We start from the raw sequence: 71,360 nt of genomic DNA on the forward strand, positions 1-71,360 counted from the left end.
ATCGATATTATTATATGCCGATGATGTGGTCCTACTATCGCTGTCAAGTACTGGCCTCCGCCGTTTATTGAAAGCTCTTGCTGCACACTGCACCAAGGATATGTTGACGATAAACTATAGCAAATCTAAGGTTGTAGTCTCTGGCAGGAAGCGACTCCATCACCGGTGGGCAGTAAATGGTACACCCATCGAACAGGTCCCCTCATATAGATATTTGGGAATCACCTTCCATTCCTCTGGTCTTTGGCACCATCAGGCAGAAATGGCCAACGCGACTGCTAATAGGACTTCCAAGGCCCTCATCATTTTTTTATTCGAATGGGGGCCAATACGTGCCTTCTGCGCTTCAAGTGTTCACTGCCAAGGTGATTTCCCAATTATTATATGGTCCACAGGTCAGCACTTATGGCTCCTATGCTCCCCTAGAAACCGTGCAGTCTAAATTTCTTAGGAGCATTTTTGGTACTCCCCCATGTGTTTCTAATGTGAAGCTCCGTCTAGAGGCTGGTCTCCCTTCTATTGAGGTTCGTATCTGGATACTTAAATTCAGGTACTGGTTTAAATTGGTTTATGCTCCAGTTGGATTGGCCCCCCTTGTGTTGCTGGATTCTCACCAATCAAAATGGAAGAAATCTCTATTTTATAAACTGGCTCGCCTAGGTTTCTCCCCTCCATCTATCCTAGCCTTGGGTGCATCAAAGGCCATGACGGATATCAAGCAGAGAATCCTTGATACGGAATTCCAACAGCATTTATCTCTTGTTGATAATAATTCTGTTTGCACTTTAAGTTTAAAGCCTTTTGCCTTAGCGCCGTATTTAATCTCTCTCCATTACCAAAGATTGAGAAAGGCATTTACATTGGCTAAATACAATGTTCTTCCATCTTCCCTTTTGGAGGGTAGATATTATAAAATTCCACAATCTGATCGTTATCGCCGTTGTGACTCGGGTGCCATTGAGACGGCAACTCATGTATTGTTAGACTGCGTATTTTACAATGAGCTCCGCAGTCGCTTTATTTCCCCTCTGCTTCAGAAACTGCCAGGTAGGGATGTAACCTCCTATATGCGTTTTTTATTTGCAGACTTAGATCCTTCTATCACATACAGAGTTGCACATTTTTTTGCTGCTGCTATGGATCTCCGTAAAATATTTGTAAACTAGGGATGGTTACATTTTATGTTATTTGTTAAATCATTTTATATTGGCCCCTTTTAAATATTGTCTGTATGTATAGCCAATAATATATTTTAGATATGTAATATATATGTTATTCTTACGCTTTTCTCTTCTGGTCACTGACCGTAATAAACCATTGTTATAGTATATCTCACCCCACATGTCTTGTGCGGATATGCTCAAATAACTGTATGGCGAGAGAGTCCTCCTGGGCTCTGTAGCTCAGGAGGTGGTGGAGGCAGGCAGCATTGAGGGCAGCCTGCTGGACTCAGCAGAGCGACTGGCCTAGCGATCTCCAAGGGAGCCAAGCGGTGGGGGGACCCCGGGCCCTCACCCCAAGATAGAAATAGAAACAGAAGAAATCCTACTTACATTTTGAACATGATGAAATGTGACTTTTTTAAAATAAGCAAACACCTGCCTGATCCTCCTGCTTAAAAAACCCACCTGAACTCACCACATCCCACCCCACTAGCCCTAATCCTGCCCCTCAATCAAAAATAAAAGTACATATTAAAATAAACAAAAACAACAAACTATAACTCCTCCTCTCCTAATGACTCCTAACTAGCCCACACTGAACAACCTCTAGTTGGCAGTTTTTAATCCAGCAGCAAGAGATGTCACAAAGGAGGGTGGGCCACGGTTACCTTGACAACCCACCCACCTTGGCCCTGGGCATGGCTTGATGTGTCTTCAGAACTTTGTGGTCCCTGCTGTTCTTGTCTGCCGGCTTGCTGAAGCATCTCTTTTCATGTTCATATCTCCATTTCTCTCATAACTCAGATAATTCTTCATTATTCTCCATGTTTCTGAAGGGAGATCTTCCCAACCTCCTTTTCAAAACCTCCCAAGTTGAGGGATGTCTATTGCCCAGGCTTCTATGACCTGCTTTGCATGCAGAAAGTCCAGGTTCAGTCCTTTCCAGGTACAACTGTAGGTGGAGTCAGAGCCAACCGCAGGTACAGCCACCCCCTGACTGCTGGTAAATAACAATGTGGGCAAGTGGACGTTGGCTGAGGGCAGACTTAGGTTGGGGGGGCCACCAGCCTCCACTCCGTTGGTGTCCCACCCCAGTCACAGGGGATCTATTTATTTGTTTATTAAATTTATATCTCGCTGTCCTCCCAAAGGGAGCCCCGGGCATTCAAAGCAGAACTATGTGTGTTGGACTGGATGGCCTTACAGGCCCCTTCCAACTCTACTACTCTTGTGATTCTATAATGCAAATGGGGACTTAGTCTCCTCTGACACTTGCTGATCAGCAACTGATACTTTCTTTTTTTAAAAAAGCATATTAACATGATAGCCTACCAGACAAGAAAAACATATTGTTACCAGGACAGTGGGAAGAAACACCAATGTTGCTGATGATAATAGCCAAAAGAAGCGATTACAGGAATCTGTCAAATAGTACCAGATATGTGACTGTAATCAGACGTTTCACTGTCCAACTAGAATTTTGCCCTCTGTCTTGCCTGGTTACCAGAACTGGAGGGTGCCAACGCCAGAATGAATCCAGACTGGTTTTCTTTTCTTTTCTTGCTTATTCTTTTTTCATACAACAAACAGAACATACATAACAATACAGAGGATGAATACATCATTTGCAGACTTGTTTTATTTATGTATTTTAAGAGATTTCTATCCCAGTTGTCAACTTTAATAGCCTGTAAAGGTGGCATACAAAATACATTTAATTAAAACAATAAAAACAACTTGTTGGATATACTTGAATGTGAACGCACACACACATTTGGTGCTAGATGCCAGATTCTGGGGCTAGATGACAAGATTTCTACAATTTATTTTTTGTGCCTGGAAGAGGAGGATCTTTGTACATGCTTGGAAGCAGTGCCTAGTTTTTTTTTAATGGCATGCTATGGAAATTACAGCGTGGGAATGCCTACTAGAACCCACAGCCTGTGTTTACCCATTAGAAAAATCTCAAACTAGGGCCATAAAACAGTTAAGCTGGATCTTAAAATAACTTCCAAGTTGTACATACACTTTCAAGTACCTTAAGAAGAACACGTCTTCCCTCACATTCTGTTTGTCATGAAAAATGATGTGGAATAAATGAATAATTTACACCACATGTTGAACAGTGTGGTGCAGTGCTTACAGTGTTGGACTAGGACCTGGAAGGCTTGAGTTCAAAACCTCACTCAGTTATGCCCATTGAGTGACATGGGCCAGCCAGTCTCTCAGCTTAGTTTACCTCACAGGGTTGTTGTGAGCGTAAAATCCTGAGGATGGGAAAAGAACCATGTATGCCTCATTCAGATCCTTGAAGGAAATATGAGTTACGAATGTATTAATAAAATAGTAAATTATAATGAAAAGCTGAGGTTACCGCCTAGTCAAGGTGACCAAGGATCTCCAGCTGGCCTATACCGCGTTGGGCTGTGTACACACCACATACTGAAAGCATATTCTCTCCCCCCCCCAAGAATCCTGGGAAGTGTAGTTTAAGGATGCTGGGAATTACCCCAGGCTATGGTCTGAAGGCACATAAGGCCAGCACTAGGTCTGGTCAGTGCCTGGATGGGAGACTGCCTGACAACCATATGTAAGCCGCCTTGGGTTTCATAAAAAGAACATAAGAACATAAGAAGAGCCTGCTGGATCAGGCCAGTGGCCCATCTAGTCCAGCATCCTGTTCTCACAGTGGCCAGCCAGGTGCCTGGGGGAAGCCCGCAAGCAGGACCCGAGTGCAAGAACACTCTCCCCTCCTGAGGCTTCCAGCAACTGGTTTTCAGAAGCATGCTGCCTCTGACTAGGGTGGCACAGCACAGCCATCATGGCTAGTAGCCATTGATAGCCCTGTCCTCCATGAATTTGTCTAATCTTCTTTTAAAGCCATCCAAGCTGGTGGCCATTACTGCATCTTGTGGGAGCAAATTCCATAGTTTAACTATGCGCTGAGTAAAGAAGTACTTCCTTTTGTCTGTCCTGAATCTTCCAACATTCAGCTTCTTTGAATGTCCACGAGTTCTAGTATTATGAGAGAGGGAGAAGAACTGTTCTCTATCCACTTTCTCAATGCCATGCATAATTTTATACACTTCTATCATGTCTCCTCTGACCCGCCTTTTCTCTAAACTAAAAAGCCCCAAATGCTGCAACCTTTCCTCGTAAGGGAGTCGCTCCATCCCCTTGATCATTCTGGTTGCCCTCTTCTGAACCTTTCCCAACTCTAGAATATCCTTTTTGAGATGAGGCGACCAGAACTGTACACAGTATTCCAAATGCGGTCGCACCATAGATTTATACAACGGCATTATGATATCGGCTGTTTTATTTTCAATACCTTTCCTAATTATCGCTAGCATGGAATTTGCCTTTTTCACAGCTGCCGCACACTGGGTCGACATTTTCATCGTGCTGTCCACTACAACCCCGAGGTCTCTCTCCTGGTCGGTCACCGCCAGTTCAGACCCCATGAGCGTATATGTGAAATTCAGATTTTTTGCTCCAATATGCATAATTTTACACTTGTTTATATTGAATTGCATTTGCCATTTTTCTCCCCATTCACTCAGTTTGGAGAGGTCTTTTTGGAGCTCTTCGCAATCCCTTTTTGTTTTAACAACCCTGAACAATTTAGTGTCATCAGCAAAGTTGGCCACTTCACTGCTCACTCCTAATTCTAGGTCATTAATGAACAAGTTGAAAAGTACAGGTCCCAATACCGATCCTTGAGGGACTCCACTTTCTACAGCCCTCCATTGGGAGAACTGTCCGTTTATTCCTACTCTCTGCTTTCTGCTTCTTAACCAATTCCTTATCCACAAGAGGACCTCTCCTCTTATTCCATGACTGCTAAGCTTCCTCAGAAGCCTTTGGTGAGGTACCTTGTCAAACGCTTTTTGAAAGTCTAAGTACACTATGTCCACTGGATCACCTCTATCTATATGCTTGTTGACACTCTCAAAGAATTCTAATAGGTTACTGAGACAGGACTTTCCCTTGCAGAAGCCATGCTGGCTCTGCTTCAGCAAGGCTTGTTCTTCTATGTGCTTAGTTAATCTAGCTTTAATAATACTTTCTACCAGTTTTCCAGGGACAGAAGTTAAGCTAACTGGCCTGTAATTTCCGGGATCCCCTCTGGATCCCTTTTTGAAGATTGGCGTTACATTTTACCCTCCCCTGGACTGGACACTTCCCCATGACGGCGTCATAGTGTTTTTGGCCGGAAGCTATAGGCCTGGTTGCCTGATATTCAGGGGGAGGGATCTTCCCTCATAAAGTTTCGGTCTAGTGTCGTGATGCCTGGGAGCGGACCCATGGGGGTTTGAGGGTCATGCCCCTCCGGGTATAAATGTAATAAATACGTAAACTATGGCTCTGTGCTTCAAGATACGGTGTGTGTATGCGGCCTCAGACTGCATGATCGAATACTTGTAGAATGGTAGAGCTGGAAGGGACCTGTAAGGCCATCGAGTCCAGCCCCCTGCTCAGTGCCAGAATCCAGCTTCAAGCACACTGTGAGGCCAGAAAAGAAGCGCAGGGGCGAGAGAGGAGGAATGCAATTCTCTATTTCCTTTCCTGTCTGGAGACGGGCCGAAGAGATACTGCACAGGCCAGGTGAGGGGATGCGCCCCCTCCTTTCCCAATCCCAGCAGGCTCCAGCAGGGGCCCCCCTCCAACCGGACCGCTGAGCGGCTCTCCCCGGCCGGCGAGGGGGCGGCCCCGAGGCCAGCAGGGCGAGGCTTCTCCACGTGCGCGCGTTTCCTTCCCTAGCCTCACCTGGGCAAGAAGGGCGGGGCGGGAAGGTGATGCGATGGGATGGGCAGCCCGCCGAGCCAATCAGGGGCGGGCGCCCGCTCACCTGCGCGCCGCGCTCTGGCCTGGCTCAGTCGGGTGCGCGGCGGCGATGGCGCGCGGGTTCCTCTGGCGGTGCGGCTGCCTCCTCTTCCTCTGTGAGTAGAAGGGGGCAGAGGGAGGGAGGAAGGGCGCGGGTGGCGGGCCAGGTGAGCTGCTCAGGGGAGCGGGGCTGGAAGGGGAGCCCAGGGAGAGAGGAGGGGGCCCTCCTCCTCCTCCTCCGGCCAGACTTGTCGGGGCTGGCTGGGCCTGTCGGCTGGGCCCGCTTCGGCCGTAGGGATGCCATTTCTTAAGGTTAGCCTCCTTCCTTCCCCGCCTTGCCTGTGGGTTGTGTAACAGACCGAGGCAGCCTTTCTTCTAAACTGCTTCTCGCTGCTGCTGCTGCTGCTGCTGTGCCTCCTCCCGCACAAGCAGCCGGCACACGGCCTGCCCCCAAACTGCTCCAGTGGTTTCCTCCATAATATACGACTAGCAGCGCTTTTTTGGGGACGGTCCTCGCCAGCACCGAGCACCGGCACCTCTTTTTGCTGCCTGTGCCAGCCATTTTGTGCTGGCGCCCGCGGTACTTTTATCAGCGCTTGAGGACTGGCACCTCGGGTGTTTTACCGAAAAAGCACTGACTAGTAGTATAAGGTTATGAAGATTTGAAAGGGAGCAGTATTTATCTTCATTTTCTGTTTCTTTTTATCTTTTCTCATCTGTTTCGTTTTTAGAAGCTGCTATTTGTTTTCTTTGTTACATTTATATCCCACCTTTCCTCCAAGGAGCTCAAGGAGGCGTACAAATGTTCTCCCCCTCCCAGTGTTATCCTCACAACAACCCTGTGAGCTGGGTTAGGTTGAGAGACAGTGGCTGGCCCAAGGTCACCCAGTGAGTTTCATGGCTGTCTGGGAATTTAAATCCAGGTGTCCCAGGTCCTAATCTGACACTTTAACCACTGCACCGCACTCCTTATTAAATCCTATATGCAGCACTGGGCTCCTGCTGGGAGGAAGAGCAGGATATAAATCTAATAATAACAACAATAACAACTGCACAAAAGCTTATTTCACACTACACAGATTTTGTGGCCAATGCACGAAATGTATCTAGCTGGATATTAGAGTAAACCTTGGACCGAATTGACTTGGAAGAGGAAAGAAGAGCAACTTCCTGCCAGGCCCTCTGTGTGTCCAGTCAACACCACCCACCTTTTCCAAGAAGTGCTTTGTTTTGCTTTCTTTAGTGACAGCCTGTGCCGGCCCTCCTGTGAATGCTTAGAAGGAAGTAAGAGCCACAGAGCTGAATGGGCTGTACTCCCAACCCAGCATGTGTGCATCAGACTGCAGCCCAAGACTGTGAAAATTTAATTCCAACAGCTGTGTTAATAATACACCTTTCCAGTTTTGTATATTGGAAAGAGCCTGCGTAGTTTTTACTACACAATGCAGGTTGCCTTTCCGTTATATTTTGCAGAGGCAAATGTTTGCAGCAGCAAAAGTGATAAAGCGACATGTGGCACCTTAAAGACTCTCAGATGTTGTTATTGCATAGAGCCCCCTTTGTCAGATGTATAATAATAATAATAAACTTTATTTATACCCCGCCCTTCTCCGATAGGATTCAGAGCGGCTTACAGTTAAAAACAACATCATTAAAACATACAAAATATATTATTAAAAAGAATTGAACTATGAGAAAAATTAAAACTATAAATATAGGTTAAAAGCAACGAACAATTTAAAATAATAAAATCATATAATATGATCACCAAGCCTAAAAGACATAATTAATCCTAGTCATTCTCCATCCCAAATGCCCGCTGAAACAGAACAGTTTTTACTTGTCACCGGAAAGACGGCAAGGAGGGAGCTGATCGTATCTCACTCTGGAGGGAGTTCCACAACCTAGGGGCGCCCACCGAAAAGGCCCTATCTCGTGTCCGCATCATATATGCTTGTGAAGGTGTGGGGAACACAAGAAGGGCCTCACCTGATGATCTCAGATCCCGGACAGGTTCATGTATGTAGTGAGATCCTCAGTTGTTGGCTGTATATACACATGGGTATAAAGAGGAGAAGTAGTAAAGTTTGGATTTAAATAGTGGAATGCGAAAGTACAATTTGACAATACAGAGCTTGAATGCATGCAGATGGACCTTTCACGCCAGCAGTAAAGCTGATGATTGCACAATCATCTTAGCAATCCTGAGTAAATTTAAGGGCAACCTTTATGCTTTTCCCCTTTCACACCCAAGTCCTGATAACTAAGGATCACACTCCAGGCATCTGATGAAGTGTGAAAGCTGGTATGGAGGAAGGGCTCTGGTTCAGTGGCAGAATATATGCCTTACATGCCAAAGGTCCGAGGTTCAATTCCCAGCATCTCAGGGCTGCCTGAAACCCTGCCAGTCAGCGTAGATGAACACCAAGTTTCTGACTCGGTATAAGGCAGTTTCCTATATTCTTATATGCCATAATGAAATGACAAAACAAAAAAGTGCAGGACTTTGTATCTTTTTATAAACTTCTACCTTATGAAAGTCTTTTTGTCTGAAAGTTGTTTGCTTTTCAAACCTATAGAAACTGACTCAGATAAAGAGACTAATAGTTTACATAAAGTTGAGTTTGTGTTTAGATAGTGATGCTGTGTGAGTTCACAGAACTAGAAATGCCAACTGCCAAAGGTCTTTCAGTTTTCCCCTGCTTGTTGTAGTTTCTGAAAATGGTGTTTGTCCTGCTGTGCTTCCAGTGGGAAAGAATTTATTTCCTTGTTGAAATCTTGCATGAAAAGCTAACTCATTGTTTCTTTGATTTTCCTATGCTGTTGGTCTTCTTTTGAGTAAAAATAACTTTAAATAATTCTTGATGGACATATATTGGGCTTCAGAGGGATTTGGAAGAGACTGTTTTGCTGTTTTTATTTAGGTTTTTAACTCCTAATGTGTGGTGTTGGCAGCAAAATATACCGTTTGCTTCATTCCTAAGCTGGAAATGCAGGCATAACAGATCTGTCTTGTTTGTTGACTAGTGTGTATAGCCCTGTAGTGATACTGTGTGTTTTTTTAGGTATTTGACAAAATGATTGTCAGAGGACGTGCATTAAATCAGAGGCATGCAGAATCATGTTTCTGTGCTTTTACACCACACCCTAGGATTTCTTGAATGGTGAGTTGGCAGAGTGCCCCGTGCCCTGATCTATTCATTTCAATGTACCCAAGCAGGTCCATCTTGCACTGGACCTTAAAAGCTTAATAAAGGCAAGTTTTGTTCTTAGGATCTGATGCCTGCTACCTGTTGGCTCAGAGACTCCTGAGTGCTTGGTGTGTGTGTGACATAGTTCCTGACAAGCAAGCAAAGATTAGTTTGAAAGCAAGCAAAGAGAGGGTGGTAAGGTTTCTGTAGGTTCTGGTTTCTGTGCCCTTCAGGATGGGGAGACATTAAAAAGGCAACCTCAGAGGGCTGTCTTAATCTTGGAGATATGAGTTGTGCAAATCAATAATTCTTTTTTGTATGCTCTCTTTTGGATCTACATGAGTGCTCTGCGTAAAGTGAGAATTTTATTCTGTGTATAATCCTAAATTAGAGGAAAGAGCAGTAAATTTTTTCCAGAGTGGTTTACACTCTGAAATTTTACAACAGTCATTTTTTATGAAAAAGCACACAGATGACAAACATGCCAAGAGGAGCAAAAAACCCAGTAGAACAGCAATAGCAGGGTTCTACGACCAGCAGTTGTTTGTGATAAAGTTAAAATAATGGCAAACTAAAGTAATGGCAAACTAAAAGGGCTCGGGGAGAGCCAGTGTGGTGTAGTGGTTAGAGAGTTCTTTTGCCCGCAGCACTTGACTGGGTGTAATATTGATCTGTGTGTAATGAATATTCAAATATAAAGCAAAGCAATTGGATGAAGCCTGTTCCTTGAAAGAAAAATGCAGTATATGTATGGTAGATAAAAATGGCTACATACACATGACCCCAAGAAAGCCTTAGGACAGCCCTATAAGGTTCACAAGCTCTCTTGTCGCCCACCTCACCTCACCCCAAATCAGCAGCAGTTGGTTCTGTGGGTCCTTAACATCCCTTCTTGTCAGGGCCGGTTCTAAAGTGTGGCCAGGTGAGGCGCTGGCCGAGGGCCCCTGGTGGTACAGGGGGCCCCTCCGTTCCCCTTCCGTGATCTGCAGCTGCAGCCGTGGATCGCAGGGCAGGAGCTTCCGCCTGCCCGCCATTCCCTCGCCCCACCTACCTGTCTCCTGCCTTTCAGCATTGCCCTTATTGAAGATGGTGGCTGAGGTTTCCCTACGGTACTGAAGCCCCTGCCGCCATCTTAGGGAAACCTTGGCCTCCATATTGGTTAATGGCAATGCTAAAAGACAGGAGACAGGTAGGTGGGGGGCATGGGGGGGCCACGCGCACACACACCCCAGGGCCCAGGGCAAGCTGATGCCCAAGGGCCCTGGCATCCTGGGGCTGGCCTTGCTTCCTGTCATTGGAGGTGCTGCTTCTGCTTCTGGGGAAAGCAGTCTTTAGAAGGTGTGAGGACCTGGTTAGAAGCCTGAACTAATATTTCCAGAGGCTTACGTTGGGATAGAGTCAGCCCTTCAGTGTTTTTAACTTTTCGGAGGAAGCAGGTCTTTCTCCTAGAGGCTTTTTAATATATGACAGAGAAGGATGTGTAGGGATGTACAAGGAGTCATTCTGCGGTGTGGCTCACACGGAAAACATCATACTGTTGTCACTCCACTTGTCAGTTTTCTGGGATTACGCAGGATGGATGCAAAACCAGAGAGGATGATGTAGTGCAGCCTTCACCAGCCTGGTGCCCTCCAGAATGTTTGACTCTAGCCCCCAGCCAACTAGTGCTGATAGAAGCTGTAATCCGAAACAGCTGCACCGACTGGGATTGGTGGGTGCTGCAGTCTTAAAATGTCTGGAAGGTGTCAGAGTTTGCAAAGGCAGATTCAGTGCATTTGCTCAGTGTATAGCAGAATCTGTTTCTTGAATACTGGAGAAAAATTAGGGCCCAAAATTACATGTGCGGCTCTGTTTGGTGAGGGTGATTGTAGTTGCTCTTCCCGGCTGGGCTAGCCTTCTTTTCTTCTCCCCCCGGATTGGCTGATCCTTACCCGAACGCATCCGTCACTCTAGTTGTGGTGCGTGGCAAAGGCCTCGTAAAATACCTGGCATAGAAGCAATAGAGTGTGATGATGAAGAACCCAAACTGTAGTTCTGGATCTGCCTTATCCAGCCCTTTTCCTCCTGGGTGGCCCCTTCCATGTTATTTTCTTGTGCGTGGCAAACTCGATCATTGTGTATCTGAAGCTCTGCTACCTTTGGAATCATGGTGGTTGGTAGGGGCACTTGAGTCGGCCTGCTCAGTCATAGCACCCGGGTAGTGCAGCTCCCTCCCCAGAGAAGCTCAGTAAACTCCCTCTCTCATGATGCTTAATCATATTAAGACGGTTTTATTTTGCCAGACGTTTAGTCTGTGCTGACTTCCCTGTCCCGCCCCCCAAAAAAGAGTTGTGTATGGCTTAATGCAAAGGTGGGGAGTCCTGGGGTGGTCCTCAAGGCTTTGATCTCCAGCCCTCGGAGCTCTCCCCGGCCACTCACCTGACCAGCCTGGCCCCGCACCCACCTCGAGTGCTTTTCCCCGGCTGGGAAGTGTCCTCTAACTGCGAGGAAGTCTCTTGCTTGCCTAGTTGGAAATATGTGGATGTAGAAAGCTGACTCCTGCAGATAGCTGTGAAGTAGCTTCTTCAATGCCTCCAGTGTTGGAGAGTGCACCACCTCCCTAGGTCATGGGTTCCATTGTCGTATGGCTCTAACAGTCAGGAATTTTTTCCTGATGTTCAGCCAAAATCTGGCTTCCTGCAACTTGAGCCCATAATTCCGTGCCCTGCACTCTGGGACAATCGAGAAGAGATCCTGGCCCTCCTCTGTGTGTCAACCTTTCATGTACTAGAAGAGGGCTATCATATCCCGCTTCACTCTTCTCAAGGCTCCACATGACCAGTTTTTTTTTAGTCTCTCCTAATAGGGCTTTGTTTCCAGTCCTCCATCATCCTTGTTGCCCTCCTCTGAACCTGTTTGTTTGTTTATACATACATACATACCTACCCTGCCTTTCAGCCAAAGGCCCTCAAGGTGGCTTACAAAAAACACAAATATAAAAATACAATATAAAATACGTCAATAAAACAATACAATTTACAAAATACAGTTTACGAAAGCTAAATAACTACCTGTTCCAGTTTGTCTGCATCCTTCTTGAAGTGCAGAGACCAGAACTGGATGCTATATTCAAGATGAGGCCTAACCAGTGTCGAATAGAGGGGAACTAGTACTTCATGCGATTTGGAAACTATTCTTCTGTTAATGCAGCCTAAAATAGCATTTGCCTTTTTTGCAGCCGCACCACACTGTTGGCTCATATTCAGCTTGTGATCAAGAACAGTTCCAAAATCCTTCTCTCATGTAGTATTGCTTAGCCAAGTATCCCCTGTCTTATAACTGTGGATTTGGTTTCTTTTTCCTAGGTATAGAACTTTGCACTTATCCCTGTGAAATTTCATTCTGTTGTTTTCAGCCCAGTGCTCCAGCCTATCAAGATCACTTTGAATCTTGTTTCTGTCTTCTAGAGTATTAGCTATCCCTCCAAATTCCAGGTCATTAATAAAAATGTTGAAAAGTACTGGCCCCAGGACTGAGCCCTGCAGTACCCCGCTCTTTGCCTCCCCCCAGTTTGAGAAGAAACCATTGATAAGCACTCTTTGAGTGTGATTCTATAGCCAATTGTGGATCCACCTGATAGTTGTTCCATCCAGCCCACATTTAGCTAAATATTTAGAATATCATGGGACACTTCGTTAAAAGCTTTGCTTAAGTTGAGATACATTATGTCCACAGCATTCCCACAGTCTTCCAGGGAGGTTACGTGATCAAAAAATGTCCAATAATATTGGTCTGACAGGATTTGTTCTTGATAAATCCATGTTGGCTTCTAGTAATCGCTGCATTGTTTTCAAGGTGCTTTACAAATGGACCACTTTATAATCTGCTCCAGAATTTTCCCAGGGATCGATGTCAGACTGACTGGTCTGTAGTTCCCGGGTTCCTCCCTTTTTCCCCTTTAGAAGATAGGGACAACATTATTCCTCCTCCAGTTATCCAGCACTTCACCCATCCTCCATGATTTCGCAAAGATAATAGACAGCGGTTCTGAGAATTCTTCAGCCAGTTCATTCAATACTCTGGGATGCAGTTCATTGGGCCCTGGAGATTTGAACTCATTCAAAGTGATTAGGTATTCCTTGGCCATTTGTCTGTTAATCTCAAATTGCAATCCTGCCCCTTCTACTTCATGTTTCCCTGGAGGGTCGTAGACCCTCTTTTGAGAGAAGACTGAGCCAAAGTAGGAATTGGGCACTTCTGCCTTTTCTTTGTCATCTGTTACCATTTTGCCATCCTCATTGAGTAGCTCCATTTCCCCCCCTGTCTTTTACTATGGATGTACCTGTTGACTCTTTGTATTTGGAGGTGTTTGTTCCAAGAATATTTTATTTTAGTCATACTAAAATTTATATAGAGAGCCAGTGCGTTGTAGTGGTTAGAGACCAGGGTTCGAATCCCCACACAGCCATGAAGCTCACTGGGTGACCTTGGGCCAGTCACTGCCTCATGAAAACCCTCTTCATAGGGTCGCCGTAAGTCAGAATCGACTTGAAGGCAGTACATTTACATTTTAAAAAAATTATATCCTGTCTCCCTAAGAAAAATGCTAACTCCAGATGGCTGACAAGACCTTGAGCAAGCCTGGTGCGGCCGGCCGGCCAGGTGAGGTATTGGCCAAGGGCCCCTGCGGCTGGCTGAGGGTGCAACTCCCACTCTGCAATCCCCACCAGCGTTGGAGCCCGACCAGATAGTGGTGCGGATCCCAGAGTGGGAGCTCCACCTTCCCAGGTGACATCACCTCTGTGCCCAGCCACCGCACACTTGTATACACCCAGTCGTGCCACTTTTGCATCGTCACATGCCTGCCATCACCCAAGGTGGTGGTGGGGGGCATTTTGACCCTCCCTGCTGCCATCTTGGGTGATGGCTGGCATGTGCACTGACGTGGTAATGCAAGAGGTAGCGTGACCGCGTGTATTAGAGTGTGCGGAGGGAGGAGGCTCGGTGGCCCGGTGCTGGCCCTGATCTTCAGACTGCCTTTGTCGGCCAGGCATGTTCCAGCTGTTTTAGACTACAGTTCCCATCAGCCCAGCAAGGGGCGTTGTAGTCCAAACTTCTCCTCCTTCCATGACTTTGTCTAATCTCCTTAAAGCCAACTTCCCTCTTGGGGCAATAAACGCCTTGTGTATACTGGGGATCTCATTCTACCTCCAGGGCCCACTTAAAGAGGGCTGAAGATTCATGAATTCCCCCAGTTGTGACGTGACTATGCAGGGGCAGAGCCAGTCACAAAATGGCAGCAGGTGACTGCGTAGTTTGGCATGATTGGTTGGCAGTTACTGACACAGTTTTATATTGCCTCTAATCGCTCTTTGGAAATGGCTTGATTGTTTTGCTGCGGTTGGTTCCTTATGTCAGGGAGTTCCGTAGTTCAGCTTTTCGCAAGCTTAAGTACTGGCATTGCCTCTGGAGTTATTTTGACACAGCCGGCCCTTTTAGGCAGAATTTGCTGATCCAGAGGCCTTCAAAATACTTTAATAGGCCTGCGGGGCTGGGACTGGGACTCAAATTTAAAAGCTTAAAATTTAAAAAATATCTTCACTTGAAGGATTTTTTAACCTGTACCCCCCACCCCACCACATGCCTAACACAAGTATTTTTGCTCCTTTCCTGTCGTCCTCATATCCATGCCCTCATTTCCCTGCAATGGGCAGTTTTTTCCATGACCCGCCCCCCCGCCTTCTCTTGTTACATTCACTTCCTCCTCCAGTACAACTTCCCTTCCTCTTGCTTCCATTTTTTATCAGTCTTTTTATCTCATTCTTTCTAATTTACCTCAGGCTCCTCCATCTCTTGGCCATCTTCACGCAGTCCCGCTTCTTCCCTCCTGCCCATCATGGGGGTGTGCATGCATGCACGCATGCGCATGAGGAGACCAGGCAGGCAGCAGGTGAGGGAGGAGAGAGTGCATGTGAAGCGCAGGGGCCAGAAGGCGCTACAGCACCCCAGGGATGTCGTTTCCTCTTCCTTATTCCAAGTCAGACCCATTGGCCCATCTAGCTCAATACTGTCTACACGGACTGGCAGCAGCTCTCCATGGCTTGAGACAGGGGTCTCTCACAGCCCTGTGCGGTTGGGGACTGAATGTGGGACTTTCTGGTTGCGAACAGGGGCTCTATCCCTGAGCAACAGCCTTTCCCCTTTGCCCTCCCGTTCTTCCTTGGCACTCAGCAACTTGCTCTCCAGCTGTGGCGGTCTGTTCCTGCACTTTCCTTCCGCCCCTCCAACCTTGCGTGCTACAGTCTTCTTTTGTGACCAACTCTCCCTTCCTTGCGTGCCTATGTGCTGCGCATGTGGAGCATCACCAGTGCAGCTGGGGGCAAGATGGCCGAGCGAGGAGACTGGGCAGGCTGTGGGTGGTTCCTGGCCTACCATTTTAGAAATGCTGCTTTAGTGTATTAATTAATCCAAACTGTTAAAAAGCTTGTATGTAAAATTCCGAAACACACCTGTAGATCACTGGAAATCTAATTTAAAAACAAAACAGGCCAGATGGGTAAAATCAGCACCGTAGCCCTAACTTCGCACTGTGTCAGGTAGTATGCGGAACAATCTTTTAAAATTTGCATGTTTTTCAGCAAGCAGACTGAACTCAAAGCAACTCGCTACAGAAAAGCATTTAAAATAACATTTCTATCGATATCCTATTAAAACTCAATATCAATCAAGGAAAAATAACCTGGTGTCTAATGCACTCGTTCCATTAGCGCAAGGATTTATGCTTGTGCCATAGAATTTTATGAAAATTTGAATAAAAATTATTGTAAAAAAAAAAAAAGAATTTTCTCCCCCTCTCTTCCGCTGTGCACCCTGGGGGAAAACCCAGAACAGGTTTAGGGGGGAGGCAGAGGGAGAAGCTCCCTTGTGCAAGCATCAATCCTTACGCTAACAGAGCAAGTTACTCAGTGGTACTTTTAATAAACAATGTTTTAAACCATTAATAAAATACATTTGATTGCTTTTGTGTGAATGTTTTAGAGCGGCCCATGCCAACTGGGAGCCCTGTTTTGGACTTCAGTTGCTGTCAGCTGATGGGGAGTTGTTATCCAAGCACTGTGCATGCTTACCTATTCACTCTGTAGCCCAATTCAAATTGTTGGTTTTGATATTCAGAAGCCAAAAAGGGACCAAGTGAAGGACTTGATGGGCGACTGGCGCCCAGACGAGCCTGCTGGAGCCCTCAGACCGGCCACGGTGTTAATGTCCGAACCAGACAAACCACAAGCTGTGTCCAAGGTTTGTTCTGTGACTTACTGTTCATGGTTTGGGGGCAATGACCCATGAGCCCAGGTTTGAACATAAGACTAAGCCAAATCATGGCTTTGGTCCTACTGCTGCTGCTGTTGCCCCGTTGTGACATGAGGAGCAAAGCACCTGCAAGCTTCTCTCTGGGAGAGGAAATTGGGAAAAATGAAGCATGTTGACTTGTTCACGTTAGCCCGTGGTTTGGCTTAGCATTACACGTGCGCCAAATCATGGACTAACTGGCAGTATTTCTCCCAAGGTGATTTCCTAGACTTCCTACCAGAGACCCTCTCAGCTGGAGGTGCTGAGCACTGACCCAGGACTTTTCTGTATGCAAAGCAAGGACTCTGCTACTGAGCTATGGTCACTAACCATAGCTAAAAGAAGCAGGCTTCAGGGCATATTGCAGAGCTGACTGTAGTATTTCAACCAGGGTGGTATAATTCTTGGGTGGATCTTTCAGCCTCCTCTAAGTAGTCTCTCAGTTTCGGCTGTCTGTTAATCTCTGTGCAGTGGTGGCTTTTTGTATCATTTTCTGAATTTGCTTGTTTGCAATGACCAGTGAGGGTGATGTTCCTTGCAGTGGCAGCACCAAGCCTTGGATCCAAATTTAATTTGTGAGTGCCAGCCCTGATTCAAGAGGCTTCTGTTTCACAATCTTGCAAGTTAATGGGTAGCTCTTCATTGCCTCTTACTTCACAGTTACCAGGTCCAAAGTTTAGTGGCTGCTTGAAAACATGTGCTTTATCATGAAATCCCTGGGACCAATCTAGAGTTTAAGGTCCGAGACTGGTGCCATAGATCACTTCTGATGTATATTGCAGAAGTTCACATAGTTTCGTGGCTTAGATTGAAGCAAGGTAGTCTATGTGCTTACACGATCTCATTAATATCCCACCTATCCTCAAAGGCCCTCCCATTCCCCATTTTACCTTCACAACAACCCTGTGAGGTAGGTTAGATTGTGAGAAGGTAACTGGCCCACATCCACCCAGTGAGTTTCATGGCTGACTAGGGATCTGAACCCTGATCTCCCAGATCCTAGTCCGAGACTCCAACTGCTGCACCACACTGGCTTTTGAAGCAAGTGTAACATTTTCTGTTATAAGAGCCAGATAAATTTAGATCAACGTGGGCCAATCTCAGTCTTCACTTGAATCCCTGTGGTCCACTAATTTGTAAACTGAAAGGTATCCTCTGGATCTCTGGGCAGTTCAGTCCTGGCTGCCTGGTTGGTTGAGGGGTTGGATTCATTTTCAACTGCTCCAGGCCCATTGTGCTAGCATTCTTTGCAAGAATCCCCAGCAACCAGCACATGCTCACTGGTTTACTAAAACTGCCTGCAGTTTTGAGAACTTGTAAGCAGAAAAAAAGTGGCATCTTCTTATTCAATTTGTTTTTTTGTGGGAAGGATATTTTACTAGGCTGCAATCTCTGTTAGTGGTTCTCCTGTGGCTCAGAGGCACGACTCTGTACCCAGCAGAAGTGAGGCATGCTGAGGTGTGGACCTGACTGTGGAGCTTCTGACTGAGATTAGACAGACTCCCTCCCTGTTGAGCTTCAGGTGCTTGCAAAGACCTTTCTATTTTAGCAGGCATTTAAAAGGTGTTTCTTGTGTGTAGTATTACATTCAATCAATCTATGCTTTTTCATTTTTATGTACACCACTTGGAAAGTTCAATAATTAAGTGGTATATGAATAGCTTAAATAAAACAAAAATACCGAAATGCCCTTTTTGGCTAGGCTCCAGTGCCTTGCTAGTTTTGATCCTCTCCTCTTTCTCCCCCCCCCCCACTTCTCTGTTATTTATTTATTTACAATATATATATGTACACTGCTATTCATAAAACATAACAAAGTGGTTTACCACAATCATACATATATACAATAAAAACCATGTAAAAACTTAAAATCAGAAATGATTGGCTAACTGTTTCCGAAAGATATTTTCTTAATGGCCTACATAACCTTGGCGGCACAGAAACATTTTCAGCTGATGTTTAAAAGTGAAAACAGAAAGTGCCTGCTGAATCTCTGTTGGCATAGACGGGGCCAATGTCACTAAAGGCTCAGTTTATTGTTGCTGTCAAGTGAGGCTTGCCAACTCAGAGGGAAGGGACCAGCCTCTCTTCTGCAGGTGATCTCTGTGATCAAGCTGGGATCTAAGAGTTCGGGTGGGGCCCCCAACTTGTTTCTGTTGGGAAATGGGGTGGGTATGCTTCCACTGCCCTCGGCTTCGTTTCCAATCTTGGTGAAGCCAGTGGGTCTGTCTCTACCCTCCTGTGCCTTTTTCAAATGTGGGCGAAGGCTTTTTCGCTATCGCGCCCCCTAATAGGGCATGGCTGCACTTGCGTTGATGCATGCAGTCATCAAAGCCTCTTTGGCAAGGGCTGTGGCTCAGTGCCACACAGAGCTTGGAAAAGTTACTTTTTTGAACTACAACTCCCATCAGCCCCAGCCAGCATGCAGAAGGCCCCAGGTTCAGTCCCCATTGGCATCTCCAGGTAGGGCTGGGAAAGAAGAAAACCTTTCTCTGAAACCCTGGAGAGCTGCTGGTGCTTTACAAAGTATAAGACCGACAATTCAGCACAAGGAAGAGAACCAAGGGAGACGGAGGCATAGGTGAGCGGGGATAGTCTGAGCTTATTTTAGTTTTGCATGTTAGGCTTGAATACAGCAAGGGAGCCTTTGCCAACCTGGTGCCGTCCAGGTGTTTTGGAGTACAGGTCTCATCTGCCCTAGCATGACCAGTGGTCAGTGCCTATGCAGAGTCCGTGAATGGCTGGAGGGCCACAGGTTCCCTATCTGTGCCTTTTTTTTAATCATTATTTTTGGTGGTTAGGATTAAAACGAGGAGCAGGGGCTTGTTGTGCTGCTGCACCTTGGAGCAGACAGGAAGATGGTGTAGGGATCTGAGGATGTGATAAGAGGCGAGATGACAGTAGTGGAGAAAGTTCCATGATCCAGGTGCGAGATGTCCAGGGGCTGGCCCAGAGTTTGTTCAGGACACAGAAAAGGGTTATAATCTAGTCTTTTTTTAAAAAAAAAAATTAATTGTAGACCACTTAAGAAATATATAAGGAATGTTTCTTGGAGTTTCTCAGTATCAAATAACCTCCTTGGAAGCTACATTACACCTTCTGGGATTGAAACAGAAGGTCATAAAGTGCCATGAAGAGTGCATGGGACGTCACAGAGTAATAGAGGCACAAAGCAGAACTCTGCCCTGTGGATCGCACTGTCTAAGTTTTTAAATAAAAATTAAAAATAATGTGGGGTAAGTTTGTTCACTAGCTTGGGATGGCCGGTGGTTCAGTTTGTGTTCATGTTTTCAGAGGTTTGGGGTGTGTTTTCTGGAAAACTGGATAATGACTAAAGCTGAGAAATGATTAGCACAGCACAGTTGCTAGCTTTGGACATCATGATAAACCATGATTTATTGTGACGGGAAGAAGCTGCAGGGAGACTTGGCTCATGTGCTTTTTATTAACTGCAGTTGAGCATTGCATTTGAACCCTAAACTGTGGCAGACCTTAACTATGATCTGTTTTAACTAACCTGCTTCTTAGCCCATGTTTGGAGATTGGCTTCTTTCAGAGAAATAATTGTAAGATTCAAATGAACTTGTAGTCTGCAGTTAATCAGCGGCTCCTCCCCACACTATTGCTGGCAAGGCGGGGGACGAGCCCCAGGCTTGCTGTGGCTGCTTCTTAGTGTGACACGCCATGACTAATCACAAGGTCCAACTGCAACCTGTGCGCCTTGCTTCCCAGTGTCCAGTTGGTGCAACTGTCTGCCTTTCAACATTTCTCTGCACTGGCTTCCTACTAAATGCCAGTCTGGATAGCTCCCTTGACCCTGTGCCCCCTGCCTGGCTGGGGGTGGGACCACCTGCATGGGGAAAGGGCTTAGAGACTCCCACCTCCAGTTTCTCCCCTATAAGTGAAGGCTTGCATTTGTGTTAGCTTGGCAAATGTGGCATTAATGAGATACTGTGTAATTTTATCATCGGAATAAGTGAGTTTGTTTCAGAACTAGCATCAGGTAGGGTTACAGTCCTGCAAATGGTGAGAGAAACAGACAGAGATTCATTGGTTGCCCAGTGGCTTCTTTATTGTGGTAAGAACGTTGGATTTTGTAGAGCAGGGTCTCCATTGTAAGTCGATGGCCTGTTGGCTTGCCTTAAAACCAAAGGATCCTTCCATAAGCCAACGGTGGCTCACGTTTCTGGAATAAACAATGCCTGTTTTTAAAATATATATATATTATATATATTTATATAGCTCTTGCTGCTGCTGCCGCCGTGGGACCACCACCTCCACCACCCTTCCCAGGGGGACTTCTGCCTGGCAGGACCAGGCCCCAGGTACCCAGCCAGCCAGGACTGATTCTTACCACCTGTCCCTCTTTGGAGGGATACATAAGCCGGCTGGCTGAGGTGGCCTGGGAGACCCAGGCCCTGCAGGAGAAAGAAAGCATCGCCCCAAGGGAAGGAGAGGCTGCTGCTGCTGTTGCTGTGCTGCTGCTGCTACTGTGGGACCACCATCTCCACCACCCTTCCCAGAGGGACTTCTGCCTGGCAGGACCAGGCCCCAGGTACCCAGCCAGCCAGGACTGATTCTTACCACCTGTCCCTCTTTGGAGGGATACATAAGCCGGCTGGCTGAGGTGGCCTGGGAGACCCAGGGCCTGCAGGAGGAAGAGACCATCGCCCCAAGGGAAGGAGAGGCTGCTGCTCTTGCTGCTGCTGCTGCTGCTGCTCTTGCTGCTGCTCTGCTGCTGCTGCTGCTGCTGCCGCCGTGGGACCACCACCTCCACCACCCTTCCCAGGGGGACTTCTGCCTGGCAGGACCAGGCCCCAGGTACCCAGCCAGCCAGGACTGATTCTTACCACCTGTCCCTCTTTGGAGGGATACATAAGCCGGCTGGCTGAGGTGGCCTGGGAGACCCAGGCCCTGCAGGAGAAAGAAAGCATCGCCCCAAGGGAAGGAGAGGCTGCTGCTGCTGTGCTGCTGCTGCTACTGTGGGACCACCATCTCCACCACCCTTCCCAGAGGGACTTCTGCCTGGCAGGACCAGGCCCCAGGTACCCAGCCAGCCAGGACTGATTCTTACCACCTGTCCCTCTTTGGAGGGATACATAAGCCGGCTGGCTGAGGTGGCCTGGGAGACCCAGGGCCTGCAGGAGGAAGAGACCATCGCCCCAAGGGAAGGAGAGGCTGCTGCTCTTGCTGCTGCTGCTGCTGCTGCTCTTGCTGCTGCTCTGCTGCTGCTGCTGCTGCTGCCGCCGTGGGACCACCACCTCCACCACCCTTCCCAGGGGGACTTCTGCCTGGCAGGACCAGGCCCCAGGTACCCAGCCAGCCAGGACTGATTCTTACCACCTGTCCCTCTTTGGAGGGATACATAAGCCGGCTGGCTGAGGTGGCCTGGGAGACCCAGGCCCTGCAGGAGAAAGAGACCATCGCCCCAAGGGAAGGAGAGGCTGCTGCTCTTGCTGCTGCTGCTGCTGCTGCTCTTGCTGCTGCTCTGCTGCTGCTGCTGCTGCTGCCGCCGTGGGACCACCACCTCCACCACCCTTCCCAGAGGGACTTCTGCCTGGCAGGACCAGGCCCCAGGCCTGATCCTGATCAGGGCGTGGACGTTTCTGTTGCTGCCGTTGGGCTGTCCTGGAATGCGAGACTGAAGTGCTGCTGTTGCCTCTTCTGAGGTGTATGCCACCGTTGCTGCTGTCATTATCACCAGGTTGGGGGTCATTGCTGTCTATCGTTCTTGGGTCCCATTACATCAGCTACTACGGATTATCGGCTGCTGAAGCTCCTCGGATGCTGCTGTGTTGTCTGAATGTATGAGTGGGTTGTATGAGTGAGTGTGTGATTGTGTGTATATGCCATGAGTTTTATTATTTATTTTATTTTTGTTATGTGCCTGGGCGAGAGGACAGTGTTGTGGGAGGGAGGACCAAAGGGGGCCCCTATTAGTGTAGTGACGGGTAATGGGAGGTATGGCGCTGTGAGTAGGACATGCCCGTTAAGGGGAACTCGCCCCAGACAACTGGTGGCTGTGACGTGTTCCGGTCCTCCCCACACCCACAGGATTGCTGGTAGTTCTATCAGCCAAACCTCGGATCTCCAGTTGCTGCTTTTTAATGCCAGATCGGTAAATAATAAAACCTCCCTCGTCCATGACCTAATTGTGGATGAGGTGGCCGATCTGGCATGTATTACCGAGACCTGGGTGAGCGATCTGGGAGGTATTAATCTCTCCCAGTTGTGCCCACCTGGGTATTCGGTTCAGCATCTGGGTAGATCCGAGGGTCGGGGAGGGGGAATCGCTGTGGTCTATAGAAGTTCCATCCCTCTTGTTAGGCACCCTATCCAGATGGCTAATGGTCTAGAGTGTCTGCACATAACGTTGGGTCAGCGAGACAGACTGGGAATTCTGTTGGTGTACCGTCCACCCTGCTGCCCAACAGCCTCCCTAACTGAGCTGACAGAGGTGGTCTCGGATCTATTGTTGCGTTCCCCCAAACTTTTGGTATTGGGGGATCTCAACATTCATGCTGAGGCCGCTTTATCTGGAGCAGCTCAAGACTTCATGACCTCCATGACAGCCATGGGGCTGTCTCAATTTGTTACTGGCCCTACGCATGTGTTGGGGCACACTCTGGACTTGATTTTTGCCACTGGATTAGGGGATGGTGATCTGAGAGTGAGGGATTTTTCATCTATTCCTTTGTCATGGTCAGATCACCGCCTATTAAGGTTTAGACTCACACTGTTTTCTCCCCTCTGCAAGGGTGGAGGACCAATTAAGATGGTCCGTCCCCGGAGACTAATGAATCCTGAGGGTTTTCTGATGGCTCTAGGGAATTTTCCGGCTGATAGAATTGATGGTCCTGTCGAAACCCTGGCCATGCTGTGGAATACGGAAATGGCCCGGGCAGTTGACACGATCGCCCCGGTGCGCCCTCTCCGTTGCAGAGCTCAATTGGCTCCCTGGTTTACTCCGGAGCTAAGAGTGATGAAGCAAGAAAGGAGACGGCTTGAGTGCAAATGGAGGCGAACTCCCGACGGCTGTAATCATGCACTTGTGAAGCTCTCTACCAAACTCTATGTGAAGGCAGTGAGAGCAGCAAAGAAGCAATACTTTGCTGTCTCTATTCAGTCATCCCTTAACCGCCCAGCGGAACTTTATAAAGTTGTCCGGGGACTTTTACACTCTGGTCCCCAGGACGCAATAACACCATCAATTGCCCGCTGTAATGAGTTTGCGCGACACTTTTGTGATAAGACCATGAACATCCGCCGGGACCTTGACTCCATTATTGTAGCAGTTGATCCTAATGAGGTGTCCAGAGCACAGTCTTGTCCTGTTTTATTTGATGAGTTTCAGTTGGTACAGCTCGAGGATGTGGACAAGGTGCTCGGACAGGTGCGGGCGACCACTTCTGCTCTGGATCCTTGCCCCTCATGGCTAATAAAAGCTAGCAGGAATGGAACAGCCGGCTGGGCCAAGGAGGTGATTAATGCCTCTTTACGAGAGGGAGTGGTCCCACCCTGCCTGAAACAGGCGGTGGTGAGACCGCTCCTAAAAAAATCCTCCTTGGACCCTGATAATTTGGACAACTATAGGCCAGTAGCAAATGTCCCATTCCTGGGCAAGGTTCTAGAGCATGTGGTCGCTCGCCAACTCCAGGCTCTCTTGGATGAAACTGATTATCTAGACCCATTTCAATCGGGCTTTCGGCCGGGGTTTGGTACAGAAACGGCCTTGGTCGCCCTGTATGATGACCTCTGTCGGGAGAAAGACAGAGGGAGTGTAACTCTGTTGGTTCTCCTTGATCTCTCAGTGGCGTTTGATACCATCGACCATGGTATCCTTCTGGAGCGACTTACGGATTTAGGAGTGGGAGGCACTGCTTGGCGGTGGCTCTGCTCCTATCTCGGGAATCGTCTCTAGAGGGTGATGCTGGGGGAACATTACTCGAGTCCCTGGGTACTCCAATATGGGGTCCCGCAGGGTTCAGTTCTGTCCCCCGTGCTTTTTAATATCTATATGAAGCCGCTGGGTGAGGTCATCAGGAGTTTTGGAGTGCGTTTCCAGCAATATGCTGATGATACGCAGCTCTACTACTCCTTTTCATCTTCGTCAGGTGAGGCTGTTGATGTACTAGACCGCTGCCTGGCCGCAATAATGGGCTGGATGAGAGCTAATAAACTGAAACTCAATCCTAACAAGACTGAGATGCTGTTGGTGGGAGGACCCTCTGCCCAGATGGTTGACGTTCGACCTGTCCTAGATGGGGTTACACTCCCCCTAAAGGAACAGGTACGTAGTTTGGGGGTCTTATTAGATCCGCTCCTGTCACTTGAGGCTCAGGTAGCCTCGGTGGCACGGAATGCATTCTACCAGCTCCGGCTGGTAGCCCAACTACGACCCTATCTGAGCAAGGAGCATCTTGCCTCAGTTATCCATGCTATGGTAACCTCTAGATTGGACTACTGTAATGCACTCTACGTGGGGCTACTATGAAGACGGTTCGGAAACTTCAGCTAGTGCAAAATGCTGCGGCCAGAGTTCTCACTGGGACAAAGAAATTTGACCATATAACACCTGTCCTGGCGCAGCTGCACTGGCTACCGATATGTTTCCGGGCCAGATTCAAAGTGTTGGTTCTTACCTATAAAGCCCTAAATGGCATCGGACCGCAATACCTGATGGAGCGCCTCTCTCGCTATGTACCTACCCGTTCACTACGCTTGACGTCGAAGGCCCTTCTCCGGGTCCCAACCCATAAAGAGGCCTGGAGATCAACAACTAGATCTAGGGCCTTCTCGGTGGTGGCCCCCGAACTATGGAATGCCCTCCCAGACGAGATACGCCTGGCGCCTTCTCTGTTATCTTTTCGGCGCCAGGTAAAAACTTACCTTTTTGCCCAGGCTTTTTAAATTTTGTAAATTTTTAAATATTTTAATTTAACATTTTAAACTTAATATGATCTTAATTTAAATCTCAATGGCAATTTTATTAATGTTTTATAATTGTACTATATATATATATTTTTTCCACACTTGCTCATATTTTAATTGTGATTTTATTTGTTGTACACCGCCCTGAGAGCTTTCTGCTATAGGGCGGTCTAGAAATGTAATTAAATAAATAAATAAATAAATAAATAAATAAATAAATAATAAAAAACCCTACTACAGGAATGTAAGGCAGATTGCACCAGTCAATTCTTATTAATTTTTTCATTCCCCTCCCTCCCCCCCCCCCCCAGGAGGCAGCACATAATGGAAAGCCAACACAAATCTAGAGCAGGACACTTGTGTACGGTGACCGTGTTCATGTAGATCTGAGCACCTTTATGGGCAGGGCAGAACAGGATATGAATGCATTTGGCACTTGGTGGCCTGGGGGAACAGGTACCTGCTGGCAAAATTGCCTGATAAGAGCAGCTGATGATGCAGATGAGGTCATTCTACAGAGTCATAGTTTGTGGATGAAAAATGGGAGGAAGTTCAAAGTCTGCAACCTCCCGCCTCCTCCATGCTCACAAATGAGAAAGTGGTTGGTTTTGGCAGGCTGGGTCAGTTTCTTCTAACACCGAAGTGAGTAATGAGTGCGGGGGGGGGGAGAAGAGGTGAAGCTGCAACCGGCAAAGCAGGAAATTCCACCATGGGGGGGGGGCTGGCTGAAGGCTGATTAACCTCTTCCTTGCCCTTTTTTTCTTCCTGCTCCATCCCAAGCCTTCCCTAAGGTACCTCCCTCTTCCTGGTCAGAGTCTGTTTTGTTGATTTTTTGTGTTAGGTTTTGATTTTCTGGTTCTGGAAGCAACTTGAGCAGTGGCGATTGTATGGATGCACTAATGCAGCCTTGCCATCCTGCTGCCCTCCAGATGGTTTGCACCCCAGCCAGCACGGCCGTTCTGGATTCCAGCTGGAGCCAGCACAGCTGTTTTGATGGGAGTTGTAGTCCAGAATAACTGGAGGGTGCCAGGTGAGCAAGGGCTGCCTTAATGCAAGTGCACTCCAGGGCCAGTCATGGAGGGCGCATGCCTCCTAGCAATCTCGAGGGTTGGAAGGGGTCCTGAGACATGCCCTCCTTGGGCCGGCAGGTCACCCAAGGACTGCTTGTCTCACTTAACACTCCTTCATCAAACATGTTTGCATAAGGCTTCTCCCTTTCTTCTCCTCCTTTGCTTCCCGCTTCTCATTTCACCCACCTGTGCCAAGCGCCTGCCACAATGTTAACAGTTGAGTCATAGGTTTTACTGTTCTGTTATTCCTGGTACCAACCAAGGTATGTGCAAATATTCTTTACTGCATGAGTAAGGTTGGTGACTGTTTGTCTGCAAGGAAATCCTTTTCTCTGTTTAGGAAATATCTAGCCTTCCCCATCCTGGTGGCCTTCAGGTGATGATGGGCTCCAACTTGTATCAGCTCCAGCCAGCATGGCCAATGGTCAGGGCTGGTGGGAGTTGTGCTGCAACAACATCTGGAAGGTACTGAGTTGGAGGAAGGCTGATCTAGTCTTTCCAGGGTGACACCTCTTCGGTCACTTGTTGCCGTCTTCTGCTCCTGAAGGGAGGCACTGTCTGCAGAAGGTGACAACTTTAAACGTCTCTCTTCCCTTACAGGGTCCTTGATATCAGCCCAGCAGTCACAGGTGACAGTCGTTGAAGTTCCTGAGAACAGCGGTAAGTCCTGAGAGCGGTGACTGTCTTCTCTTGGCCTCTCATTTTCCAGAGGATGATGAAGGGTTTCTGAGCCCTTCACTCTGCCTGCTGGTTAGCCCTTGAAATCCCTGCAGCAGCCTTCTGTAATGGCATCCTCCAGATGTTTTGGACTACAAATCCCATCAGCCCCAGCATCGTACAGACCTGCTGCCTGGGTGTGTAGAATCATAGAATAGTAGAGTTGGAAGGGGCCTGTAAGGCCATCCAGTCCAACCCCCTGCTCAATGCAGGATCCAAATTAAAGCATTCCCGACAGATGGCTGTCCAGCTGCCTCTTGAATGCCTCCAGTGTCAGACAGCCTTCCTCCTCCCTAGGTCATTGGTTCCATTGTTGTATGGCTCTAACAGTTAGGAAGTTTTTCCTGATGTCCAGTTGAAATCTGGCTCCCTGCAACTTGAGCCCATTATTCCATGTCCAGCACTCTGGGATGATCGAGAAGAGATCCCGGTCCTCCTCTATGTGACAACCTATATGGCTGTATTGGCTAGGGCTAATGCGAGCCGTAGCCCACAATGGCTGGGTTTGCCATTTTGCTGATGGGAGATGCCCAAAGTTTTGCTGCTCTATTCAGGCACCAGTTCTGGCTTCAACTGCTTTCCCCTCTGCAGCCCTATTTACGATGTTAGCTGAAGCAGGTCACTTCCCCATGCTGTGTTGCAGGGCCAGCCCAGGGAATGTACAGGGTTCAGTTTTTCCCTGGTTCTGTGTGTCTCCTTCTTTTCCTCTCTCTCTCTCCTGTCCTCCCAAACACTCAAATCTGGCAGGGTTCACCCTGGGGCTTTACCCCACAACTCCTCCACCCAAGATGGCAGTACTCTTCCACGCCTCTGGAACAGCCCCACCCCAGAACCCAGCCATATCCCGCTCCATTGTTCATTCTCTCCCCCCCCCACCCCTTTCAGTTGCACGGCTGAATAATTTTAGACCCTGGATTTAATGGTCTTACAGGGCACCCCCCTTTACACAACTAAGCGTACTACTTTGTGAAACATGCAATTAACATTTCTGTTCTTCCATTCTGCCCCCAGCCATCCCATGCTCTACAACTGTTTATAAATTCTTGATACGCTGGAGCAAAAAACAGTTTGCTGCCCTTATTTTTTGTTTTAAAAAAAATTCTCCGAGCATGTACAGTTTTGCATTTTAAACTGACTTAAATCATAGCATCATCATGACTACAAGAATAAAATGGGTGTTGACTTCTGCTGACCTGGCGCTGAGCGCATTTGCTTGAGAATCATCATCACCATTTTTTGTAGAAAAAGTAAAAGTAAAAATAATATGTTTGGAAGTCTTTTGATTTCAGAATTTTTAAAGTGCTTTTAGTGTTTTTGTTTGCCGCCCTGGGCACCTTCTGGGAGGAAGGGTGGGATATACATTAAATAAATAAAATAAGGCAAGCATCCATAGCCATGTATGTGCTTGGTATTTATTTGGGGACCCAAGCGGTGTTAGGGCCTACAAGGCCACTTCCTGGCCAGTGCGCCAGTGTTGGGTTCTCCAGTTTGGGTCCAGATTTGCCCATTAGCAGTCCATTAAGCCTGGGAACAAAGCATAATCAGTAATAAAAACCACAGACACAAGATTGTAACTGAAATATATCAATCTGTCTTGCAGTAGACGAGAGAACTCACACTGTTTTGCTGCTAGTATAGTCAAGTGTTCTCTGGGGGTTTGGCGCAGTAATCCTGGGATTGTTTAAGGGCCTCATAACCTTGGCCATCCTCTGCCTCACCAGTCCTGCAACTGGTGCAATCAGAGGCTGTAATCTGGATAGGACAACTGTTACACATTTAGGCGGAGGCCTTGAACTGCCACCGAAGTGGAAGTACTCTGGCTTTGTGAAGCTTTGGGGACACATCCTCCTGATAACCAGCTGAGCAGGCTCTCAGGGTGTGCAAATTAGGGCTGAGAAGCCTGTTGCATAAGAAGCTCAGTGAAGTTAATGCTGGGGTGAAAGCTGTGTGTGGGCCGGAAACTCTAGAGGGGACTGCCTGATCTTGGGAGAGGTGGGGCTTTGCATGAAGTGTCCCCAAAGGGAGATTTCTAAAAAATATATACAATCATGTATGTTTAATGACACTGTTGGATGTATTCCACTTGTGCTTGTCCCATAAGTTGCTTCTGGATACTTTGATGGTAGAGAAAAGCAGCTCAGTTGTTCCACCCCCATGGCAGCTGGCTGGTGCGTGGACTGTGGTTCCACCAATATTTCTCTAGGGACTTGTGTCAAAGTGTTCTGTAATATGTGTCCTAATGCGATGCTTTTCTGCATTTCCTCTTATCTCTTTCCTTCCTTTGTAAAAAATCTAGATGCACGTTTGCCTTGCAAAGCACAGCAGGGCTCCCCAAAGCGCGTAGAGTGGAAATTTGAGAAGGATGGCATCCCCGCTTTTGTCTACTATGAGAACGCTCTCACAGGTGTGTAGTTAAACTGTGTGTGTTTGTCCTCAGGAGTGTGAGTTAATTCTGAACAGGGGTGAGGGCCTTGTTACCGCTCCAGCGGAAACCCTTTTCTCCTTATTCTCTGCCCCTATGGATCTTAAGCAGAGGGAGGTATGTCAGTTGGGGAGGAAGGTCAGACAATTGTGTCTTGTTCCCCTGGCACACACTTCCAGTCCTTCTGCCAGTCTTGGGATATTGGCAATCATATCAACAACTCATTGGATCTTAAAAGTGTGCTGCTTAATGCCAAGTAGGTGAGCAGGAGAGCCTCTGTCATCTAGGATTTGATCCTGCATGAGGCCACCACTCTGGTTGTGAGAGGTGTAAATTCAGGTTTTGCGATGCAGGGAGAGGGGGATGCTGGCAGGGCTGGCCTCAGTCTGCCGCAGGCCCTCAGCTTACTGCAGGCCCGCGGCACTAGCCCTTTGTGGGGCCCCACTTCCCCCTGCGTGTGTGCAGGCACATGTTCACACACTTAACAGGTGGCATGCCCCCGCGTATTTAAGTCAGTGCGCATGGCTGTCCTCACCCAAGATGGTGGGGGGGAGGTGTCAGGCACACACACAGAGGACATTAATATGGTGACATAAGAGGTGGCCTGACCAGGCGTATTTCAGCGTGTGCCAGCTGTGCGTGTGGGGATGATGTCAGCTGGGAGAGTGGAGCCCCTGCTCTGTAATCCACACCACCGTCCAGTTGCAGCCCGCAACCTGGCAGGGATCGCGGAGCGTGAGCCCACCCTCCCGGCCCCATCTGCAGGGGCCCTCGGCCAGTGCCCAACCTGGCTGCCTTGTGGCGCTGAGCCTTGATGCTGGGGGCTTACTTACTGTTGGGCATCCATCCTCCTTGCCACAACTTTCATCTAGCAGTCTCCTGATTTTGAGTGTTTGTACCTGAAACTGAGCCTCTAAGGCAGGTTAGGGATTCTCTTGGCGTAAAGGCTACTCAAGAATTTGGTGTTCTTGGCTAGTTGTCCTGGGACTTTTCAAATCCTTGCCCCCCTTGCCAAGTAACATCAGGACTGCGTTTTAAAGCTCTCAGTTGTTTATCTGCCCCCACACCTGATGTTGCATGCGGTGAGGGGTGGATGGGCGTGGCTTGGGGAAGGTGCCTTGCAGCCCAATTTACGACCCCTACTAGGCCTAATGAGGCCTGTGGGCTGGAGGCACCCCACTGCTGCCGTAAAAGCATCACAATCCACAGCTTGTCCGTCCTCGAGTATTCCCTGGAAGAGCTTTGTTCCTGAATGCTTGCTACTGCTCTGATGGGCTTCTTTTCTTTGCAGACGCCCACAAAGACCGTGTTACTTACTATCCCAATGAGCTCTATTTCAAGTCGGTAACTCGCAAAGACTCAGGCTTATATACCTGTGAGGTCATTGGCTCTGCGCTTTCTCAATCCAGAGTTCAACTCGTTGTTCAAGGTACACATTTTGTGCATGTCCCGAATCCTGCATAGCCCTGATTCTTGTTTACAGATGCTCAAGCCCCAGCGAACTAGCTTGGTATGATAATCCTGCATCTTGCGTCAAACAGCCAGTTATTGAGGAATTATTATTTCCTTGTTTAATATTATTAACTGGCTGACTGAAGCACTCTCTCCAACATTTCATAGATAAAACAGAAGATGCTTGTAAGATTCTTCCCCTCCTCCAACCCCCCCCCTTTTTGCTTTTTGTGCAACAACCTGCCTTTCGCCGATTTAAAAGCCAGAATATGCCTGTACCAGTCTGCCACTGGAATCACTCAAAACATGTTATTACTGGCTCTCCATTTGTCAGTGAAGCCTTAAACAGCCTGGGAGCAGGGATCTCTTTTAAGGTCTGCTTTCTCCCATGTGAGCCTGCCTGCTCCCTTGGGCCATTGGCTGAGACCTGCTAGATGCCCCCCTGCTGTCAGAGATTAGGTGGAGTGGCACCGTGGGACAGGGCCTTGTTATCCACAGCACCAGGCTTTGGAACTCACTCTCCTGGGAATTCTGTCTGACCCTCCCATTCTCAGCCTCCCGGCCATATTGTTAAGACAGTTTTATTTTGGAGGGCTTGTGGAATAGAGGGCTAGTGTGTCTGTGGTTTTACCCAGGGCCTGTGGGGGTGGGCCATTGCTCCCTGAACCCCTTAGAGGCTGCAGTTGTGACTGTCACCGTATTCCCCCCCCCCAAAAAAAAATGCAGTGTGCCAAAGTTTCTGATGTATTGCATTTTAGGGAAACAAAGGTGGCAGCTTTGTTTAGGAAAACAGCTCAGTTGTATATGGTTGTATCTTCAACTGTTGCGTTGCTGTGGTGCATTATATTATAATTTTAAATGTGAGCAATTGTGGATGTTGCATCGAATGGTACAGGCCATAGCTCAGTGGCAAAGCATCGCATGCAGAGGGTCTTGAGTTCAGTCTGTGGCATCTTCAGGTACGGCTGGGAATGTCCCCAGCTTGAAACTGTGGAGAGCTGCTGCCAGCCAGTGTAGGCAACACTGAGCTTGATGGACCAATGGTCAAACTCCACATAAGGCAGCTTCCTCTCTTCCTATAAAAGTGTGGTTTCCTGCATGTTGTTTGTCAGCTAAAGGGGAGACGTGTATGATATCCAATGTTAGACTAGATCATCTGAAATCCACGGACTTAAGAGGCAGTGTGGCACAGTGGTTAGAGTGTTGGGCTACAATCTGGGAGACCAGGGTTCGAATCCCCACACAGCCATGAAGCTGCCTGGGTGACCTTGGGCCAGTCACTGCCTCTCAGCCTCAGAGGAAGGCAATGGTAAACCCCCTCTGAATGCTGCTTACCATGAAAACCCTATCCATAGGGTCGCCCGTAGGTCAGGATCGACTTGAAGGCAGTCCATTTATTACTCTATGACTTAGATGGTAACACATTGTTTGTGTGCAGTACTGATGAGGTCTGTTTTTTATGCAGTCCTCACACGGATCTAATATCTAGGGAATAACAAGACTAGCAGGTGTGCTAACAAAATTTCAACCGGAGGGTTCCTCAAAGGCATCATAAACAAGGGTGGTTTTCTTGGGAGCAGAAAAGGATTCAGGGGCAGTTGGGTGTGTGCTTCTTTCAAGTTGTCCTCTGCCTTACCCAAGGCACAGAGGCACTTCCTGAGCGTTCCCGGGCTGCGTTCTTTTTTCTAATGGCGTCTTTTGGCCTTGCAGTCCCACCCTCGAAGCCTAAGGCCCGGGTGCCCTCAGTGGTCACCATTGGCAACAAAGCTGTCCTCAGCTGTGTGGAGACAGATGGATCCCCACCTCCGACTTTCAAGTGGTTCAGAGACAACATCGAAATGCCCACGGACTCCAAAACCAACTCCCTGTTCAAGAATTCATCCTACACGCTCGACACCCAGACGGGGGTGCTGGTATGATCTTATAAATGGGGCCTCTGCTTAAGAATTCTGCATTGCGAAGTGCCGTGACTTTGGAGGGAGGGCAGGGTAGGATAAGAATCATAGAATAGTAGAGTTGGAAGGGGCCTGTAAGGCCATCAAGTCCAACCCCCTGCTCAATGCAGGAATCCAATTTAAAGCATCCCTCACATGTGGCTGTCCAGCTGCCTCTTGAATGCCTCCAGTATCGGAGAGCCCACTACCTCTCTAGGTCATTGGTTCTATTGTCATATGGCTCTAACAGTTAGGAAGTTTTTCCTGATGTCCAGTTGAAATCTGGCTTCCTGCAACTTGCGCCCGTTATTCCGTGTCCTGCACTCTTGGATGATCGAGAAGAGATCCCGGCCCTCCTCTGTGTGGCAACCTTTCCTGTACTTGAAGAAAGGGAGAACCTTGTCTTCTCACATTCCTTATTCCTGCTGAAACCTTAGTTCTGCACAGGCAAGGTTTTGAAGGCCAGAGGTCTTTGGTCAGGAGTGGCCAGCAACTGGAGTGCTTGGGGGGTGGGGTGCATGTGCAAAAATAAGGAATCCTTCACCCTGAGGTTTGTTGGGCATGTGGGGAGGGAAAGCCAGTGGGAGAGAAATGAGATTTCTGAGCTTCATGAAACCTGCGTTTGGCCGCCTTCAGGAGACCGAAAGTTGGGGTGGAAGAGGTGAACAGCCCACCTCATACTAAGCACAAAAGAAAGGCAAGAAGTAACTGTGGCCTGGTTTGCACATCACTTTAAACCACGGTTAAACTAAACGATGGCTTAAAGGTGAATGGGCAGCATACTAGTGTGCACTGCTGCTCTAGCAGTCTCTTCGCTTCCGCTTCCGTCCCACTGCTTTGGGGGGAGATCCTGGGAAGACACCGCTGCTGAGAGCCCTTTTTCTCTCCCTCCCTTTCAGACTTTTGAGCCTGCGACTGCCTTTGACACTGGAGACTACTACTGCGAGGCAGCGAACAACGTTGGGTCTCCGCAGAAATCTGACACTGTGCGTATGGAGACCAGTAAGTAGCCTGGTGAGAGCCAGTGCGGTGTAGTGGTTGAGGTGTTGGGCTACGACCTGGGAGACCAGGGTTCGAATCCCCACATAGCCACGAAGCTCAGTGGGTGACCTTGGGCCAGTCACTGCCTCTCAGCCTCATGAAAACCCTATTCAGAGGGTTGCCATAAGTTGGAATCGACTTGAAGGCAGTACATTTACATTTAAGTAGCCTGGTGGGTTGCCTTAGTTGCCAGTTCTGCAGCCAAATGTCTTCACAGTTGGAAAAAAAACGTCTGCCTCTGAAGGAAACATAGTACTGGGGAGACCAACACTCTAAGGAGGTCAGAGATCAAGATGTGCTCTTAATGCCATCTGGCAACCATTTTATTTACTTATTTTGAAAACTTTTACTTCAACTTTTAAATCAAATGGACCCCAAGGAGGCTTACAGTCTTGTTAAAACAGTATTGTAATAAAGAAATAATCATTATTTATGAACCTATACCCTGATCTTCTACAAACATATACAAAGCTGCTTACACAAAAATCAACTCTGTACAAAATGACAAAAGTAACTAGCTGAAAGCAAAACCAACAGCAGTTAACCTCATTTTTTAAAAAAAAATGGAAAGAAACAAGCATGAAAATTAGTATGAGAATAAAAGTCCAGTTGGTCAGCGGCAATCCTAACCATGTCTACTCAAAAGTAAGTCCAACTGAGTTCAATGGGTCTTACTCCCAGGTATGTGGGGTTAGATTTGCGGCTGTAATTACGTTTCTCTTTGATTGTAACCCACTTCCAGGGCTGCGTGCCTGATGAGAAAGAGGCATTCAAATGTTGATAGCAATTAATGAAATTTGGCTAGTCTTGTGCGAGTGCAGTAAATAGTAACCCTATGTCTTAAAAGGTGGTAAAGGTGTGTGCGTGTGTGTTGGGGGAACAGAATAACAAGTTGATCTGGGATTTAGTGACAAGACTAGACTATGTCACTACATGCCAGGGAAACAGAATCTCTCTAGTGGAGTGGATGCAAGCAGTTTCATCTGCAAAGCGCGTTTGCAAATATGTCATGACAGGTCACCATCGCTTCCTCTCTGATTCCACAAAACAGGCCTGTTGGTTTTCCACAGAAATTTGAATTGGAAAAACTTTCCGCTGTGCTATATATATCCAATGGAGACTTGATTTGACATGTTTGGCTGACTTTAATTTTGGTTATTAAATTTATGCCATGTCAGTTGTATGTGTTCTATAAATATTTTGAAAGGCTTTTCAATGTCCAAAGTAGTTGATCTGAAATTCTAGAGTTTTGAAGGGTTGGGGACCAATAAAGTGAACTCAAAGAAATTCAATAGTTGTACATGGAAATTATTTTTATTGGAATACTTACAATCTGTTGCAAATACTTCCCTTTACATTATTTAGGTTTTATGAAGAAATGAAGGCACTAAAAACAGCATGCTAATGTTAGCTTGCCAGCATGCTTAAATATATGTGCATCCCAGGGATTATCATGTGTAAAAAAGTTAATTACAGTTTTAGAGTTGACTAATGTTGCCCAAGGAGAGCCAGTGTGGCGTAGTGGTTAAGGAGACCAGGGTTCGAATCCCCACATAGCCATGAAGCCCACTGGGTGACCTTGGGCCAGTCACTGCCTCTCAGCCTCATGAAAACCCTCTTCATAGGGTCGCCATAAGTCGGAATCGACTTGAAGGCAGTACATTTACATTTCCTCTGGGATTTTTATTTAACCTTTACCCCACCAGCAAGAAATGAGGACAGGGCTGGGGAACCTGCAGGGTCCTCCAGATGTTATTGGACTCCAACTCTCCTCGGCTCCAGCCAGCATGATCAGTCATGGGCTACAGGAGTTATTGTATGAGACAGCCCTTACCTGTTAATTAAAACACATCAACCTCCTTTTTCCTTTCTGGGTCAGTACAGGAGTGCTAGACAGCCAGTGTGGTGTTGTGGTTAAGGTGTTGGCCTACGACCTGGGAGACCAGGGTTCGAATCCCCACACAGCCATGAAGCTCCCTGGGTGATCATGGGCCAGTCAGTGCCTCTCAGCCTCAGAGGAAGGCAATGGTAATCCCCCTCTGAATACCGCTTACCATGAAAACCCTATTCATAGGGTCGCCATAAGTCGGGATCGACTTGAAGGCAGTACATTTACATTTTAATGTTGTCCACTTTCCCCTGTATTGTGCTCATTCATTATTATGTATGTTTTATTTTTATCATGAAGAATGCATTTCTGAAAATGGAAAACTTCCATAAAAATATGGCAATGGAATATGTTCCATTTTTTAAAAGAATCCATCCCAAATCATTGGTGCTGGTTCATCCCCCCTGACCACTGGCCATGCTGCCTGTTGGGAGGCTGCAACAGGAAGATACCATTGGAGTAGCTTACACAGTAGTTGCAAAAATCACTGCTATAAATGTAAGTGCTTGTAATGCTGTAAATGTTCCTGAGCCTTTTAACACCCCACTGATTTTTGTGGAAGCAGCAAATACAAAAAGAACGAGCCACCTCTCTGCCAAGCCTAGCGCTCTAATGGGGATGCAAATCACCCTCTCCCCAGTTATTGGGTAATTCTTATTGGATGAGTGGGAGGGAGTAATAACCCTCTCCTCCAATGATTGCTGAGGAAGAGGAGCTGTGTGCCTGTGAAATTGTGGATGCCATGGATGTGTGAAAGTGTTGGCCACTGTGAGAACAGGCTGCTGGACTAGATGGGCCACTTGCTTGATCCAGCAGGCTCTCCTTATGTGGGGTGGGCACACACACTCCTGGCATGTACCCCTGGATGGTTGGCCAAGGACAATAGCGGCCTTTGTACAAAAAGAGGCTAGCCACTCCTGCTGTAAAGGGAAAGGCAAATCCTAGGTATTATATATAAATATATACGTCAAATATAAATCAAATAAATCAAAATCAAATAATAAGTAGGAAACAGTCTCTCCCTGTCTGTCAGTCTTGCCTCCCACGTCAGCCACAGGTGATAGAGGCTGCACAGGTGTTGACTCTTGGAGCATGTTGTGTGACGCTCTCCTCCTGAGGGTTACTGAAGGGCTCTATGTCTTTCCCTGTGTGCAGGTGAAGTCAACGTGGGCGCTATCGTGGCAGCCGTGGTGGTGCTTCTCATTGTACTAGCGCTGTTGATCTTTGGTATCTGGTTTGCCTACAGTCGGGGCTTCTTCAGCAGTAAGTGGCCAGCTGCGTGCTTGGGCTAATCAACAGTCGCATAAAGCGGAATTGGGATTTTGTGGCTTTCTGCACTGAGATAGCCTGGAAAGATTTTTCTGGGTTTGGAGTTAGATTTAATATGATTGTTTTTTATTATTTATTTCATTTGTTAGTTGCCTCATACCCAACAGTCTCTAGGCGACTTAGAGTATCCCACGGTCTCCCCCAAGGAGGTGAAGAACATGGTTTTCTCCCCCCCAGTTTTATCTTCACAACAACCATGTGAGGTAGTTTAGTTTCAGAGCATGCAGCATTCCAAAGAGTCAGTGATCTCTGAAGCAGATCTTAACAAGAGCAGACCAAGGTCCACCCGCTTCCCAAAGTGGCCAACTGGAATGTACTCTCCCACTGTGATTCCCCATTGAATGGCATTCAGTAGTACCCTGCCTCTGACCACTAATGTGCCACTTAGCAGTCACGAGTAAGGACCTTTGACCGACCTCCGCCTCCACGAGTTGGTCTAATCCTCTTTTTAAAGCCCTGTTCAGACATCAGCCCCTTTCAGAACTTAGCACCAAAGTCATGATGGCGCCGCTACACACGTTCTGCTGGACGAGCTTAGGAGTGCTGATCAGGCAGGCTTCCTGACTGCAGAAGCTTCTAGGCACGTTCAGCCAAATGTGTAGAACCTAAAAAGGGTGTGGCTGCAGGATCCGGCCAAAGGGGACCCAACCAGTCCAGCGTCCCGTTCTGACCATGGCCAAGCAGGTGCGTCATGCAAGCAAGACTCGAGTGCAACCGCACTCGCCCCACTTGCAGCTCCTAGCAATGGGCATTTATAGATATATTGCCTCCAACGGTGGAAGTAGAACATAGACCTTGGCATGCTGATGGCTGAGAGGAGCACATGGGAGGTTGTGCATGTGCACCCCTACTTCTCGACATACCTTTGCAGGGGCAGGGGGCCATTGTGGCATTAAATTCCACAACATAATTATGCCTTGTGTGAAGAAGTACTTTGCTGCCTGTCCTGAATCTAGTGCCCCGGATGACCCCTGACTTCAAAGATAATTACTCTCTCCAATTTCTCCCTACCTTGGCATAATTGTCATCTCCCTCTTAAGTCACCCACTTTTTCCACCAAAAACTAGCCCCTCGCCATTCCTCATAGGGAAGGGGCATCAACATCTTGGCAATTTTCATTTCCTACACCTTCTCCAACACGTTAGTATTTTGCGCCCCTGGACTTTGCCCGATATGACAGTTCTGTGTAGTTCTAATCCCCAGTGAGTCACGAGCCTCGATACAAGTGTCTGTGGGTGGGTGGAGTTGAGCATTCTCTACCTAGGTCAGCCTTGCCCGCTTGGTGTGCTGGAGCCGATGGGAGTTGTAGCCCAGAACGTCTGCTGGGCACCAGTTGGGCAAAGACTGACCAAGACCCTCTTGCAGTGTAGCTGGAAGAAGGGAACAGGCCGAAAAGCTGAAGCTTTCCTTGTTGGCTGATGTCTGCCTCTTCGTCTTTTTGTATTTTTCAGAAAGAAGAGAGTGAGTAGAAGCGTGTCCCCAGTTGAGGGGTGGTGGTTGTGGTAGGGGTCGCCTGCTGCCGCCACCCTGTTCTCCTGTCAGCCTGCAGTTACTCGTCTCCCACCCCTCCTGCCATGAAACTACTCGGATGCGGGCTGGAGTTGCTGGGATCTCCTTGGCCTCGTTTCCAGCCATCAGAGGGGGGAAGCGGGCAAGACCTGAGGAAGGGGCCTTGCTGGGCCAGCCTCCCAACGGGGGCCTCTGGTGTCAGAGCCTCAGCATTCCATATTTTGCCTCGCCTTCTGGATATCTTCCCCTTTTGCAAGATCCTTGCATTTAACCCTTTTCTCCATCTGTTTTAGCACCAACAGTAAGAAGGTCATTTACAGCCAGCCTTCTACCCGAAGTGATGTAAGTAGAAGAGGAACCTGTTCTGTTCTTTCCCCAGAAATCCTTCTGACACAAAGCGTCCTGGTTTTCGGTGTTGCAATGGTGTGATGGGTGGCATGTTGCTACACAAAAACACGTTGCAGTCTCTGGCTGGGAAAAACGATGCACAGCTCACATCTCTTGTGCATTCCAATGTGCAAAAGGTGGGCTGTGGCATTTCATGGAGGGGACCTGTTTTGGTTCTCTCTCATACAGCGTGCACCAACTCAGGTGATACTCTAAGACAGGTGTGGAGAATGTTTGGCCCTCTAGATCAGCCTTTCCCAACCAGTGTGCCTCCAGATGTTGTTGGACCACAACTCCCATCAGCCTCAGCCAGCATTGCCAATGGTCAGGAAAGATGGAAATTGTGGTCCAACAACATCTGGAGGCACACTGGTTGGGAAAGGCTGCTCTAGATTTTGCAGAACTATAATTCCCATCATCTCTGGCCATGCTTGCTGGGGCTCATGGGAGTTGTAGTTCATGAACATCTGGAGGGCCAAAGGTTCCCCACTCCTGGTCTAAAAAGAAGATAGTGGCCATGTCTAAGCTACAAGTCAAGATGTCAGGTGGCTGTGTTGGCACGTTAGAAAAAAAATCCAGAAGTAGTAGTAATACTCAGCTTCAGCACCCCTCCCCCCTGTAACATGGGTGCCAGCCTACCTTACAGAGTTGTTGTATGGATTACAACAACATAATGCATGTGACACAGTTTGAATGCTTGAAAGGGCAATTGTCAGTGCTAAGTATTATTAAACACTGCCACACTTTTTGCTGGTGTGACAGTGGTAGCCATTGTAGCATGCTGGTGGCACAAGATCCGTCTCAAAGATGGTAGCAGATGCAGGCATATGGCTAAGAACTATGAGGACTGGGCAGCTTAACACTTTGGAATTCGGCATTTACACCATCTGGCTGTCTACCACAGCCATGCCCAACCTGGTGCTCTGCAGCATGGGCCATTTTGGACTACAACTCCCAATAGCCTTAGTCTGTACTGCCGTTTCCAACCCAACAGTGCTGATAGGGAGTGTAGTCCAAGGCACCTGGAGAGCACCAGTTTGGGGGTGGCTGCCCCACTGTTTTCTTGTGCCTGGTAACTTAGAGGTTTATCTTTCTCTGTCTTCATTTTCCAGGGTGAATTTAAACAGACGTCTTCCTTCTTGGTCTGATCTCCACCTTCATCTTGCCTTGCAGCGTGTATTAAAACCTAACCCCTTTCTCCTCTGAGGCTGTTGTAAATGATCCTTATGAATCTTTGTAATTAAGTCTGATTTTTAAACTTTTTTTTTTTAAAAAAAAGATTTAGTGTGCCTTTATGACTTTTTAAAAAAAAATACCAGCGCCTTAAATGTTTTGTCATCACTCTGCTGAAGAACATCCTTTAAGAATATTATTCTCATAAGGGATTCTGGATAGTGCAATCCTAACCATGTCTGCTCAGAAGAGTAAGTCCAACTCTTGTTGTTTTGTAGAGATTTGGTAAAATTTACCTTGCTGGTCTGTGTGCCTTAAACTTGAGATCACTACCATGTGTGTCTTTATAAATATTATTGTGACAGTCTTGTATAATTTTATATGCTGGAGATAGAACTGAAAATAAACTTGTTCTTTTGTTTGAAGCCTGTCTTCTGTGCTTAAATATATTTTATGCTTTGAATGAACGTCACAGACAATAAACATCTCAAGACCACAAGGCTATGGCAATGTAAATCCAAACCAGTGTGGTTAAGAGTGTGATCGGGTGTGAACCTTGGGCATTGCGCACACCCCGCTCCATGCGCTGAGGCCAGAACGTGGTGATCTCGGTCTGCAGCTTGCAGATGAGCATGAGGAGAGCCTGCTGGATCAGGCCAATGGGCCATCTAGCCCAGCATCCTATTCTCTCAGCAGCTAACCAGATGCTTCAGTGGGAAGCCTGCAAGCAGGACCTGAGTGCAGCAGCACTCTACCGTGTGATTCCCTGCAACTGGCGTTCAGCAGCACGCTGCCTCTGACAGTGGAGGTAGAACATTGCTACTAGCCACACTGGCTGTTGATAGCCTTATCTACCATGACTTTGTCTAATCCTCTTTTAAGCCATCCATGATGGCCGTTACTTCTTGGGGGAGTGAATTCCATAGTTTAATTATGTGCTGTGTGAAGAAATACTTTAAATAGGTGGAGATCTGAGTGCTCCTGTAAAAGCTCACCCTGGACCCATTGCTTTGTGACAACTACCACCCTGTTGCAAATACCTCCTTTTTAATGAAGGTGATTGAGAGGGTTGTAGCATAACAATTGCAAGTACTCTCAGATGAAACAGATTAGCAAGACTGAATCAACCTTGGTCATCCATCGGGGCAACCTTTATTGGGAGAAGGATTGGGAGTGCAATCCTGTTCTCATTTGATCTCAGCAGCTTTTGGTACCATTAACTATGGCATCCTTCTGAGCCAGCTGGGTGAGATGGGTATCGGAGGCACTATTTTACAGTGGCTCCACCCCTATCTCCAGGGTTGATTTTAGAGAATAGCATTGGGCGACTGTCTTTCGGCCCCCTGGCAGTTGTGCTATGGGGGTACCATCTTGTCCCCAATGCTGTTTAACCTCTATATGAACCCATTGGCAGTGGTTGTTAGGAGACTTGGAGTGAAGTGCCAGCTGACAATACCCAGCTCCATTTCTGGGTAACCTCTGAATCAAGAGACGCTGTGCAAGCCATGAACTAGTGCCTAGGCCAGCCTTTCCCAACCTTTGGGTCCCCAGATGTTGCTGGACTACAACTCCCATCAGCCCCAGCCAGCATAGCCAATAGTCAGGAATTATGGGGACTGTAGTCCAACATCTGGGGACCCAAAGGTTGGGAAAGGCTGGCCTAGACTTAGATTCATAAAATAGTAGAGTTGGAAGGGGCCTATAAGGCCATTGAGTCCAACTCCCTGCTCAATGCAGGAATCCAAATCAAAGCATTCCTGACAGATGGCTGTCTGTGAATAGAATCATTGAATAGTAGAGTTGGAAGGGGCCGTTAAGGCCATTGAGTCCAACCCCCTGCTCAATGCAGGAATCCAGCTTAAAACATGCCTGACAAGTGGCTGTCCAGCTGCCTCATGAATGCCTCCAGGGCTGGAGAGCCCACCACTTCTCTAGGTAATTGGTTCCATTGTTGTACCACTCTAACATTGAGGAAGTTTTTCCTGACGTTCAGCTGAAATCTGGCTTTCTGTCAGTTGAGCCCATTATTTTGTGTCACGCACTCTGGGACGATTGAGAGTCTGAAAGAACTAAGACTGAGGGGAGATACGATAGCACTTGAAAGGTTGCCACACAGACGAGGGCCAGGATCTGTTCTTGATCATCCCAGAGTTCAAGACACGAAATAATAGGCTCAAGTGACAGGAAGTCAGATTTATTTATTTATTTATTTATTGCATTTGTATACGGCCCCATAGCCGAAGCTCTCTGGGCGGTTTACAGCAACTAGAAACATAAAAAACAAATATACAAATTTAAAACACATCTTTTTAAAAACAATTTAAAACACAATTTAAAAAACTCAGAACAATTTAAAACACATGCTAAAATGCCTGGGAGAAGAGGAAAGTCTTGACCTGGTGCCGAAAAGATGACAGTGATGGCGCCAGGCGCATCTCGTTAGGGCACCATGGCAATGGAACCAATGACCTCAGGAGGTGGTGGGCTCTCCAACACGAGGCATTCAAGAGACAGCTGGACAGGCATCTGTCGGGGATGCTTTAATTTGGATTCCTGCGTTGAGCAGTGAGTTGGGACATGATTGCCTTATAGGCCCCTTCCAGCTCTTACGATTCTGCTTCATAATACCATCAAGCTTTGTACATCAATAAATCGGTGTGTTTGTTTCAGTTACAGTTTTGAGTCTGTGGTTTTTCTGTGGTTGTGCTTTGCTCCTTGTTCCACTGGGTTGCTGCTGAGCAACTTGAACCAGGAATGAAGGATCCAATGCAGGTTTACCATAGCCCAGAAACTGGCATGATGTGCATGAGCCCTGATTGGATCTTCTGATTTAACAGCATATTGCCACAAATAATAGTGTAATCAAGTCCTTGTGCATTGAGTTTTCTTCTGATCACCTGTAGATAATGTTAGCAACGCTAGTTTTGGATCACTTCTTGTTGTTTGGCCTGTTATTTCTCCAATCTCCTTGCAGACTAATTCCCAAAACAGTTTAATTTTTGCACAGCTCCACCAAATGTGAAAAAAAGTTCCCGATTGGTCGCACACATACCCTCCAACAATACGGCCTTGCCTGTATGTTGTTTTTGTGGCATTTTGAGGGGGCATAGTACCATCTATGAATAGTTTTTAAATTATTTTCCCTTATTTTTTGCAGAAACTGGTTTAAAGGGCTTTTTGTCCCAAATTTTGTTCCATTTTTCCGCTTCTATTTTACGTTCTAGATCCTCTTCCTATAATCTGCTGTAACGTTTCCAAATTGTTTGACATAACATCATCCATAAATGTGTATAAGGTTTTTTTATGTATATGCAGAATTTAAAATGGGATTTTCCAGTGGTTTTATTTTATTTTTTATTTATTAGTTTATTTATATCCCGCCCTTCCAGCAGGAGCCCAGAGTGACCTTGTAAAGGTCTAGTTAGTAGCTTGAGCCTATTGCAGCCATACTAGATGATAAATGTCTGACTTGATGAATAGGCAGCCAGTTTGTCTCCATTTCCCCAAGTCCAGTTTTATTGTTCTCCTGAAAGTGGAGTAACCCTTTCTGTTTAAATTTCTTAAAGTTTATACCCCTGTCTCTTTGGTAAAACAGTGGATGATTGTGAATTGGAACTGCAGGAGACAATGGCGGATTCAGGGTTTTTGCTCCATTTATTCTGTATGTGTAGGTTGGGCTGGGCAAATGGGTTGATTTGAGTCTAATTATATAAGCAGAAGCAATGGGAAGAATTTTTTATCAGAATTGTATCTTTGATGTGTGCAGCATCATGGTACCAGCTAATATTAGGCAATCCTCCATTAAAACTGGGTTGAATTTTTATTGGCTACAAAATGAACGCCCCAATGGATAAGTTTGCATTATCCCATTTTTGTCACTCATTTGGAGATGGCGGAAGTTATTTTTCCCTGACAGTGGCCTGTGCTGGCTGGGGCTGGTGGGAGTCCAAAACATCTGGACAGCACCAGGTTGGGGAAGGGTGGTTTAGTGTAAAGTGAAACCCTGGGCTTGTTGGCTCCTCTCCTTCAATGTGGCAGAGGTAGGCAATTGTTCCTTCTGTTTTTAATTAATCCCAGTTTAGGTTTGTGTCTGAACCTGGACAAACTGGTTAGTCTTAACTATGATGTACCAAAACACATCAACTTTATGGAGCTGGCTTGTTTCAAGAAACCAAATTTATGATTAACCATAGTTTACAGTTTGGCCGTAAAGGTACACTGGGGTTAACTGAAAGCAGAAGTGAAAGCTTCCTATTTCCTTGTGACTGTATCAGAGGGAAGTGGTGTGCACAAAGCCTGTTAATGTAAACCGTAACTTAGCGTTGTTAGAATCAGGATCCTGAGATAGAAACTAAAATCCTGAAATCTTCAGATCAAACCGCTGAGGCCCATTGCCAAGAGCGTAACAAAATTGCCTGTTTGTTTCCTCTTGCCCCAGCCTGCCTCCCTTTGAAACTACAAGCTGCTCCCTGTTCTGTTTCAGTACTTCTGTGACTGAAAGCAATAGAGAAATGGATGTCAACCAAGTCATAATAAAAGTATATATATTTAAAATCTGCATTAGGGCAATAACTTTAATAGGGGCAACCAAGATGTTACGAAATAGTGTGAAAGCTTTTCTCTTCATCAGGCTAGACCACAGACTGCTAGTGTGGTGCCCCGGAAGACACATAAAAGCCACAGAAGCCTTCCCTAGCACCCACAGGCTTCCCTGCTGCAATGAGGCTTGATAGAAGCATTCTGCCACAGGTAATACAATAAGCTGTGAGAGAGATTCTACAGTTTGCAAATGTGTTGCAGCCCCAAAAAGGTTAGTGACCCCTGGGGTGGATGCTCAACAAAATGGGGCAGAGGGGAGAGAAGAGGAAAAATCTGGCTGATGTCCATCATCTCAAGCCAGGGCCTTTCTCTATCCTGTTACCCAAAACTGAACTTGAGACCTTCTGCATGCAGAACACATGTCCCAGTCCCTGCTGCTCAGCTATGGTTAATCTCTCTAGGAACTTTGGCACTAAATGTCTATAGACTCCACCCGTTGCTGACAGAAGTCACTAGCTGTTTCCTACACTGGGCCTGAGCCTTGAGTGACCAGGAAACCTTAGCTTGGTGGATGACAAGTTGGGTAAATCCTCTCTAAAATTAATGGGATGTACATTAGATCAGCCTTCCCCAACTGAGTGCCCTCCAGGTGTTTTGAACCACAAGTCCCGTTCGGCTGAGCCAGCATCGCCATGAGAGACAGCATTCGTTGGATTAAAATGTTGGCAGATGTGCAGGCCAGATCCAAAATCGCTGTGCTGTGTGTGTTTTAAAAGAATACATGTGTGCATATAAAAATTATTGCGTAGAATTTGAAATTAAGTGGGCTTTTTGTTCAAGCTGCAAAGGGGAATGTCCCCGGCTCTCAACCCCTTCTTGCCTATGGAAACTGGCCTCCACGGATGGGCCACCTGACGCTTTAGTTCAGAGGTGGCTAACCTGCGGCCCCAGAGATGATGTTGAACTCTCTCTCGCCCCAGCTGGCATGGCCCAACATCAGGGATGATGGGAGGTGTTCTCCAGCATCATCTGGAGAGCCAGACTCACGCCTGCTTTACCTGGTCATCTAACAAATGAGGAGGAGCTGGGAGTCTTTTGTCTACATAGAGTCCCACTACCTCGAAGGGAGTTTGTCAGAGGCTGCATGCCAGCGCTGGATGGAGCCTGGGACAAAAATGGGCAGGCAATCCCTTGTCTTTCTTTCTGCCACCTTTTCCTCTTGAGAGAGCCAGTGTAGCGTAGTGGTTAAGGTGTTGGACTACAACCTGGGAGACCGGGGTTCGAATCCCCACACAGCCATGAAGCTCACTGGGTGACCTTGGGCCGGTCACTGCCTCTCAGCCTCATGAAAACCCTCTTCATAGGGTCGCCACAAGTCAGAATTGACTTGAAGGCAGTACATTTCCATTTCCTCTGGGATTTTTATTTAACCTTTACCCCACCAGCAATAAATGAGGACAGGGCTGGGGAACCTGCGGGGTCCTCCAGATGTTACTGGACTTCAACTCTCCTCGGCTCCAGCCAGCATGATCAGTCTTCAGGGATGATGGCGGAGCTGGAGTCCAACCAACAACATGTGGAGGGCCACAGATTCCCCATCCTTGAATTAGGCCCAGGTCAACCTGGTCCCTGCCCCAAATGAAAGCTTGCCCTTTATGTTGATCTACATTTATTCACTCAGTTGCACCCTGTACCTGAAGTTCTCTGGGCTGTTAAAAAGAACAGAGTCACGATAAAACAACAAACCATAAGAAGATATGGCACCACCCTAACACCCCAAAATCACTTAAGGCTGCAACCCAACTGAACAATATCAACTCCTCCCTCTGTTCCTAAAACTCAGGCGTCTCTCTCTCCTATCTACATGCAGCAAGGCTTGAAATAGCCAAAAATTGGAAGGGGGCAGATCGATTAAAGAAATGGTTTACCAGACCTTGCAGTAGATGAAGAATTCACTCAAGAGCAGAAAAAAGCTTGGACAAATCCTCTGACAAATTTACTCCAATATAAGTATCCCTTTTTATGTCGTGCTATTGAAGATGAGGCATTAACTTCCTTTTGGTGGGATGTGTACCCTGCTTTTTAATTCTGTTGTTCTGCTTTCTGGTATTCTTTCTCTTTTATACAAAAAGCTTCTGTTGCTGAACGTACGCTTTTTCTGTTTATATAGAGTGATTTTATTTTTTATTTTTTATATTCAATTTTTATACTGCCCACAGCCAGAAGGCTCTCTGGGCTGTGCACAACAGTAAGTAAAATACAATAAAATCACATAAAAAACACTAAAACGCAAACATATTAAACAATTAAACAATATGATTATTGTACTTTGTTGTTTTCTTTGTTGTTGCTTTATTGAGATTTCAAGTAGATGTACTATTTACACACACACAAACACTTAAGGCTGCAAATCTATATCGTTTTACAGAAGCTCTATCATATTCAGTGGGACTTATTTCTGAACATCTCTGCATAGGGTTCCACTGTTGGAGGAAAAGGAACTTTGCAGCAACAGGCCTGCTTAGGCTGCAGAACCAGTAGGGCAGTTGGTAGCATGCTGGCTCCTTTTCGTTTGTTGCTCTGTAAAGTGCAATATAGCTGGATGATATGCAAATAATACCACCCACATATTCCCATTAAGAGATTTGCTAACTTTCCTCCTTTTTGCAATTTCTCTGTGGCTGTTATAACCAAACAGGCGTGCCGGAAATTCTACTGTACTAGGGAATTGTATGTGTACATGAGCACAGAACAGCGACTGCCTGCCCTCTGCTGGCCTAGTCATAAAACTGCAAAGAATCCATTGCCTTCCCGTCTTATGGTGCAAGGTCAGTTTCAAGGTGGCTGTGTCTAGATTTTAATTTGGAAGTCAGCTTTGAGACTAATTTCTACTGTTAAGGCTGCATTCTGCATATGGAAGCTGCTACCACTGTATTCCGACATTGCCTGGCTCACCCCTTCCTCTGCTTCAAGAGGTAGCTCTGCACTGGGCGGGGAGAGAAATTAGTATCAGAGGGCAAGGTGTGAATTGGCCAGAAGTGCCTTTGAGGGAAAGGAGGGCTGTGTGAAATCTACTTCAAATCTACCATTTCTTTTATTATTTCTGCAATGTATGCCTCCCTACCCTTCAATTGCCAATTGGCATTCCCAGGGTGGCTTACAAAAGCCATGCACAATTATTACAAAACTACCAAAATGATCAAACAGCAGCAGTGCTGGCCAAAAGCTGATATCTCTGTGTTAAAGCGCCTAGAGAAACTGCAGGCACTAGCATGCACTTCAGAGATGGCTTCAAAACAACTATGACGATGAGGCTGGCCAAATAAGAGGTGGGGGTGGCGGCAGCGGCTTTGTTCTGCCTTTTTACAATTGCTTAAAAAAGGAGTAGGCCTTTATTTCATAGTGTGTGTCTCAAATTCTTTTTTTTTTTAAATAATTTTTATTCAAATTTTCAGAAGATGTGTGTGTCTCAAATTCAAACAAAGTGGGCAGGCAGTTCTTAGGCACCTGGTACCCCCTGCGTCCCCTGTTGCATATGTCTCAAAACTCAGGCAGTGAGCTTGAAAAGCAGGGGGATGTTCAGGGGATTGCACCCAGCCAACAGTTACACTCAGGATTTGCTGAGGTTCTGCATGTAAAGTCCCATGTTTGTGGGCCTGAACGTCCTGGTTATGTCCCAGATTATTGTTTCTTTGATTTTCCAGGGTCACGCAAGCTGTTACCATTCTTTATTTACCAGTATTACATTTATTTTATTTATATCCCGCCCTTCCTCCCAGCAGGAGCCCTGGGTGGCAAACAAAAGCACTAAAAACACTTTAAAACATCATAAATACAGACTTTAAAATACATCAACACAAAACATATTTAAAAATATATTTTTTAAAAGCTTTCAAGGCATCTTAAAAAAAAAAAGGTTAAAAACATATTAAAAAGCAATTCCAACACAGACGCAGACTGGGATAAGGTCTCAGCGTGAAAGGCTTGTTGAAAGAGGAAGGATTTCGATAGGTGCCGAAAAGATAACAGAGATGGCGCCTGTCTAATATTTATGGGGAGGGAATTCCACAGGGTAGGTGCTGCCACACTAAAGGTCTGTTTCTTATGTTGTGCAGAACGGACCTCCTGATAAGATGGTGTCTGCAGGAGGCCCTCACCTGCAGAGCACAGTGATCAACTGGGTATATAAGGGATAAGACGGTCTTTCAGGTATCCTGGTCCAAAGCTGTATAGGGCTTATAGTGTATAGTTTATAGCTGTTCCAGCTGGTTCAAAGTCACATGGTGAGCTTTATGGCTGAGTGGTGATTTTAACCCTGATCTGCCAAGTCCTAGGCCACTTAATATCCCTCCACATTCTGGAAGGAAGAATAATAGAATCACAGAATAGTAGAGTTGGAAGGGGCCTATAAGGCCATCAAGTCCAACCCCCTGCTCAATGCAGGAATCCAAATCAAAGCATTCCCGACAGATGGCTGTCCAGCTGCCTCTTGAATGTCTCCAGTGTCTGAGAGCCGATTACCTCTCTAGGTAATTGATTCTATTGTCGTATGGCTCTAACAGTTAGGAAGTTTTTCCTGATGTCCAGTTGAAATCTGGCTTCCGGCAACTTGAGCCCATTATTCCGTGTCCTGCACTCTGGGACGATTGAGAAGAGATCCCGGCCCTCCTCTATGTGATAACCTTTCATGTACTTGAAGAGTGCTATGATATCTCCCCTCAGTCTTCTCTTCTCCAGGCTAAACATGCCCAGTTCTTTCAGTCTCTCCTCACAGGGCTTTGTTTCCAGTCCCCTGATCATACTTGTTGCCCTCCTCTGAACCTGTTCCAGTTTGTCTGCATCCTTCCTAAAGTGTGGAGACCAGAACTGGACGCAGTATTCAAGATGAGGCCTAACCAGTGCTGAATAGAGGGGAACTAATACTTCACGCGATTTGGAAACTATACTTCTGTTAATGCAGCCTAATATAGCATTTGCCTTTTTCGCAGCCACATCACTGTTGGCTCATATTCAGCTTGTGATCAACGACAATTCCAAGATCCTTCTCACATGTCATATTGCTGAGCCAAGTATCTCCCATCTTATAACTGTGCATTTGGTTTCTTTTTCCTAAGTGTAGAACTTTGCATTTATCCCTGTTGAATTTCATTCTGTTGTTTTCAGCCCAGTGCTCCAGCCTATCAAGGTCCCTTTGAATTTTGTTTCTGTCTTCCACGGTATTGGCTATGCCCCCCAATTTTGTATCATCTGCAAATTTGATAAGCATGCTCTGTACCTCCTCATCCAAGTCGTTAATAAAAATGTTGAAGAGCATTGGGCCCAGGACCGAGCTCTGTGGTACCCCACTCATTACTTCCGCCCAGTTTGAGAAGGAACCATTGATAAGCACTCTTTGAGTACGATTCTGGAGCCAACTGTGAATCCACCTGATAGTTGTTCCATCCAACTGAAGAAGACCGAAAAGTGAATAAGCTGGGGGAGGGGAGTAATCTTTCCTTATGGGTCTTGACATTTTGGGAGGTCCCTTCTCAGCAGTCCTGTGTGCCAACTTTGAGACTAATCAATTCAGGCTGCAATCCTATACATACTTACAAGGGAGCAATCCCCATGGAATTCAGTGGGGCTTACTTCTGAGTAATGTATAGTGTGTTTGTTTTGAACTCCCACTAGAAATTGTGGCCCTCTCTAAATGACATTTAGTACTAAGTACTAAGTGTTACTAAAACTGCAATGTTTAAATGTTTCTCTGCAAAGGAGAAGGAGAGAATCAGAACAGCTGGAGGCCAATGTTTCTCCCAGCAGAGAAGCTACTGTGACAGCAGAGACCCCTGTGAACTCTTTCCAGCTTCATTAGGCAGTAAGTATTTGTATAACATGGTCATCCCTTCAGATTACTTTTTTCCCTTTTAACACATCAGATTCACATCTCAGGCCTGTTGCTGACATCACACTGGGAAAGCCAACCTGGCCAATTGAAAGGAGGCTCCAATTACAACCCAGTTTCTATAGCAGCCATAGGTGACCCTAGGAATCTGAAAGCCTTTGCTTGGGCAACATTCAGTGCAGACCAAAGTGCAATGAGAACACACTGACCTCCCCAGGCGCTTCAGGAGAATGGCTGCCGTTGCCCCATAAGGTTAGCCCTAAAGCACAGAAGGGTGACGCAATATAAAACGTAGCGTGGGGAGGTGAAGGGCAACACTTGAGCTTTGATGGAAGGTGAGCAAAGGGCAGGGGTGTAGCGACGGGGTGGGGGCAAATGAAGGCATTGCTCCCCCAAATGAAAATTGTGGCCTCCCAAATGAAATTTTCCTTCAGTCACCAAATTTCTAGCATTGCAGTAACTTAAAACTCAGTTTCGCTTTTAGAAATACCGTTTAGGCATCCAAGGAGAGGGGCAGGGCAAAGTTACCAAGGGAACGCAAACACAGCAAGTGTAAAAGCTGCAGGTGTGAATGAAGTGAAGATAAGTCTTGATGGATGCGGGGAATGAGCTGGCAAACCTAAGGGTTGCAGCTGGTGGAAGGAAAGGCGGGAAGGACAGTATTGTGATGCACTCCCCCTCCACTGTAGTGCTCAGCCCGCCTCTACAGGCAGTGGTTGTTATGAGAGCATCTGGTGCCTAGGCTTTTGGGACTAGATGGTGCAGCAGCCTAGCAAATTCAAAGCCTAATCCAGGGCAGGACCTGAGAAGAAGCAGAGAGGTGAGTGAGCTGGCTCTCCAAGGCCCAGGAAGGCTAATGAGACCTTACTAATTTAGCCTAGGCAATGGGGAGCTGGAATACTGTGCATGCGTGTCCGGAGAGGGATTTCTTCCTTAGTTTGTTAAAAAAAAAAGTTGAAAAATACATCCTTTCAAGCTGGTTCCATTTCAAAATGGTATTGAAGAGTATAATGTGGCTAGAGAGCACTGGTTGCAAGTTTTAGACCACCACCTGAACTTAAAAAAAAATAATACTGTCTTCAAGTCGATTCCAATTTATGGCGACCCTATGAATAGGGTTTTCATGGTAAGTGGTATTCAGAGGGGGTTTACCATTGCCTTCCTCTGAGGCTGAGAGGCAGTGACTGGCCCAAGGTCACCCAGTGGGCTTCATGGCTGTGTGGGGATTTGAACCCTGGTCTCCCTGGTTGTAGTCCAACACTGTTACGTACTACCAAAATAGGGTGTGTGAGATTTGCTGGTAGAGCCATCAGAAGCAGTGTTGGCTAGCTGGCCCAGGACCTCTCTGTGGAACAGAGATGGTGGGCTTGTATAGTTGATTCTGGCACCTGTAGTTCAGACAGACATGTCGTTCCTATGCGACATGCTCTCAAGCATTTTCTTATGAAAAGTTATAGTTTATAAGCATTAATGTTTAAAGTGAAACTTCTCTTAATTGCTTTCCTGGCGTGGCAAAGGAGAGCAGAGGAGTTAGTTCTGGGAAGCAGCTGCCTCAGAAGAACTAACTCACAGTTCATGAGCTTCCTAAAACATTGTACCTGCACAAGGAAGCCTTTCCATGCATGTGCACTTTGTATGCTGCAAGACTCACCTTTGGTGCATCTACAGCTGTGTATGAAAAGTCATTCTCAACTTTGACACCATACAGGCATTCAATCTTTCATCAGACAAAAGCAAACTTAGTAATATTGGCTTTTGAAAGTAAAGTATTTGAAGGAATTCCAAGTGAACATTTCCTCTGCAAGTTTGCAGAGAAATCAGGGCACATTAGACTTTATCAACAGTTCAGATAATTATGGCAGGATGAGTTGCATAATATACATTTACTTCCTAGTCACTGTTTAGTTTACACAACTATTTTGCATCTGGAAAATACTATATTTTAAAATGATTTGCTTTTTTGTAAACTTTACAAGTCATAGTTTCTTTTTGTCATTGGGGTTTCTTTTTGTCATTACCTAAGAAAACGTTTTTTTCCAGAAACCTCATTTATACTGATGAATGCCCTGACCCTTCTGCCTCACCCCCCATTTTTGTCTCTGGCCACCCAGTGAAAACTGTCTCACAACACTCCTGGCAAAGGGAGCCCCATGGGAAGATTCGGGGTGGGCAGGGAGGAGCCTCCATGGGGAAGAGTTGGAGTGCAAGGGATTTTCTGTGATCAAGAACTGGCACGGCCTGCCCTCTCATTCCTTCTGTGTTCAGATAAGCATAACCAACAATTCATGAAATCGACTCAGCTGAACATGGGGGAAAACTCTGTTAGCACAGTAGGACAATGGAACCAGTGGTGGGCTTTCCAACACTGGAGGTGTTCAAGCGGCAGCTGGACAGTCAGTTTGTAGGCAGGGGAGATACCATGAACTGTAACTGACGTTCTCTGGGCTGCTTGTGAGAGTTAAAAGAACAAAGCATCTCGGGTATGCTTTAGGTTGGATTCCTACATTGAGCAGGGGGTTGGACTCAATGGCCTTATGGGCCCCTCGCAACTCTGCAATTCTATGATTCTTTGACTCCCCTGCAGTTGTCTTTGGGCCAATTCACACAATTATTCCCAGCTGTTTTTTTTTTGAAGGGATTGTGTGAAGCCCCACTGACTTCAGCTCACAGCAGCCTGGCACCATGAGGCAATCCAAGAAGCAATCCAGTTCCAGCTAGTGTCGTGTAAAAAATAATGAAGCTGTAGACACCTGCTGGAATCTGGCCACTTCGCGCTGACTTGGGGTATTGCCCTCTGGATGCAGGGCAGTGATTGCTCCAAGTTGCAATGCCCCTTGACCCTGCTCTGGCCATCTTTGACTGGAGTGTGTTGCAACAATCTCTGCAATATGGCTCTATTGACAATAATATTTAACATTTGTATAGTTATAGTCAGTCAATTTATTTACATACTGCATTTTCCACAAGTACATCTGTGCTCAAAGCCATTCACATAAAAACCACCACCACCACTGCAAATACAATAGTGCAATATCTATGAGGCAGCCTCCTTCTCTGCAGACCCTCTTAGGTGTTAAGATCAGCAAAGGAGGCCCTCTTGGCTGTCCTCCCACCCTAAGAAGTTCAAGGCGGTGGTGGTGGTGGCCCAGGAGAGGACTTTCTCTGTGGAAGCTCCTAAATTCTGGAATTCTCTCCCCACAGTGTTGCATTGGGCATCTACATATGTTACCTTGGCCTCTGACACGAGATGTGTGTTTTCAGGACCCACTCTGTTCCAGTGACTATAGTTTTCTTAAACTGTTTTTAATATTGAATTTTAAATTGTTGTAACCCCCTGGGATCTGATGGTTAATTATTATTATTATTATTATTATTATTAACCATCAGATCCTGGGGTGTTACAACAATTTAAAATTCAATATTAAAACAAAGTTTTTTAAAAAATTACAGTCATTGGAATAGAGTGGGTCCTGAAAACAGAGAAATTCAGAGGAAGGCAATGGTAAACCACCTCTGAATATTGCTTACCATGAACACACAGAATCGACTTGAAGGCAGTCCATTTTTTTCAATAATAGCAAAGAAGGCGCCAGGCGTATCTCATCAGGGAGGGTGTTCCATAGTTCGGGGGCCACCACTGAGAAGGCCCTAGCTCTAGTTATCGTTCTCCGTGCCTCCCTATGCGTTGGGACACGGAGAAAGGCCTTCGACGTCGAGCGCAGCGACCGGGTAGGTACATAGCGGGAGAGGCGTTCCGCCAGGTATTGCGGTCCGATGCCGTTAAGGGCTTTATAGGTAAGAACCAACACTTTGAATCTGGCCCGGAAACATATTGGTAGCCAGTGCAGCTGGGCCAGGACAGGTGTTATATGATCAAATTTTTTTGTCCCAGTAAGAACTCTGGCCGCAGCATTCTGCACCAGCTGAAGTTTCCGAACCGTCTTCAGAGGTAACCCTACGTAGAGTGCATTACAGTAGTCCAAAATGTATTGTTATTGTTACTACTATAATATCACTAAAAAAAATTATAAGTAACAGTTCATTTTACACCAAAATTTAAGTGCGCATTTGGATATTTTAAGTAAAAATATCCAATAACGTCACATCCAAAAGTAGCCCCAAAGCTGTTGACATTAGTACTTAGCAAACCTCCGCCCCCCCAATCATGTATGCCTCCACCCAAAAGGCCAGAAAGTCTCCTCAGAGTTCTTCTGGAAGCAGCTCCCTCATAAAGGCTCCTCGGGCTGGAGGGTGCGGAGAGGCAAGCTGAAGAGCCAGCCCCTGATGGCGCAAGCAGAGCCCCTCTCCCCTCAGCCGCTCAGTTCTGCCATTGTAAACCTCAGCAGGGAGGAGGCCAGAATCAGTTGGTGCTGCCTGTTGTTGGCATCTCTGCCTTCTGCCCTCATAGTCCCAGTGGGCACCAGTCTCTACTGAGCCCCACTGAATTCAATAGGTCTTACTTCTGAGTAGACATGGTCAGTATTGTGCAGTTAGTCTCTTAGCCACTAAACAACACAACCAGTTTTATCATGTGTGAAATAAACTCAGATTGACTTGTTGTATCAAACATAATGAGGTGGGGGGGAACTATGTACACTATTGCAATAAAAATATGACATTTCTTGGGTGAACTTTACTTCTCCAGCATCTGGCTGAGACTAAGAAGAAGCTGGTATGTGTGCCTCTCTGATGGATTTCTACTGTGTGTCTGCAGGAGGGGAAGTGTGCCTGTGTGGCCTAGCTCACTATCTTCAGTCGTATGGAGCTGCTTGCTCGAGAAGGACACCCCTCTGTCATGTTGCTCCTCTCTGTAGTAGCTGTGACACAATGGCCCTGAATTGCAGAGGCCTCTCTGGAGTTACTGAGGCACAGAGGTGCCGCTCTTTTGGTGGTGGAGCCGGATGGACAGCCCTTGCCATGGTTCTCTCTGTGGCACAGCTGACGGGTCTACTCTGCCAAACCTTTTGGTAGCTTTGCCACAATACAAATACGTCTGTGCCAATCAGTGTTTTATTCTAACTAGGGATGGAAGGACCTGTCCAATTTGGGTCTCTCTCTTTCTCAGTTTTCCAGTCTGAAATTCAGTTCTTCACATCTCTGTAACAAATTGATTTTTTTTTAAATCCTCATGAAAATTCTTCAGCATTTTAGTCCACATTTCTCCTAGTAAACGCATTTTTGTAGACAGTTTTGACCAAAGTACTCACTTTTTTGCAAGCAAGTTCTCCTAATATAATGCATTCTTGTATGTTATTTTCACTAATCATGTTTCTGTGTTGGGTTCTCATATTGTTTCAGAAAGCGCAAATTTGATAGATTCGGCTTTAAATGTGAACCGAATCCAGTCCTCCCCCCATCCCTACTCACAAGGCTTTCCAGGAACTCATTGTAATTTCCTCGTCTCTTTACTCCAGGTTGTCCACTGTCTTGGCCAACTGTTGCCCCAATGGCGGAGAAGGAGGACAAAATCTCACTGTCTGAGAAGCAGATTAAGGACCTCAAAGGTGCCTTTGAGAAAGGGAGTTTTTCTGAGCTATCCACCAAGCTACAAGAGACTCTTCACTCTCTGGAGAACATCTGCCTAGATGTGGGTGTTACCGGTGAACCTGGAGCTGGCAAGTCTACCTTCATCAACACCTTCCGGGACCTGCATGAGGAGGATGAGGGTGCTGCTCCTACTGGGAGAGTGGACACCAATAAGAATCCCACGGCATACTCACACCCACAGTATGCCAATGTGATTCTATGGGACCTGCCAAGTATTGGTACTCCTGGCTTCAGTATGAGAACTTATTTAGAGCAGATCAATCTCTCTCACTATGACTTCTTTGTAATCATCGCTTCTCAGAGCTTCACCTCCGACCATGCTCAACTGGCTCATCACATCAAGGAAGCTGGCAAGGTCTTTTACTTTGTCCGCTCCAAGGTGGACGCAGAACTGGAAGCCACTCGCCAGAGCCACCCATCTGGCTTCAGTGAAGCAGTTGCCCTGCAGAAGATCCGGCAGGGCTGCATCCAAGCTCTTCAGGCTGAGAGGGTGAAGTCCCCCAAGGTCTTCCTAATCTCCAACATCATGTTTGGCAAGTATGACTTCCCTCTCCTCGAGGAGACCCTTGGAAAGAACCTAGACTTACAGAAGAGCCACTCCTTTCTTCTTGCTGCTCCCAACATCTCCCACCGCTTTCTGGAGAAGAAGAAGACGACCATGGTTGAGCACATGTGGCTAGTCTCAGCCATAGCCTGTGGCATTCAGGCTGCACCCGTCCCAGAGCTTTCAGTTGCATGTGACATGGACCTTCTGGCCAAGACCCTGCAGGGTTACTGCATCAGTTTTGGATTGGAAGATTCCTCTTTAAGGAAAGTAGCTGAGCATGCAGAACAACCTTTTGAGCAGCTTAAGGCTCTGGTCAAGTCACCGCTGGCTGCTGCAATCACCAAGGAACAGGTGGCAGAGCTGCTGATGGAAGCAGCTGGCAAAGCGCCAAAGCTACCGAAAGAGCTGGTGCCAATGGCTGCCATGGGACTGTCATTTGCTGTTGTGTACAATATGCTGAAGACTTTTGTGGACAACGTGGCAGCTGATGCCCACAGAGTGCTGGTCAAAGTATTTATGAGCCACGGGCCTAGAAATGAGTCAGAGGCTGAGATATCCTGTGTCGTAGACAATGAAGCAGAGAGGGCTGAGGGCTTGTTTGGGGACACAGCACAATAGGGGAGCAGAAGGTGCAATTTCTCAAGCATTCCCCGTCTCTGACTTCTTCTTGCAGAACGTTCCTCTCCCAAGATGATGCTCTTGCTTAAGCAGGAGCAACTTCTTCCCCTCCCCCACATAAACCTGGTTGGGTGCTAATGAACTACATAAATCATCCATTAGCACCCAGCCTAGGTGAATAGGGCTCCCAGGTCTCATAGGGATCAAACTAGGCACCTTCTGCAGACAAAGCATGCACTCTGCCACCCAGCCACTGCCTTGGGGTATGAGAGCATCATGAGCTGTGGTCTCAGGAAACAGAGCTTCAGAGGTGTTGCTGCCTCTTTGGAGTCTCCAGGGAAAGGAGTGAATCTCCAGAAGAGGGAGAAAAGCAAGGAGAACGTACAACCCTTCCTGCAATCAGGAGTGGATTTTTGTGTGGAAGACCTTGGGTGCTTTGATTCTGGTACTGATTTCAAGTTCTTTGGTTGAGTACAAGTCTCAGAGGCACCTTCTTCATCAATGCTTACCATACGTCTGCCTGACCGAGACACTATTTTGCACCTTGTTCTGGCTGATGGGCCTCAGAGTTGGGGAAGGGTTGGAGCTCAGTGGCAGAGCAGCTGCCTTGCAGACAGAAGGTCCCAGGTTCAATCCTTGGTGTCTCTAGGTAGGACTCAGAAAGACTCCTGCCGGAAATCCCAGAGAGCTGCTGCCAAGCAGAGTAGACAATGCTGACCTAGATGGCCCAGTGGCCTCTGACTCTGTCTAAGGCAGCTCCTTCTGTTCCTAGTAAAATAAGAAAATAGATCCCTCAAGCTTGTGGTCTGCCCACTCCTGCCCTACATGACATATTCCTGCCCTCATGTTATTTGAACCCCTGGACAGGGATTGAAAGACCTGTCAGTTCAGGTTCTCTCAGTTTCTAATTTTTCCAATCTTAAATTCAGTTCTCCATATTTCTATAGCAATTGCCATTTTTTTAATCCTCATGAAAATTCTCCAACATTTTAGTACAGATTTCTCCTAATGTGGGCTGTTTTGATTAAAAGGTAAAGGTACTGCCTTGAAGTTGATTCCGACTTATGGCAACCCTCTGAATAGGGTTTTCATGAGGCTGAGAGGCAGTGACTGGCCCAAGGCCACCCAGGGAGCATTTTTGTATATTTCACTGATATTCATTTTTATGCTCTCCCCTAACATACGCATTTTTAAAAACATTGGTTGGTTGACGAATTGCATTGCAAAATCTGAATAAGTTTGAATGTCAAAGGATGTCTATGTTTCAGTTCTCATTATTGTTTTGGAAAGTGTGGCTTTGATAGATTCAGCGTAAAGTGCCAACTGAATCGAATTTCTCGCTCATCCCTACTTGGAAGAATATTGGAAGAAAAGTGAGCATAGATCATAATGGACACACAATAAAAAGGACCCAAATCAATATGAATTCAGGAATGACGCTTAACTTCCCCACAAACAAATCAAAACCAACTAATCAAAACAAATCATAACTGGGTATAATCTAACCTCCGCATAAGCTTTGCACAAGCAAATCAGGATGAGTGCTAAATCATTAGATCGTCTGGAGGGTGCCTAACTGCCTGCAAAATCCCCCATTGGCACTGCACACCTGATCTCCATAGGGACCTCATTCCACAAAATGGGTGCCTCAATAGAAAAGGCTCTCCTTCAAACTTCTGTAGATCCCAGTGGCCCTCTCCAGGCAACCTCTTTTATACAGGAAAAGTGAGTCCACCACGTGGTCCTAAGCTGTTTAGAGCTTTATAAAGTAAAAGCCAACACCTTAATCAGCAGCCAGTGCAGACTGCCCCATCCAGTCCCACTCAGCAGCCTCGCTGCAGCATTCTACACGCTGTGTCTGAACCAACTTCAAGGGTAGCCCCACATAGTGTGTTACAGTAATCTAATTGTGAGGTTACCAGTGCATGGATGACAGAAGCTAAGTTATCCCTGTCCATGAATGGTTATAGCTGGCATACTAGCTGGCGCTGCAGTAGGTGTTCCTTTCCTTTTGAGGTTACTGAGCCCTGCCATGGTCAACAGGCTCTGCAGCTAAGCCTTGAAGAAAATGTCTTGTTCAATTGGCTGGCTCCCTTTCCTTTTCTGGGCCCATGCCCCAGGCCACCTTGATTTTAATGGGCAGTTTATTTGGGCAATCCAACCTCCCCACCATGAGATGACGGACATAAACCATATATTTTGGAATATAAAATAACATTTTTATGGCCCTTTTGTATCCTAAACATTAAGATAAAAAAGGAAACAATTTATGTAAACTCACAAAACAGTTTAGAACACATCCTTTCTGGCTATATGTCCTACATGAATGTAACATTTAGAAAATTAAGTTTCAAATAGATAAACCATATAGTGGTTTCAGTTCTTATTAATATTTTATTTTATTTATTTATTTTATTATTTGATTTATATCCCGCCCTTCCTCCCAGAGTCCACTAGAGGATGTCTCTTCTCCCTTACCACATCCCTCTCATTAGCCAAAACAGCAAATTTCCCCATCTGATGAAGAAAATACATTTTTTCTTCAACTGGAACTGATGTCATTCATTCATTGGTGATCACTTGTGGCCGAGTAAGATTGTCTTCCAAGACAAGGTCCTTAACAGCGGGTCCGTAAGTGACCGTGGAGGCCAATTCTGGATCCACACAGCCTCCCACAGTGAGGACATAGGTTTACAGATGGATTTGCTTGGAAGACGCCTGTGTGTGAATTTGTTTTATGTGGGGAGATCGATGTAAACCATCTCTGGCATTTAGGTAAAACTCAACAATGGTTTGGTGCAGTTGCACTGACTATAGACCAGTGGCAAAGTCTAATCAAGTGGCCTCAATGCTTCAGAATCTCTGGGGTCAATCTTCCCAAGTTCTTTTACACACCTTTTCTGGGTGAAGGTCTTGCTGGTGGCTGTGATCAGGATCACAGGGGTGTTCTCCCAATGGGAAACTTCAGGGGAGGTTGTACTCATTCTGGTGATGGTGTAGACATCAGTCTCCCCCACACATTGGAGAGAAAAGCCATTTCCTCTCCAAACAACACATTCTCTCCATGGGGTAGATAGCATGGAAAAGTAGCAGAAACGAGCAATGGCTCCAAACATCAGCCATCTTGTCAATAAATGTAGGGTAAGGTAATTCTCTTGTGAATATTCACTAGAAGGCATTGTGACAAAGTCTGTTCTCCTGCCCTCCATTATGCGTAATGGAGAAGCCATGTCCCCTCCTTCTTAGAGACACAAAGTTCCTGATCAAATCCTGTCTAGCAAGGAGACAGAGAAATCCAGGGTAATTTCCACCAACTGCAGTCATTTTCCTCTGCCCCCAGGAGATGTCTGTCCTTTCTCCGAGGTCCCGAAAGGTATCAAAATGAAGACCTGGCAAATGTGACATAGAATCATAGAGCTGGAAGGAGCCTAGAAGGCAATCGAGTCCAAAACATCTGGAGGGCATCAGGTTGGGGAAGGCTCTCTTAAAGTCTGTCCTTGGCCCTGCCCACAAGAAAGGCGTCTTCAGGAACTGCAGCCTCAAAGTTATGGTTCCTAAAAGCAGCTGTGGCAAAGAGGGAGGCTTTCCTTGCTACCTTCATTGCACGTGAATTCAAATGTCCAGGCCAAACTGGTGATGTGCAACCATTTAAACATGTTTTGGACCCTGTTCAACAGATCTCTGTCTGTCCAGTGAACAATCTGGCAATTCCCAGCTGATTTTCAATTCAGCTGCTCCATAAAATGCAGGATGGGAAGTATGGGCATGGCAGGTCCCCAGCTGCAGTGAGATCTTGAGAATGTAGTCAAGGAGGGTCAAGCAGAGGAGGCAGTGAAAAAATATGGCTAAGATGTTAGCTGAAGAAGCTAGGATTGCTTGGAAAGAGTTTTGAGGCAGATGGTTTGACAGATGAGAGAGGAAGATGGGTGTAGAGAACAGCAGCAGCAAAGGCACAATAGGAGGCTGAGATAACATATGAACTTGCCTGGACAGGAGAATGAAAAAAAGATGCAGGAAAGAGACAATGGGGGCTTATGGAGCAAACTGCCTCAGCTGCACAAAGTCCCTTGCTCTTCACATTTTCCAACATGGCCTCTACCCCCTTATCCTCCTTCCCCACTGCAAGTAACCAAAGTCATTTCCAGTCAGAAAACCTGTTTATTAAGCATTCATCCAGATCTGTTTGTAGGGGGGTTATATGATGTCAAATCAAGCAAAAGTTGTCGCACACTTTCCAGTGCATTTCCTCATCACCACAAAATGTCCTTTAAAAAACACGCATACACAGAGGTGTGTTGCACAGACAAAGTAAGTCCACTTTAATTATGCAACATGAATTTGCCGGTATGCGGTTGAATCTCACCCACAAAACCAACAGCTTGGAAGCATCCAAAATGTAAGTATGGTAAAGATCCTTTGTCCACATTCATCCCTTCCTGCCACTCCTTGGAGGAAGAAGACCTGTCGAGTCTTGCTGATGAAGCTCTGCCATGTACACCGAAGGCATCAGATGTATGTATGAATTAATAAGATAATGGAGATGTTGCATAATTTAAATGTTCATATATCCCTCCCCCTTCTAGTGAACATCAATAGTGGCCGAGTTCACACATAACAGCAAACCAGGGACTAAAATAAGACATGGCTTCCTATGAAGATTTTTGGGAGGCTTTGGGTAGAATGCTCCTCTCCTCCCTGTGTCATGCCAGTAAAAGAACCAGACCTCTGGCTTAGCATTGATCAAGCTTTGTTTCCTCCAAACAAGTCACAAGCCAGGTCAATGTGCACTGACAGATGGAAATGGAGCAAAACTGGGGCCATTGAAAAATATGAGGGAGGTATTTGCACACTAGGGGGAACGCCAAGTTTTGAAGAAATACAATTAAAGACACATCTGTGCATACATAAGGGGCAAAAATGCCCCTACACAGCCCAATGAGGGTGAGCATGCTTAATATATACGGAATTCTGAGTGTCAGCTGGAAAAAAAATATAAAACCTTGAGGAAGGGCCCTCATGGGACGCCCTGCTTAAGCTGCTTACAGTATCTGAAGGAGGGCACAGTTGGCTGCCAAGAACCCTGAACAGAACCACGCCTGCTAGAAAATGAAGATGTTGCCAGTAGGGATGGGAAATTGGATTCAGTTCACATTTAAAGCCTAATCTATCAAGGTTGCACTTTCCAAAACAATATGAGTACTGAAACACAGCCATCCTTTGAAGTTCATTGTTGTTGCTATGTGCCTCCAAGTCGACTACGACTTATGGCGCCCCTATGAATCAGCAACCTCCAAGAACATCTGTCGTGAACCACCCTGGTCAGATCTTGTAAGTTCAGGTCTCTGGTTTCCTTTATGGAGTTCTCCAACCAAATAATGTTTACAAAAATGCATATCTTAGAGGAAAGTATGCATAAAAATGAATATATATTGAGAATAACATACCAAAATACATTACATCTGGATAATATACACATTAGGCAAAACTGCAAAATGTGTTTATTAGGAGCTGAATAATTTTCATGTGTTTTTTTTAAATCGCAAAGAGTTGCAGAAATGTGGATAACTGACTTTAAAATTATAAAAATGTGAAACTGAGAGCACCAAAAGTGATAGATCCCTAGTTGCAGGCAGCAGCATAGTGGCGAATTCAGAAGTGGAGGGTCCCTTCTTGATAGTCACAGCCACACCCCTCCCATCCTTTTCCTGCTATGTTGAGAATGAGATTCTTGTTAACGCCTTCTCCCACAATAATAGGAGACAATCAGCATGAAAGGGGAGAGTGTTAACTACTAAGAAGAGTCTTCTCAGTGGCTGACTCATCTCCTTTCACACTGTTGGCTCCAATCAGCAGGGTAGGACAAGGAAGCATGTTAGAAAGCCGTTTTCAGTGGCTAACATATTCACCTTTCATGCAGATTGCCTCGTAGGATGCTGGAGACAAAAGGACCCTGATAGGACCCCACTCCCAAAAAAGTAAAGAGTCTAAGACCCTGAACGACTACACCTCTGGTTGCAGGTCACACTTGCCTTTTTCAGCTGCTCCAATATGAATGTGATGCACTTTTTGCTGCTGAAGATGGAAGGCAAAATATTTTGCTTTCAGACATTAATCTTTGTTTTGTTTGGGGTTGGTGTCACTGGTTGGAATTGTTGGGCACCTGCCAAGGCCCATTCCCCAGCAAGGGGCCTGCCACTGCTAACTACCAGAGCCCTCTGGTCCTGTTGATGCTTCTCTTGCAATTGCTACCATCTCACCAACTCTTGTATGTCTGGCCTAGAGCGAGAGCGCCAAGAAGCAATTGGGATGAGCAGAAGGAGCAGAAGCTGCTCTCGCCGTGCTGATTCATTTACTCGCTCGCCCTGGGGTACCAGTGGGAATTTGGCCCAGATTGAGAAGATGAGCAAGTGGGAAACTGCAGACAGAAAAAGAGGGGTCCATTGAAGGCATTCTACCAAAGCCCCCCAAAAAAACCTAGAACTGACATTGTTTTTTTACAGTGTAATAAATTTATGGTTTTAGTAATGAAATGGATCCTTCTGGGATCCAGAGCAAACTTGTCTGAGCTGCTGTTTGGTGCTTTCTAAAATTGTATATATCTAGCTGCAAAGCTAGTTTTCTCCTTTTTCCAAATCACATGGTCACTTGTGAACCACTGAAATGACCTCTAGAGGGCAGGCTCCACCAATAAAAGTAATATTTATATTCCTTTTGCCAATAGGAACAGGCTTGGGTTATGTCCAGACTGTCTTCAGGTGGGATTCAATCACATACCAGTTGGGCAACAAAAGCTGATTTGGAGGTCTTGTGCAACAAACCCACCTCCTGAAAAAATCAGACTTTTTGAGATAAGGGAAGTGATGGGAAAATGCACTGGAATGTAGGCATGGGTGAGAATTTTAATTCAGTTGACATTTCAAGCAGAATTTATCAAATTTGCACTTTCCAAAACAATATTTGCACTTATTAGAATTTTGAGATGCAGTTTGCCAACTAAACAATATTTACAAAAACGCATATATTACGGGAAAGTGTGCATAAAAATGAATATATAAGTGAAAGTAACATGCAAAAAGGCATTATATGATAAGAAATGGCTTGCAAAAATGTGTACCTTTGTCAAAACTGCCTACAAAAATGTGTTTGAAGAAATTCACCAAGCTTGAATTGCAGGCCATTGTGTGAAATCCAGATTCAAAGGGAAATCTAGAACTTGATTCTTTGCCCATACGATTCCGAAGAGAAAAGAAACAACAACCAAACAAATCAACCAAATTGTGTAAGGGTTTTTTCCCATTTCCTTATGAAAATAATTGAATAGAAATTGGTAGGCTACCCATGAGACTATTCCTAGGTCTGGGCATTTTGGCAAATTTCTGTGAATCTCCATGTTTTTTAAAAAATAAAGTGTAAGTTTCTAGTGTTCACGGCAGTGAATAAAATCTTAAAATGCAGACAGCAATGGATGTAAGCCTCAAGGAAAAGTGCAATGCCAGTTAGTGTCAAATGTGTGGAATTTGGGGGGGAAGCTGAGTGGTACTTCCATTCAAAAAGTCCCTGGTCCAGCTCTCACCTCTGTGGTTTGCCTAGGGCTACCTACTATCTCCACTTCAGCACTCTCTCCAATTTGCAACGTGGAGAAAATTATAGTGACCTGACTTGGAGGGTCACCCTAACGATATAAATGCTAAACATAATTACTGGCTACAGCATTGATGATGCCATCCTTTACTTGGATATGGGCCAGAGAGCAAGCCTTCCCAAATAGCATCCCTCCCCACCCCCCAGATCAATCCAGGAGAGTAGATAAAAATGGGCTAGAGGGAGTAGAAATGGCACACAGTTATTCTGAAAGGCAGCTGGTTTGATGTAGGATCCTGACAGAAAGGGGCTTCATAGAATTGCCCTCCTCCCTTGCCAATGTCTGTGATGGTTCTGATGACTATGATACTGTATGTCTGGTTACTGGTATGAATGTGTACTGTTTTGCTTCAACAGTTTTATGCAATGATAATTTTGTTAGCTGCCTCTGGCATACTAATGGAAAAGGGGGATACAAATAAATCTCATGAACATCCAAGGCTGGCTCCAGAAGGTGGCAAGATTGGGCATTTGCCAGGGCCACAACACCAGCAGAGGGCCCTCCACCTAACAGTGCTACCATTTCCATTTGAGAATATCCAAGATGAGATGGAGCCTAAGTTTATTCTCAGTTTGCATGTCCCCACCTCTTCCAGGCTAGAGAGGCCTACACTGCAATGCCCAAACACCACCAAAATCCTGGAGCAACACTATCGATACTCCCTCCCCAGACATCAGAGAGGGAATAGCATTGAGGAGTGTTCCCTATTCCCCTTGTTTGTGGGGCTCTTTATTCTTTGAACCCATAAGGGATCTGGGTTCACATGGAGGAGAGGACCTGTCTTTCTCCCTCTCACACAGTGCACTGTGACAGCCCTAACTGTGTTATGATTTTTGAACCCTTTGTCTTGTCAATATCCAGGTATTGTCATATTCAAAACATTAAGCTTAGCCATTTCAATAAATGTCCACACTCAATTTGAAACACCCTTAGAGTTGATGGAGGCAATGCATAATTTAAATCAGCATATTTGTAAATACAGTTTTCTCCATTGTTCAAATCACACCATCATGTAGAAGAATTATGAATAACCATCAAAGGGCAGATTCATCAGTAAAATCATTTCTGCCAATATGATATAGAACAGACCTATTCTATTCAGAATAGCATGGCAATGTACATTCTGGTTCATCATAACACATTGCAACAGCTGCTCTATTTATTTATTATTTGCTTTATATCCCGCCCTTCCTCCCAGTCCCAGCAGGAGCCCAGGGCAGCAATGAATCCAACGCTATTCCAATGTGACCAATAAAAGTTGTGTATCTTCAAAGCACCATGGTGCATCCCCTCCTTGGACCCACTAGTGCTTGAGCAAGGTGCTGAAGAGGTGGTGGCAGTCTGGTTTCAGGCATGACTGGAGAAGACTGAAAATCTGGATCCATTTCAGTTTGGCTTTAGGCCTAATCATGGAATTGAAACTGACTTGGTCACCCTGGTTAATGACATTTGTCAAGAGAGATGGGGTGTGTGCAACCTTGTTTGTTCTTCCTGATCTCTCAGCAGCTTTTGATACTGTACACAGATTGTACTTCAGTAGTTCTGCTCTTACCTCCAGAACGTAATTGTGGGCAACACCACTGGCTCTTTCCTGCGGTATCCTGCAGGGTTTCATCTTGATCCCCTATGCTATTTAACATCTTTATGAAGCCACTGGGAGCTATCATCAAGAGTTTGGAGTGAGGTGTCATCAATATTCAGAAGACACCCAACTCTCTCTCTCTCTTCCATCTGAATGAGGAGAGGTAGTTGAGTTGTTGAACTGGTGCTTGGAGGAGGTGATGGTGTGGATGTAGGCCAACAAACTGAAACTGAATCCTGAAAAGACAGAGGTGCTATGTGTTCCAGAGCCCAGGAGATAGGAAGACAGCCTGTTGTGGATGGGGTTGCACTCCTCTGGAAGAAGCACATTTGTAGCTTGGCCTCAGTGGTCAAGTGGCCTCAGTGGCCAGGAGTGCCTAATTCCAGGTCCAGCCCCTTTTGGACAAAGATGACTTGGCCACAGTACTCCCTGCTGTGGTAACTTCCAGAATGGATTGTTGCAACGCACTGTTCATAGAGCTGCCCTTGAAACGACTGGACAACTGGTCCAAAATGCAATGGCCAGATTACTGGCTAGGGTTGCTTTTATAATTCATATAACCCCTGTTCTAAAACAGCTGCATTGGTTGCCAGTTTGTTTCTGGGCCCAGTTCAAGGCGCTCACATCAGTGTAAAGCCTTAAACAACTGAGGCCCCAAATATCTGAGAGACTGCCTCCTTCCTTACAGACCATCTTCAGTGTTTAGATCAGCAGAGGGGGCCTTCTTGGTGGTTCCGCCACCCTCAGAAGTTCAGGGGATGGTGGCCCAAGAGAGGGCCTTCTCTGTGGCAGCCCCTAAGTTGTAGAATTCCCTCCCCACAGAGGTGCACTTGGCATTTTTGCTGTACAGTTATTGGTGAATGCTAAAGACCCTGGCCTTTGGCACTTGAGATGTATGTTTTCAAGACCCATCCTATTCCTGTTTATGGTAAATTAATTTTAATTAATTTTAAACTGTTGTAACCCACCTGGGACCTGCTGGTGATGGCAGGTGGTAAACATTATCATCATCGACCAGAGTAACTAAGACCTACGGAAGGAAGCATGCCTTGGTGATTTACCAGGGTATGTTGTAGCTCCCCAGATTCCTGAGTAGTACAAAATTTCTGGAGCAGCTTTTTACAATAGCAGTTTCCATGTGGAGAGAGAATAATGGAAATGTATCATATCTGGTTAATTATAAATATACAAACTGAGCATGGGAGAACAAGCAAGCACCCAGACTGTTAGTTCCAGCCTTTAACACAGCATCTGTTCCCCAAAAGCAAACAGCATATGTTTGAAGCCTACTACTCGCTCCCAGCTCCCAGACTCCTTTCTGGCTAGCCAGAGGCAAAAAGTCAGACTTCTGCCTCCTTTGCAAGTTAATTTTAAAAAATGACAAAACTGTTTATTTTCGCCTCCACCTGGGCAAGTGGGGTGACCAATAGCTAATAGTCACCACCAGTATGTGCCAGCAGTACTCTCTGAAGTTTCTCCTAGTCATTTAGATCTTTTTTAAAAAAAACGTTTAACCTATACAAAAGGCTTGAAAACAGATCTTCTCCATTTTGTACCCCCCATCAACACTTTCTTAGATTTTTATTTGGAGTGACATCAGAAGCCTGTGGCCCAAAAAAGACAACATATGTTTGCTGCGGCTGATGAGAGTTGTAGTTCAGCAACATCTGGAGGGCTAAAGACTCCCCACATCTGATTTAGCAGAACAATACAAACCAGCCCAGATTACCAGTTCCCAAGCTACCACTCGGAAAGTAGTGGTCTGGTTCACCAGTTCATGAGCCAAGTAAGTAATAATGAATCAAGGATAAGCACAAGAACTGCATGAGGGGTGGGGTGGGGAGTTTTTTGCTTACCTGTTTGTTATATTTTGAAAGTCAATAAAATATGCATAAAGAAGAACAGCTTGAAGCAAAGGGTCCAAATCTAGCAAAAGAGGTGCTGGGACTCAAGACTGCTTGGTGTTAATTTGATGATCTAATCTGAGTTTGAATCCCAGATTTGGGGAGTAAAGCACAATCAAGTGACCAGACTCAGTATTGTAACTGACATAAATCATTTGGTTTACTGATATAAATGCTTCAGATAATAATACTATTTTCATATTATAGGAAATAAGCTTCAAATAAGCTTTGATGAAAAACATAGCAACTCAAAGGAAAATGCAGCAATCCAGTACTTCGAAAATAATATGCCTCTTCCCTAAATGTATTTCGGAAAGCCTTAAAGACTTGGCTTTTTCAGCAGGCCTTCGGGGTATCCGGGGAGGGTTAATCGATATAATTGTAATGCCTCCTACCCAGTTTTAATATTGTTGTTGTAGATCTATTGTTTTTATTGTATTACTGTATTTTATTAATTGTATTTTAATAATTTTGTAAGTCGCCTAGAGTGGCCATTGGCCAGATAGGCGACGAAGAAATTAAATTTATTATTATTATTATTATTATTATTATTATTATTATTATTATTATTATTTATTAATATAGATTAAGAATACCATTATAATTGCATTAAGAGAATCAGAATGTTAGGCTTGTTTTTTTCCTGTGTTAAGATTTGGCTTCCTAACTTCCTCCAGCCTATCTAGTTTTCAAATCGAATTTTCTTAGCTTATCCTGATGTCTAGATTTCCTAGTATTCTGGAATAAATGTCATGGTTTTTCAGCCCATGCCATAGGCCAAGATCTTCTTGTCTTCAGCTGTGTCACAGTGCGTGACGGAGAGATAGATATTAAGAAGAAAGGGTGAAGGGGAAAATAAGAACCTGAACATCTTTTATATTGCTCAGGAGCTAGAGCAAAATTTTCCATCTTGTATGTAAATTTCATTACTTATGCAGGGAAATTAATGTAAGATGTTGAATCTATAGTGTAGTGTATGGGTGTCCACAATCTAACTAGGGGAAGGCATGACTAGACACACACTTACTGTTCTGCCAGTTCCAGTGCATCTCCACCTCTTTTCTGAAAATGGGGGCACACAACACTAGTCAACCCCCCCTTTTTACTGTAAAACAAGGTGGAAACAGCCTGTGGGGTTTTTTTTAATTCACTTCAAACAGATTTTGTGACTGATTGGCAGATCAATCTGTTCTCCCTCTAGGTGTGGCCAATGGAAATGCTTTGGTGTAGGTGACTAGTGTGCTCACAGACTAGGACTCCTGCTGTCTGGCAGTTCTTTACTCAAGTCACTTTGACATATTCTAGCATTTTCATCAGAAGTATAGCAGGAGAAGAGTTAAATTTCCCCTCCCTGCCTGCTGCAATTTCAATAATTACCAGCCCTTTCCCGTGACCGCTGTTTGCATTCTGAAAAACATGCCCATTAAATGCAAAGACACATTTAATTATACAGCCACGAGTTATTATACAGCATGGATTTTTTGCATTCCGTAATGTTAAATTGAAAATAACCCCCCATGCCATTCTGCTGCTTTCCATAAGCTCATTTCAGAACAAACTTTACGAAACGTAAAGATCCAAACTTGGAAACGCTTGCTTAACAACCCTCTAAGTTTTCATGGCAATACACAAAGCAATCAAGAGACAATTGAGAGTTCAAAGTGTAAAACAAAAGAAAAAAAATCCAGACCCCTGTTTAGAGTTGCCAGGTCAGAAGCATCCCAAACCCTGAGATTTCAGGGATGGGTCCTAGTGATGTCATAGGGTGGGCCCTAGTGATGTCATTAAGCATGATATGTTAAGCATCAACCACAGTTGCTTGGAGTATACTACTCAAACAAAACAAATTCTCCAACTGGAAATTAAGATTTCAGCTAAATGAGGGTGTTCCCGGGTCCAGCTGAAGTGACAGGATCATTCCTTCTCACCTACTTAGGCAGCCTGGGTAGGGAACACTTAATCCAGCCTACTTGCTTCTGGCAAGAAGGATTTAAGTGCCCTCAGGCCAGTCACCAGCAGGCCATTGTAGGAAGAAGGGAACATAGTGTTGGGGAGATGTTAGATGAGAGCAGTCAGGAGTAATGGTGGATGCCCCTGAAGACTGTAATTCTAAACACACTTACTAAGGGACTAAGCCCCATAGAACTCAACAGGACTTACTTCTGAGTAGATATGGTTAGGATTGTGCTGTTGGTAGGGCTTGACTAGGGATCCTTTGCAAAGATATAGAAATCAAAGCAGAGTTGGCAACCCCCCTGCCTGGAATGCCCTGCCTGCCTTTTAACATGGCTGTTCCAAACCTCTTTACAGACTTGACCCTTCACTGTAGAGGGAGGTTTAGGAAATGAGTAAAAAGATTCTCTGCCCTTTCCTGCCTATCCTGTGAGCTGCTATAAACTCATTTTGACAGCCAACCCAATTCCAGTGAGTAATAATTGACAGAGAGAAAACATACATTGTTTGGCCTACATTTACAGGCAGCAGCTTGGGAACAACAGCAGTTGAAGCCACACTTCCCAGTATGTGAATTCTTTTTTACCACTATTGAGCAAGAAACAAACCGTCATGCAACCAACAAGATGCATCATCAGTGGGTTTAAGGGGGTTGAGCTGAGCACATGGAACCACTGTTGTTGCTTCTATGGATGTAAGGAAGTGAGGTCAGAGGTAAATAAAAAGCAAATAGAAAAGAAAAACAAAAGACAGTGATGATTCCCTAAATGCAATTCCATACCAA

The 71,360-nt window shown here is 46.0% G+C and overlaps 2 protein-coding genes across 3 annotated transcripts; both read left to right on the forward strand.

Annotated features, from left to right (window-relative positions):
* Nucleotides 1-5,922: 5,922 nt before the first annotated feature.
* Nucleotides 5,923-40,785, forward strand: F11R (F11 receptor). Its single transcript, XM_061606122.1, has 9 exons — nucleotides 5,923-6,106; nucleotides 27,109-27,168; nucleotides 29,522-29,629; nucleotides 30,939-31,076; nucleotides 32,810-33,012; nucleotides 33,933-34,035; nucleotides 37,118-37,241; nucleotides 39,103-39,142; nucleotides 40,300-40,785. The coding sequence occupies exons 1-9, from the start codon at nucleotides 5,968-5,970 to the stop codon at nucleotides 40,333-40,335; spliced, it is 951 nt and encodes a 316-aa protein (XP_061462106.1). The 5' UTR covers nucleotides 5,923-5,967; the 3' UTR covers nucleotides 40,336-40,785.
* A 10,165-nt stretch (nucleotides 40,786-50,950) lies between these two features.
* On the forward strand, nucleotides 50,951-58,424 carry LOC133374858 (interferon-inducible GTPase 5-like). Of its 2 annotated transcripts, none has more exons than XM_061606133.1 (2): nucleotides 50,951-51,035; nucleotides 56,198-58,424. In XM_061606133.1, the coding sequence occupies exon 2, from the start codon at nucleotides 56,230-56,232 to the stop codon at nucleotides 57,493-57,495; it is 1,266 nt and encodes a 421-aa protein (XP_061462117.1). In that variant the 5' UTR covers nucleotides 50,951-51,035; nucleotides 56,198-56,229; the 3' UTR covers nucleotides 57,496-58,424. The 2 variants fall into 2 exon arrangements, with proteins under 2 accessions (XP_061462117.1, XP_061462116.1); XM_061606132.1 differs by having other exon boundaries at nucleotides 50,963-51,118.
* Nucleotides 58,425-71,360: the final 12,936 nt, after the last annotated feature.

Source organism: Rhineura floridana, chromosome 22 (genome assembly GCF_030035675.1).
Source record: "Rhineura floridana isolate rRhiFlo1 chromosome 22, rRhiFlo1.hap2, whole genome shotgun sequence".
Lineage (NCBI taxonomy): Eukaryota > Metazoa > Chordata > Lepidosauria > Squamata > Rhineuridae > Rhineura > Rhineura floridana.

Coding starts and splice junctions, on each gene's coding strand:
- F11R (XM_061606122.1), top strand. CDS start 5,968: ATGGGATGGGCAGCCCGCCGAGCCAATCAGGGGCGGGCGCCCGCTCAC. Junction 6,107..27,108: donor CGGCTGCCTCCTCTTCCTCT/GTGAGTAGAAGG, acceptor CTTCCCTTACAG/GGTCCTTGATATCAGCCCAG. Junction 29,630..30,938: donor CTATGAGAACGCTCTCACAG/GTGTGTAGTTAA, acceptor TTTTCTTTGCAG/ACGCCCACAAAGACCGTGTT.